The sequence below is a fragment of the Solanum stenotomum genome, chromosome 11 (genome assembly GCF_019186545.1).
Source record: "Solanum stenotomum isolate F172 chromosome 11, ASM1918654v1, whole genome shotgun sequence".
Classification (NCBI taxonomy): Eukaryota; Viridiplantae; Streptophyta; class Magnoliopsida; order Solanales; family Solanaceae; genus Solanum; species Solanum stenotomum.
The window spans coordinates 43,614,103-43,686,191 of record NC_064292.1 but is presented as its reverse complement, the minus strand read 5'-3'; the positions used below and the strand labels follow the sequence as shown (position 1 = coordinate 43,686,191).

At 31.6% G+C, this 72,089-nt stretch overlaps 5 protein-coding genes and 1 non-coding gene across 9 annotated transcripts; 1 reads left to right on the top strand and 5 right to left on the bottom strand.

Moving 5' to 3' along the window:
* The first annotated feature begins 15,044 nt into the window (after window positions 1-15,044).
* Window positions 15,045-19,528, top strand: LOC125843745 (nitrate reductase [NADH]). Its single transcript, XM_049522935.1, has 4 exons — window positions 15,045-16,168; window positions 16,242-16,382; window positions 17,259-17,491; window positions 17,904-19,528. The coding sequence occupies exons 1-4, from the start codon at window positions 15,142-15,144 to the stop codon at window positions 19,236-19,238; spliced, it is 2,736 nt and encodes a 911-aa protein (XP_049378892.1). The 5' UTR covers window positions 15,045-15,141; the 3' UTR covers window positions 19,239-19,528.
* A 10,208-nt stretch (window positions 19,529-29,736) lies between these two features.
* On the bottom strand, window positions 29,737-32,803 carry LOC125844448 (TMV resistance protein N-like). 4 transcript variants are annotated; one of them, XR_007444147.1, is made up of 4 exons: window positions 32,638-32,781; window positions 30,794-32,356; window positions 30,312-30,436; window positions 29,749-30,137 (listed from the first exon to the last, which is right to left on the bottom strand). XR_007444147.1 is itself a non-coding variant. In XM_049523764.1 (2 exons), exons 1-2 carry the CDS (start codon window positions 32,739-32,741, stop codon window positions 32,101-32,103), a joined length of 360 nt encoding a protein of 119 aa, XP_049379721.1. In that variant the 5' UTR covers window positions 32,742-32,781; the 3' UTR covers window positions 30,667-32,100. The 4 variants fall into 4 exon arrangements, 1 of the variants encoding a protein (XP_049379721.1); XR_007444145.1 differs by having other exon boundaries at window positions 29,753-30,436; window positions 30,794-30,962; window positions 31,116-32,356; XR_007444146.1 differs by having other exon boundaries at window positions 29,737-30,436; window positions 32,638-32,803.
* Window positions 32,804-36,012: 3,209 nt separating this feature from the next.
* Window positions 36,013-42,298, bottom strand: LOC125844405 (uncharacterized). The gene is made up of 5 exons (XM_049523723.1): window positions 41,122-42,298; window positions 40,202-40,941; window positions 40,026-40,115; window positions 37,030-37,803; window positions 36,013-36,621 (listed from the first exon to the last, which is right to left on the bottom strand). The coding sequence occupies exons 1-5, from the start codon at window positions 41,228-41,230 to the stop codon at window positions 36,487-36,489; spliced, it is 1,848 nt and encodes a 615-aa protein (XP_049379680.1). The 5' UTR covers window positions 41,231-42,298; the 3' UTR covers window positions 36,013-36,486.
* Window positions 39,708-39,813, bottom strand: LOC125846165 (U6 spliceosomal RNA). Its single transcript, XR_007444324.1, has one exon. It is a non-coding gene; the product is annotated as a U6 spliceosomal RNA (small nuclear RNA).
* Window positions 42,299-64,372: 22,074 nt separating the features above from the next.
* LOC125844543 (disease resistance protein Roq1-like) lies at window positions 64,373-66,125 on the bottom strand. The gene is made up of 2 exons (XM_049523851.1): window positions 65,377-66,125; window positions 64,373-65,217 (listed from the first exon to the last, which is right to left on the bottom strand). Exons 1-2 carry the CDS (start codon window positions 65,647-65,649, stop codon window positions 64,888-64,890), a joined length of 603 nt encoding a protein of 200 aa, XP_049379808.1. The 5' UTR covers window positions 65,650-66,125; the 3' UTR covers window positions 64,373-64,887.
* Window positions 66,126-66,544: 419 nt separating this feature from the next.
* On the bottom strand, window positions 66,545-67,910 carry LOC125844544 (disease resistance protein RUN1-like). Its single transcript, XM_049523852.1, has 2 exons — window positions 67,601-67,910; window positions 66,545-66,927 (listed from the first exon to the last, which is right to left on the bottom strand). Exons 1-2 carry the CDS (start codon window positions 67,624-67,626, stop codon window positions 66,639-66,641), a joined length of 315 nt encoding a protein of 104 aa, XP_049379809.1. The 5' UTR covers window positions 67,627-67,910; the 3' UTR covers window positions 66,545-66,638.
* Between the last annotated feature and the right edge of the window lie 4,179 nt (window positions 67,911-72,089).

The window sequence follows — 72,089 nt, the reverse complement described above, 5'->3', positions numbered from 1 at the left end:
GTAAAATCAATTATAAATTTATAAAATTGAATATACATGAAATGTACGCCCCGTAGATCTATGAGACTTACGCCCTGTGTCTCGGGGCTTACGTCTCACTCCGTACTGCATAAAACGTCTCGCCTCGCGCCTCCATCTTTTAAAACACTAATTACAGCTAAAAAAATAAATCTATTACCATCTTTTACTATAGTGCTATGAATAAAATTATAGTATATGGTAATATTAGTTGTGGGACGCTTTATTGTTAAAAAGAGGTAGTAGGCAGATTTTCTTGAGTTGGGCCAATAGAGTTGGTCTCTAATACTATGGTCGAATTGTTTGGTAAAGGTGTTGTGTTTTCCACTTTCTATCGTAAAGTCCAGCCCAATTATTATATTAATTACACCAAACATAGCTCTTCGCAAGATATGTACTTTAACTATATATTTTTCAAGTACGTGTAGAGTTGGATTGATAATTAACAAAATTTGAATCCAAGATAATTTTCTTCTATATAATTTTACAAAGTCCTAAACTATCGTCATCTTTTCTTTGGTAAACTTTTACATTTTCATTACACTCTTTGAAACTTTGATTGTATTTAAACGTCAGATATTTTATGTATTGGACTATCTTAATTTATTTCTATAAACTTGACACAATAATTTTTATTTTCTTGGGACAGTGAAAAAATAAGCTCACAATTTAATAATTGTGTAACACGAGATAATAATGTTGTTATTATTTGATGTTTCAACAATATTGTCAAGTCAAAATTGAATACCAAAAAAATAAGTGAACCAACTTAATATAGACATGACAGCTTACTTGACAATTTGATTTTCCAATGGGAGACAATTGAATATGTTATTGCTCTTCCATTAAAAATTTAGACTAAAACACCATTACATAAGTTCATGAATGTGAAAAAAAATTATTTAGACCCTATAATGTCCACATCAAATTAAAAGAAACCACACAAAAAAGGTGATGATCATAGTAATTGAACTTACTTTTTTGACAAATAATGAGGTGTGAAATGAACATATATTTTCCATGTGAAACAATAGAATCATGAAGGATATATATAGGATTCATTTTTTCTTGTGCACTATAGAATATGAATCTTCTTTTAGTATGTCCCATTTTTGTATGGTACACTTCTCCTTTAACACTTTTTTTGTTATTCATGATCCAATGAAAAAAAAAGACTTTTGAAATTCCTTTTCCAATGTTTCTTTTTCCAAATTATAAGTTTTTCACTTTTCATTGATCCCTTAGTTTCCTTAGATATTATTATGCATGTGGATTTTGAGACATTAAGCTCAAAACTTTCTTCCCATGTAAAACAAAAGTCATTTCATCAAAACATAATTTGATCCTTAGGGGCATGCAAGAAAGCCAAGGAAATATATAATTCTCGTTCGATACTCATTTTGAATTTCCGATTAATTTGAATTTGCATCCTGTGAGGCCATTAAATTGGGGAAGTGCTTACTATTAGATTTCTTATTTTTTTAAAAAACTTGAGGCTGAAATTTTTGACGGAGAAGTTTTTTTCATCTCATCATAACGTATGGTGGTAAACAAGAAGAAGAAAACGAGGGAGGAGGGGGGAATTGGAAGACTACTCAAATGGATCTATCACAACTTTTTTTCTATGGAGATATTGTTATGAAATGAATGAAATTAAAACCTATGGGAACATCTAATTATATATGGATGAAAAAAGAGTGTGACCTTAGGAAAAATTAAATTGGTCATATATGATATGAGTGTCTACTAAGAAAAGAACCATAATTACACCACCAAAAAGAAATGGAAAATGACGGCTCTAATTAAATTGAATTGACAAAACACAAAAGAAATATCTTCCACAAAGGGATTTTTCTCTAGTTTTTTACTTTGATAATTTTATCTACTTTCTTGCCGTATAACAAAATTAACTTTCTAAAGAGGTTAAAAGGAAAATTTCATTTTATTGATTATCTGAATAAGGATGTGTATCAATCAATTTGGTCTGATTTTATGAATTATTGTTCAATTTTTGGATTTAATCAATTTTTGGTTTAATCGATAAAATTATACTCATATAATCATACTTTATCTATTCCTTTTTAGTTGTCACGTATACTAAAAATATAAGTTTCAAAATAGTTATCAATTTAAATAATCAAAAGAGAATTAATTGTCTTTTTTCCAACTATGCCTTTAACATATATAGATAAAGATTCAAGAATTAGTAAGGGATATATTGGTCAAACAATATTGCAACACTCCTTGTTAATTTTTTCTTAAAGATTATGCTAAATTTTATTATGACAACTAAAAAGAAACAGATGAAGAATATACACAATATGTACACATATACATTAAATAGAAAAATAGCAGTAAGAAAAAAAGTGCAACATAAATTTTTATATTGATCATTTTCGTTTGAGATAGAATTATTCGAATTTCTACTAAAAATTCATGCAATAAATTGCGGAAACAATATTAATTGTGTATCTTTGTTACAATCAAATCTAAATTAAGAAGAGAAAATATAATACTAGTTTTTATCAAGAAAAGAGAAAGTGTCGCACTATAGTGACAAAGAGGCTATTTTATGCCGCCTACTGTGGAAAGTACTACTAAAATTTAAGAAAGACGGTTCGTAAAATGTTAAATCCATTGTTATATAATTAGGAATAAAATAATAATTTTAATATAATCTTATTAGGGTATCAATTTAATTATTAATCAAAATCATAAAAATTGAAATAAACCGATTACCCAAAATTGTTTAACCCATAACTCAATACGAATAAATCAGTAGTTTTTTTTATTCGATTAGTCAATTTTAAATTGATTTTTACACCTTCCTAATCTGGACCTTCCTTGTTGGAATTCTCTTTCCTTACCACCAATTTATATATTAAAAAAGAGGTTAAAAAGAATAAATCATTTTCAAGTATGAGTTGGAAATAATTTTGAGACAATTATATAAATTTCCCGTTCACACAAAAAACTATGAGGACACTTTAAGCTAACGTATTTCTGCCACAAAAATTAAAATGAAAATTAGGAGAATAGTACTATAGCATATTAGTCTTTTTCTTGAAAATTTTTACTAAAAGACAATAGTCCATTAAAAGTGCAAATATCTTCCTCACAATTTGGTCCCCATTTTCCTATTTTTTTATACACGCTTCTCTCACTTTATCTAATTATTAAAAATTTCATAAAGCAATTCAAACATGAAAAAGAGAAATATAATTAAATTAATTAAGTTATTAATATTAGACAAATCACATCAACTAGAATGTGAGGAGGACACATATATAGTTGCCCTTTTCCTCAACAATATTATATATTATAGTAAAGTTTGTGATTTGTAAGAAAGCTTTGTGAAGTTTCCTCTCCTCCTCATTCTATGGATGCAATTAAACTTTGACAAAAAATTTGTCCTTGTTGATATACAAAAAGCAGCGGAGTTAGAATTTTAAAATAAATACTTCAAGTATTCATAATTAGATTCTGAACTTAATATTCACACATATTTAGTGATTTTTAAAAACATAAATACACTATATGAATAAAAATTATTAAATTTGATAGAATCTGTATCCGAACTTCTAGCTCCGCCATGTTGATATATTTTTTATATCTACATATGTATAGTTAGTTGGCTTTGGTGTGTGTAGCCCCTTGAAACAGAAACCGAGGTGGCTTATAGCAATAGCAAAAGGGCAAATATTATGAAGAAACTTAACCCCCTTTTCTTTTTTCTATTATTAGCTAGCAAGCCGCCCCTAGTTGTGAATTGTGACCCTTTGTTTTGCTAGAATTATAGTTACCACCAAAATGGAAAAAAAGAGTTTTTTTTTTCATTTTTTTCTGAATTTGTTATTTGTTATCTACTGTGAATGTAACATGTGGTGCAACGAATAAATGAAACATTATCATAAACTAAATATAATTTTCTTTCAATATAATGGTCTCTTTTTATCATCACATTTGAGCTGTTGCCTATTGAGTATCCCATGCGCCACTTCCCATGCACAGTCCTGCCCCTCCTCTATTTGTTAAGCTTACACCTTGTTTGGTTCACCACTCTATACTTATGTAGTAATTATAAACAATAATGTAAACATTGAAATAAATATTTAGGTTGACATTCATATATCTCGCTTTCATTAAGAAGATTCAAGTCATTGCGATATAATCTACACCAATCTAGTAGTACAATTCTTGACTTGTATCCTCCATGACACATCAGCCTAACAACATCGTACAACTCACACAACTTCAAAATTCAAATTAGTTGAAAAGTCCAAAGCTCCGGCAAAAGAACAGCTCACTTCAACATATAATTACTCTATTAATAGTGAATAAGTTGAAAACATAGAATATTTTTCTTTGTCTCAATTCACGCTTCACTACATTAGCATTTAGCGCGCTAACCTCAAAATATAAACACAATATAATACTTCTAATTTGTTTTATAGGCGTAGAGTTTTCTTCCACAAATAAATATAAAAAATGTGGATAATCATTTGAGAATTAGTGGAGTAATTAATAAGAGATAATGAGGAGAATATGTCATTGTGATTACTAGAGTTGCAAAGAATAGTAATACTATCTTTCACTTTATGCCTACCAATTAATTATCATGTACTTTAATATGTTGATTTTAATATTAAAATGTAATATACACCAACGTACAATCACTAAATTATATATATTACATGTTTTTTTGTTGGGTGAAAGTTTTATTTTATATTGAAATTTACTATGTATAATATAGAATACTATTACTAGCTAGTAATAATACTCCCTTTGTTTTAAAGCAAAAAATAAATAGCAAGATATGAAATTAAGGTTATTTACTTATATCATGATAAAGCTAATCCTCAATGCTCTCAACTGATTAATTACAACTTGAATAAAAAATTATAATCTAAAAAAAATGTGCTTTATTATTAATTTTCTATAATATTTTAATTTATCAATTTTATATACTAGAGGTCATATAACTAAAAGAACATTGGTAATGAATCATGACATGGATCTCTCAAAATGTTGGATTTGCTATTAAATAATATTAGTTGTGATATGCAATTATATAAAAACTTATTACTATTTTTAAAAAATTGAAATCTCAATAATCAAATGACCCCTCTTACAATGCACCTTCTTCTTAATTACCTCCCCCTTGGAGTCTTTATTAGTCGAAAAGAGAAAGAAAAGTCCATTTTGTGTTGGCTTTACTTTTTTTCAACATTGTCCCCATATATGTATGTACTAGGTGAGATCTCCACTAGTGAAAGATAATCATATCTCACTAATTCTTTTTCATATATGTAAAAAATATGATATATGTAAAAAAATAAAAAAAAATAAAAAAGGAAACAAGGTGGTACTATTATTTTAGTTTATTTCACAATTAGCTTTAACCTAGTATATGTACTCCTTAATTATTTTAGGAATCCTTTTATTATTTTACTTACGAAAAAGGAGTAAAAAATGCTCTTATATTATGCGAAGCTAAATAAAATCATCCTCCATTAATATTAGTTTGATATAAAAATATCTCTATTATTAATATTTTGATCCAAAAATTTCCCTGCAATCTATATTTTGTCTCAGAGATCCCTCTGCAAATAATACTTTGGCCCAAATTGTCATTATTATTTTTATTTAATTGAGTCTAAAATGCTTTTTTCCTAATAAAGATATTGTTTATTACTTCTAAATACATTCTTTTTCTAATAAAATAGTGCTTTTAAAGAGCTTTTTTCTTGTTTTTTTTTTATTTAAAATAAATAAATAAATNAGTTATCCAATCATTAATTTTCATTTAGATAAAATAAATTCTTTTTTCCTAATAAAATAGAAAATAAATTATTTCTTAACTTTTTATGAATCGAAGAAGGAAAAGTATTTGTCAACATAATTGTTGATTTTAAAGTTAAGATACATTAATTATAATGCCATAAAACACAACAATTCATCACATTTTCTGAAATCACAAAATATCTTTAAAATATTGTTGATGGAGTTATTGTTGACCTTTTTTCCATTTTAACTTTAAAACCAAGAAGGCAAAAAACATGTTAGCAAATATTTATTTTACTTCAATTCAAAAAATATTAAGAAATACTATAAAAATAATTCCTATAGTTTATTAGGAAAAAATGGTTTGTCCTTGTCTAAATGAAAATTAATAACGTGGAACTCATATTATTAGTTAAAGAAGTACATGTTGTAATTCTATTTTAATTGATTAGATGAGATTAAGAAGGAAAATAATATTTCTCACTTTTTTATAAGCTAAAAGGGATTTTAAAAGAAAAAAAAAAGAAAAAAGTTCTTTAAAAATAATATTTGTAGTAGGAAAAGAATGTATTTAAGAAAAATAATATGTTTATTAGGAAAAAGGTCATTATTGACCCAATTAAGTATATATAATAAGGACATTTTTTAAAACTAAACTATTAACATTAGGGTAATTTTTTGACAAAAATATTAACATCATGAATATTTTTAGACCAAAACTATTAATAGAAAACATATTTATTCAATTTTACATAATTTAAGGATGTTTTTGAGTGATTTTGACCTTTTCCATCTTATTTATTTGGTTGATTAAAAATTCTATTTATTCAGGTATACTCTGATAATACTACATCCATAGCATTTAATAAGATGAATGATTAGAGATTATTGTACGATCATAAACAACATTTAACACTATTATGTTATTCAAAAATATTCATAAATAACGTATTCACAAAAAGTCAAATTTGTGATCTTGATATTAGGACATATTAATAACAAATAAAAATAATTTTGATAATATAAAACTTATCTTTTACTAAATCGATATACATATAAGCTGAACTCAAAAAGTTTATCAATTTATATTTTCTAGGTTAAGGTACAACGTATAGTTGAGACAATATTGCTTGCTAGAGAAGTCCTCATGTTGAAGTCGATTGCCCTAGAAATTTTTAATTGTCCAAGAATAATGGAATATTGTTGACTTAAGTAACCCCTAAGGATGTACAACTCCAACAAACTCTAAAATAGTTATTAAGTTTAAAAATCTACACAAAAATTCAATATCGTAGTCACATATAGTGAAGGGTGGTCAGCCGAACATTCTTTATTGAAAAATTATATTATATATATTTAAAATTTATATAAAATTTATAGATCAAAAGATATTTTTCAAACATATATATATATATATATATATATATATATTAAATTATTTAATAGAATTTTTTATTTCGTCATAAATCACAACATAAATACCAAGTAGTGAATCATTATAAACATCGAATAGTCGCTAGCAGTAGTGATTTTAACAAATAGACTCATAGTGGGCAAGTGGCGTTAGAAAGAGAGAAAAAAAAGAAGAAGCTATTAACACTAATATAATATATCACCATAAGATCCAACTAGCATATGAAAACTTAAAATAATTTTAATGTTAGAATGCTCTATGACATTTATTAATTAGCATTTTCACTGTTTGATATTTAAAATTTTTGAATCTATCGATTGAAAGGAGTCTATTATGTATAATTAAGGCATGTTCCTTATAACATCTCCACTTGAAAAAAAAATATCAATTATTAATTTGAAGTGATCTCAAATTTAAATTATGACTGATTGAATAAAAATAAGCATCACTTGTAATAATACACTTATGCATTGCAAATTTGCCATTTGAAATATTAGAACTAATTATATGAAATTAAAAGCCAACAGACTCTATCTTTCCATTTTACTGTAAAAATTCCGATGCTTTTCTACGTTGAAAGTTTTAGAACTAATAAATAATTTTGCAATTGCTTGATTAGACCAAATGATATATACCTTCCCACTTCTTCAAAATTCGATATAGAAAGGGTGTGTTGGGTACGGATGAAAGTATTTTTTTTCAAAAAAATAATAATATTATTTTGGAAAAAAAACCTATAAATAAAAAAATATTATCTTAAAATATTTATATATAATTTAGATAAATACAATGAAGTGCGAAGTGAAAGACCGAAAGGGATGGTGGGGGTGGGGGTGGAGGTGGGGTGAGGGTGGAGCATGATGGAGGTTGAGAAGTAAAGCGTGACATATCATTTATAAAATTTATTTATTTTTCTATATACAAAATAATATTTATAATTATTAAATATAACAAGAGTTTTCTATTTTTCAAACATAGCAGATTGTTAAAAAAATGTATATAAATTTATGCTTTAAATCTCGCCCACAATTTCATACATAATTATGTGAAATATGTATACAATTATATAAATTTTGCGTAAGTTAAGTTTTTTGAAAAATACGTGTAATTTTGTGTATATAATGTGCATATAAGTTGTATATATTATATGATTATGATAAAATACATATATATTAAATAAATTTTGATGAAATATGTATAAATAATCTGATAAAAGAGGCATATAAGTTGTATGTATTATATGATTATGATAAAATACATATATATTAAATGAATTTTGATGAAATATGTATAAATAATCTGATAAAAGATGTATGAAGTTGTATTAAAATTAATAGAGGCGGCGCACATGTGCTTTTTTTCCAAATCAACTGTAAGTTGATAAAATTTGTTATGTTTGATAAGTAAGAAAATATATTTATATATTTAATAATATAAGGTCTTATTCAGTTTGCGAGGGGTAAGAAAATCCATACTTTTAATAAAATTATTCTACTTGTCAATACTCGTATTTTGAAATAAATTTGAATACTATTTTATCCCATCGATTGAAATATTCGAGTCTTATTTTATCTTATCAAAATTTATTAAATATCAAGTTAAATATTTGGTCAAAACAAGATTTGTAATTAGAAAAAAGTAAATATTTATTTATTTTAATAATAAGTATCGAGTTCAAATCTTACTAGTTATTAACTACGAAGTTCTCTTATTAGAGAGTATTTTACTTCAACTTAAACCACTCCAATTTAATTAGAAGTATTCAACATTGGATGAGAAATTATAAAAAAAAAAAATGTTGACTTTCTGTGAGAAAAAAAAGAGAGTAAACCATGCAACAAATGTCCTAATTAATTACTGGCTACTTGGCAAGTTGTTTTAGTATAGTTGGAACTTGAAACTTTTTCTTAGAAAAGAACTTTTTCTTTCTCTGTTTGTCTTAGGTGGGGCCAAATTAATACTCCTTTTGTTGAGAATAAGTTATTTTGAAATGTTATTTTATTATGTATATGAGATAATTTATTTTATCATTCCAATAAAAATAGTGAATAAATAATTTAAGGATTATATAATACCTTCAATTAATTACCGGATAAAATAATTCTTTATTTTATCTCAAAATTATTACTCTCCCGTTTCAAAAAGAGTAACCTAGTTTGACTTGACACGAAATTTTAGAAAATAAATAAGACTTTTGAATTTTGTGGTCCTAAATTAAAGTTATGTCAAATGTACTAAATTGCCCTTTTATCTTGTGACCTTAAACATACCACGTGGAAAGTTGAAATTAAAATGTTACCAAAAAGGGAAAATGTCATTCTTTTTGAAACAGACTAATAAAAAAAAATCATTTTTTTTTAAACAGATGAAGTATATCTTATACCTCACACCAAACGAGTTAGGTTGTGACAGGTGAATTTTTTTCACTCCAACAATTTGGCCACTAGTTTATAGCCCACAGCAAAATCAAAACAAAGTCATGCACGTAATTAATTAATTCCATTCCAAGGGTTGATGAGTTTATATTTAATTTACTCTTGCTTTTCTTTATATAGTATTTTTTTTCTATATCCAGATATAACCTCTCTTTTAATGCATGCATGTATTTGTTTTTATATTGGAAAAAGAATTATTCCAATGTAGGCAATTTTTTTAATATTTGGAAGCAAAAACATCTTTTTTAACTTGTAAGTGCTTCCCATTTAATTTGGAGTTTTTTTAAAAATATTACCTCTTCATACTTGGTCTAAAACATGGTACTCCATTAGCTGCTTGTAATAGAAACATATAATATAACAAAAGAAAGAAAAGGCTAATTTAAAAAAAATAAAAAATATGAACATTTTTTATAAATGACAATCATGAGAAATTAATTAACAAATATGGAGTAGGACATGATTAAGTAAAAAAACGTTATATCTACGATTTTTGTGACTAGGTTACAATATGTGCATAAATATATCTATTTAATTATATTGAGTTTCATTTCGAGTAGTATGCACGTACATGAAGTAAAATAAGCGAGAATTAATTAATTTATTTTTCTAGATTGGTCCTCTATATAATAAATCTATAGTACTTTTCAAAATAAGAAGATATTTTGTAGAAAATTCATCATTCTTTAATCTTTTTTAAAATGTTACAAAATTAACATATAAATCCTTGTATTGTAGCAAATGATTGATGCTACACACCGAATATGATAAAAGCAACATAAAGAGGTTATATTGAGTTGAAGGAGTATGCAAAAAATCATAATTAATTCCCCCGTTTTATATTACTTGACTCCTGTTAATCTGACATACTTATTTAAAAAAATTAATTTAAAATTAATTTTACTAAACTAATCTTATTAATATGGAAAATAATCAACTATCTTTGGTAGAAATAAATGTCATATTGGTATATGACTGTAATTTATTCTCTTGATTGTTTTGTTCTCTTTTATATTAAAAGATTGTTCATTTCCTCTTATAAATTTTTATAGGTCGATTGATGAAATCAGATAATTATATATATTTTTATACTTATCGTCATTTAAAATTTACAATTATAAACTTTTGTGTGACAAAAAGTACACTCTAACCTAACTAATCTATATAGCAACTTCATTAGTCAAGGAGGCTCATAAATAATGTCAACACCTTTTTTTTTTTGTAGTCTTAGAGATGCAAAAAGTAAAAATGTTCATCACTAGTATATTTTTCTTACAAATGTACTCCCTTTCGATAATAGTTGTCCATAATATTAATAATAATTCAACAATACTTGTTTAATTTAAAAAATCAAGAGATAATTTATCATTTACACATTTCTCAAAACATTAAATTTAATAAAGTCAAAGAATAATATAATAATCTTACCCCTATTATTTATTGTTTCTTAAGAGGTATATCAAGTCAATATATAGTGGATAATTATTGTTGAACTAGACAGAGAGAGTAATTATTTTTGTCTAAAAATAAGTGTTACTTTTAACAAAAAATACGTTTGATAAGAAATTAATAAATACGTATAATGTGTAGTTTATAAAAGTACCCATATTCAATAAATGCCTCTTGATATTTGAGCACTATTAAGAAGAAAGTATAATTGAAAAAAATATAGTACTCCCTTTTTTTTTTTTTTGATATATTCTCTTCGTTTACTTTTACTTGTCACTTATTTATAAAAGGGAAAAGGACAAATATACTCCCGAACTATCGTAAATGATATGCAGATACTCTCCGTCATACTATTGGGACATTGATGCCGCTGTCGTCTAAAAACTAGAGCATATATGCCCTTCACTCTAACAGAAGACTAACTAGGGACATGCAATCTTATCCGTCGATCTGATATTTGATCGGCGGATAAGATTATGACACGTGTATGTCCGTTAGTATAAAGGGTATATATGCTCTAGTTTTTGGATGGCAGGGGCACCAATGTTCCAAAAGTATGACGAAGGGTATCTGCATACCATTTACGATAGTTCGGGGGTATATTTTTAATTTTTCCCTTTATAAAATAGATTTTCATTTTTACTTGACACTTTTGACAAATAAAAAAAATACAATTAATTTTTTTTCATGTTTTACCCTTAGAATTAAATACTTATTTTCCAAATCTTTTTTTAAGACATCATTTGATAGGGGATAATTTGGTAAATACATATATCATTAATTATTTTCTTAATGGGTGTGTCAAGTCAAACCGTGACAAGTAAAAGTGAACGGAGGAAGTAATTGTCAAATTTTGACTTAGCACACCTATTAAGAAAATAATGATTGATATACTGAGTTTACCATTTTACTCATATTAATTAATAAAGTTCCAAACATATTTACCTATTATATTTTTCAAAGACATTAACTCAATGTTAATAAATTGAGGGTATAATAGAAAAAATATTTTTCCTTTCTTGATTCGTCAAAAATGACAAGTAAAAGTAGAAAACAAATTAGAAAATATTTGACAAGTAAATCCGAACGAGGGAGTATTTATTATTGTCTTGAATTTTTAAGGCGACACTTATTTTGGAACAATGTTTTTTCCTAAAGTGACAACTTATGCTAATCCCCCTCCACTTTTAGTTGTCATGAATTCCTTTTTTAGAGTCAAACGATAAGAATTTTGACTAATATTTTATGATGCATTTTTTCATCATATTGATATGAAAAAATTTGCAATTTATAGTACTTTTTGTATAGTTTTTGAATATTTATTTTTTTTTGTTTGAAATATCAACTTAATATAATCTAATTTAACTTTGAAAATTAGTCAAATTAACTTTAGAAAATCGCAACATGATAACTAAAAGTGGATGGAGAAAGTAGAGAAAAAGTAACTTTTTTTTGGATACTCATTCGGTATTGGGCATTTAATTACCCAATTAATTTAAATTTGTGTAATGTACGTATGGTAGGATATGGATACTGAGCTGGTTTTTTTTTTTTATAAAAAAAAGTAAGTGAATTTTCATGAATATTATTGTATTCATAGTAAGTCACTGCTTTGAAAGTGGTCTGATCATATCAATCTTTACACAAAATAAGATTTGTCATTATTTTCTAATTATAGAATTAACGATGCAATAGAATAAAATTGAAGCATTAATCAAAACAAACATTATATTTAAACTAACAATATAATAAAAATATATTTTTAATACAGTAGACAAATAGCGGAAATATAATTATACGTACATTTAGGTAGGTAACTAACTAGTGGAGGCATCATGTGGTTTAAGATTTACGAAGACATAATAATCCAACATTAGATTATGTTTGTTGAACGCGACGAAGTTTCATTGCATCTGCTAATTATACGCATTTGCACACGTACCCAGAATCACTAATCTTAATGCGGATAATTAACCCATAATTCAAAATGGAATAATAGCCCGTTTGGATTAATTTTTTTAAAAAATAGTTTTTAAGTCAAAAATAGAAAGTCAAACTAAAATGACTTATGTCAAAAAAAATAAAAAGTAGGGAGAGACTTACTTTTGGGTTTTGACTTATTTTAAGTCATATTAAACTTATTTTAAGTAATTTTTTACCTTGTCAAACACTTTTTAACTTATTTTAAGTTATTTTTTATATTTGTCAAACACTTCCAGAAGTCAAAAACTGACTTAAAAGTTCTGAGGGTGCTTATTTTGTAGGGTTTAAGAAAAACAATAGTACTACCTATGGATAAATAATTATTCATGAAATATATATATATATATATATATATATATATATATAAATAATTACACCTGGAAAATATGTATGAATGCCATGTAAATAAAAATGCAAAAGTCTTTACACAAATATGCCTAGTTGAAGTGGAAATTTTATAATTGTAATTCTCCAAGAACCTTTAAAAAAACGTATTTGAAATTTGAATGGATAAGGGAAAAATCTCATAAAGAAATTTTAAAATTGAAAGGAGAGGTGTGAAATTATAATTTTTGTTAGATTGAGTAAATTTTTATTGAAACAAAACATGTTATAACCTATAGCAATTTTCGGTAGTTTTGATTTTTGGAAATTGTAGCAATCGTTATGTTTAAGTGTTATTGAAAAGGTTGTTCCTATTATCGAAGGATGTGGTGCAGACGTGCAGTTTTGATTTTAAATATTGGATAGTAATTTTTTTTTAATAGAGAGCGACAAGCGTTACTTTCGAATGAGCCTTATTCGACACAAATTTGAATTAATCGAGTTTCAATTTGTATATCGAAACCAAATAAAAAACTAATTAGTTCAATTAGTTGACCGACTAAATTTTCACCTTATTGGTAACAGTACAATCCCTCCCTTATAATCTCCTCCATAAATTTGCAATTAGCACATTACAAGTCCATTTCAGATTGAAATAGTTCGTTATAACTAACAATATCAAAGAAAACTTTTGAATGTGCTTGCTAACAAAAATAACACTACGATCTTATTTTTGGCTTAATACATTTACGATTCTTTAAACTTGTTAATAAATATTCAAATTACGACTTGTTCCCATCAATAAACCTAAACACATAATACCATAGACACTTTCAATTTATTTTTTACAAAACAAAATATGAAGGTATAGTTAATGAAAAACATGTAAGGCTTGTTTTACACATAGGCCATAAGGTCATGAGTACCATTTTTACCCAAAAAAATTTAGTATGTAGTGGTAGTAGCTGTGGAGCCGTTAATAATGTTTATTGTGACTCAAAACCACGGCAAAAAAAAACAAGAAACAGCTGTTAGCCCTAACCAACAGCTGCATATATTTAAGCCATTTCAGAAACAACACCCCTTTTTCTCACTGACCCCAGCCGCGTTAAAAGTGGATCAAATACTGAAAACACTCTTAAATTCAACGTAAATTATTAGTTTTTTTATATTTGAATTATTAATAATTTTAAGAACATCTTTTACTTGACTAATTTAACTTAAATAGATCTCATATACCCTTAAATTTCCATCAAGCTTAGGATGTTGTTAACATTTTTCTCAACTTTTTATTAAGAGTTCCATGTTTATACAAGAGTAATTAGTTTGAGACCATTTGATGTATCATGTGGTAGATTGAGAATGTATTTAAATTTAATTGGTCAAGTAAAAAATTGAAACTAATAATTTACATCAAATTTAGAGTTGTTTTTAACACTTCACTCGTAAAATTGTAAACTATAAACCAATTTATATTTTTGCGGATGATGTCACAAACTTTTGTAATCAAAATTCAATTTTGGTGTCGATTTTTTGGGTCCTACTTATGTATAGTAAATATGAGGTTGAGACAGTTCGTAACGTTTCTATATAAACACAACTCTCCGCACTCACAATATTCGTTCCCAAACCAAATACAAAGAGAGAAAAATCTCTTTTCTTTCTTTCTTTCTTTTCTATTTTCCCTAAATTTTCCCATTCATATATATATATTTTTTAATTTCTCAATAATCAATGGCGGCATCTGTTGAAAACAGGCAGTTCACTCACCTTGAACCGGGTTTATCAGGCGTAGGCCGTAATTTCAAGCCTAGGCCTGATTCCCCGGTTCGTGGTTGCAACTTCCCTCCGTCATCCAACCATGAACTCCCTTTCCAAAAACAACAAAATCTCCCCATTTACCTTGATTACTCGTCTAGTGAAGACGAAGATGACGATGACGAAAAAAATGAATACGTTCAAATGATCAAAAAAGGTAAAACTGAATTAGAACCATCAATTCACGATACCAGAGACGAAGGTACCGCTGATAATTGGATCCAACGAAACTTTTCCTTAATACGTCTCACCGGTAAACACCCATTCAACTCCGAACCCCCTTTGGCTCGACTTATGCATCACGGTTTCATCACTCCGGTCCCACTTCATTACGTCCGTAACCATGGCCCCGTTCCCAAAGCCTCCTGGGCTGACTGGAGCGTCGAAGTTACCGGGCTAGTAAAACGACCAATGAAATTCACAATGGATCAGCTGGTTAACGAATTTCCTTCACGTGAATTGCCTGTCACACTTGTATGCGCTGGCAATCGTCGGAAAGAGCAGAATATGGTTAAGCAGACAATTGGTTTCAACTGGGGTGCTGCTGCCGTTTCAACTACCGTATGGCGTGGAGTACCCCTCCGCGCCTTGTTGAAACGGTGCGGTGTTCAGAGTAAGAAAAAAGGCGCGCTTAACGTCTGTTTCGAAGGTTCAGATGTTTTACCTGGAGGTGGAGGTTCAAAGTACGGAACGAGTATAAAGAAGGAATTCGCCATGGATCCATCTCGTGATATTATTGTAGCTTACATGCAAAACGGAGAAATGTTGACACCAGATCACGGGTTTCCGGTAAGGATGATTATTCCGGGATTCATAGGTGGAAGAATGGTGAAATGGTTAAAGAGGATTGTGGTCACTACACAAGAATCAGAAAGCTATTATCATTACAAGGATAATAGAGTCCTCCCTCCACATGTTGACGCTGAACTTGCTAACGCTGAAGGTACGAATAATAATTATCTATTTTAGAATCAAAATTTATTGAATATATATTGAAATTGGTCATTTTGTTTCAGCATGGTGGTACAAACCAGAGTACATCATCAATGAGCTCAACATCAACTCTGTCATTACAACTCCGTGCCATGAAGAAATTTTGCCTATTAATGCGTGGACTACTCAGCGACCTTACACGTTGAGAGGCTATGCTTATTCTGGTTAGTTATTTTAGCAATTAGATCTCTGATTTGCTGAATTTTCTTAGTATTGTCGAATTTCATCAACTCTGACGTTTTTATTTCGTCCTTATATGTACCTCTTGCTTTCGGCTAATTACAACCTCACCCTCTTATTTCATATTGTGATACAAATTCTAGAATTTTATTTTTATCACAATATTTTGGGAGTATTAGTTATGTTATATTCATGAATAAATTAAAGTTATAGTTAAAAAGTGTAGTATTACAAGTATTTTGTATTAGGATAGTAAAGGAAAAAAAGGCGCGAGTAGAGGTGGATGCATGAGCTTTTTGATGGTGTCATCAACTTGTTTGGTTATGTGAAACAGAATAGCAAGAAAAGGACAATATGGTTAGATTTATTTAATGGTTTACAGAAAACCTGGGGAGCTTTCCTAGTTCTGAAGAGTCGGTCTAAAAAAATATTTAAATTGAATTTGCCTAAAATGACAGCATCTTTTTGACTGCTTTAGTTCCTGCATCTTAGGCTGCCTCAACAATATTATAATAAGTTGAATTATTATTATATTATATTGTGTTCATATTCAATTAGAAAACTTTCAAGTGGTCACTTTATATGGATCTAGTCAATATTATTTTAATTAAGCCTAGGTATAAGGATTTTATTTTTTTCTAATCAACGTGCCTAACTTGTTGCAATTTTGATTCAAATACAAGTTTGACCCTTCAAGTGGGGACAGTGTTACATTATTAATTGATTTGAATGGGAAAAGGAATAAATTCACCTCTGAACTTGTCCAGAAAAGTTAGTTACATGTTTAAACTATTATGACAATCTATTACACACAGTTATTATTGAATTTATGAATTGATGAGATGGTGATTATGTAACAGGTGGAGGTAAAAAGGTGACTCGAGTGGAAGTGACTTTGGATGGAGGAGAGACATGGAGTGTGTGTACACTTGATCACCCAGAGAAGCCAACTAAGTATGGCAAGTACTGGTGTTGGTGCTTTTGGTCACTTGAGGTTGAGGTGCTCGACTTGCTTAGTGCTAAAGAAATTGCTGTACGAGCTATCGATGAGACCCACAATACTCAACCCGAGAAGCTTATTTGGAACGTTATGGTAAATTCACTTAACTTTTTACAAGTTCTTTGAATTGATGGCGTAAAGTCAAATATATGTAACCAGTCCTTGATGAAAAGTAATTTTCAGTCCTTTTCAACTTTACTTTTTATGATTACTTTACAATATGCAGATTGATAGAGCATGTGATTTCATATGCCAAAACAAAAAAATTTCATTGGTTATAGTTTTAGATTCTTTTTTTTTTAGGTGTGTGGTCCATAGATGATCAATTTATGCCACACACATACCAAGTCATGAAAATTCCTATTACGTAAGCAGATGCATGAATTTCATGCGATTGTCACTCGCCAGACCTCTTATTTTAATTTGACTTGATAATGTTAGTGATGGATTGAGTAACTTGTTTTACATTTTTCTAACTTTATGTGATGGATGTTGTAATGTTCAGGGAATGATGAACAATTGTTGGTTTCGAGTGAAGATGAATGTGTGCAAGCCTCACAAGGGAGAGATTGGTATAGTGTTTGAGCACCCGACCCAACCTGGAAACCAATCAGGTGGATGGATGGCAAAGGAGAGACACTTGGAGATATCAGCAGTGGCTCCTCCAACACTAAAGAAGAGTATTTCAACTCCTTTCATGAACACAGCTTCGAAGATGTATTCCATGTCTGAGGTGAGGAAGCACAACTCTTCAGACTCTGCTTGGATCATAGTCCATGGACATATCTACGATGCCTCACGTTTCTTGAAAGACCATCCTGGTGGTGTTGACAGCATTCTCATCAATGCTGGAACTGATTGTACTGAGGAATTTGATGCAATTCATTCTGATAAGGCTAAGAAGCTTTTGGAGGACTTTAGGATTGGTGAACTCATAACTACTGGTTACACGTCTGATTCGTCTCCAAACACTTCTGTCCATGGATCCTCTTCCATTAGTAGCTTCTTAGCACCTATTAAGGAACTTGTTCAAACACCAACAAGGAGTGTAGCCCTCATCCCAAGGGAAAAAATCCCTTGCAAACTCGTCGACAAGCAATCCATCTCCCATGATGTTAGAAAATTCAAATTTGCATTACCCTCTGAAGATCAAGTCTTAGGTTTACCTGTTGGCAAACACATTTTCCTCTGTGCCACAGTTGATGACAAACTCTGCATGCGTGCCTACACACCTACTAGCACAGTCGATGAAGTAGGGTTCTTCGAGTTGGTTGTCAAAGTCTACTTCAAAGGTGTTCACCCTAAATTCCCTAATGGAGGTCAAATGTCACAACATCTTGATTCTCTCCCAATAGGTGCATTCCTCGACGTTAAAGGTCCATTAGGTCACATTGAATACCAAGGCAAGGGTAATTTCTTAGTACATGGTAAACAAAAGTTTGCCAAGAAGTTAGCTATGATAGCTGGTGGAACAGGTATAACTCCTGTATATCAAGTAATGCAATCAATTTTGAAAGATCCAGAAGACGACACAGAAATGTATGTGGTGTATGCAAACAGAACAGAGGACGATATTTTGCTCAAAGAGGAACTTGATGCATGGGCAGAGCAAATCCCAGATAGAGTTAAAGTTTGGTATGTCGTTCAAGAATCGATTACAGAAGGATGGAAGTATAGTACAGGATTTGTTACAGAAGCAATTCTCAGAGAACATATACCTCAACCATCTCATACAACATTGGCATTGGCTTGTGGACCACCTCCTATGATACAATTTGCTATTAATCCAAACTTGGAGAAAATGGGATATGACATTAAGGAGGAATTATTGGTGTTCTAAATTGAATGATGATCATATATTTCTGGTGGAATAAATTCCTTTTTGTTTTTCATTTGTACATATTGTACTTCTTGTAGTTCTTACATTTTAATTTTCTATTTTTTCTTGTTAACTTTAGGTATAAAATGTTGTACTCTCTACTAGTATGTGTATGTCAAAATTAAGTTGTAATATTCATCATGGAATTATAGTAACTTTTATGGTGACATTCCAAGTCTTGTTGTAAGAGTTTTTTACCAAATCAATGCCTATATATATGGTAAATTGCAACTTTTGTGTTTGTTTATTTATTTTCCTCTCAACTTTAAAACTACAATTTTTTGCTCTTTATTCAATATTAGTGCTCAAGGATAGTGAATGACTGCAATAAGTTCTCTGTCCTTTTTTATAAAATTATTGTTTATTTTTTTCAGATAAGTCGCACAACTACGAGACACTCATTAATAGTGACAAAAAAGTCATTATGGCCGTATACACAACTCTTTCAATGCACATAAATATTTTTTATGATTCAAATTGTCACATCAATACATCTTTGTCTGATTTTTAATCTAAAGAATATTCGATCCAATTTTTAAAAAAACCTAACCCTAAAAAAGGCGATAAAACCATCAAATATATTGGGAGTGTACTTCAAATTGACTTTAGTAATTTATGATTAACTTTTCTCAATATATATATATATATATATATACGCATTGATTTTTCAAATTATCATCTTTCTTCTTGATTTCTAATTTCTTTTAATAAAAAAAATGACTTTGTGAAATAACAACTATGTGACTATGTGAGAAGTCAAACTCCTTACTGCATAGGCTTTCTAAATTCTCAAAAGTTGAATTAATGGGATCAAAATACATAATCGTAATCTTATATCATGTTTATACACACATAGTTTTACATGTTTATACAAACAATAAGACCATATATAGGCAACTATATGGTCTATGGCTCTAAAATGGAATAAGAAAATCTACCTCATATATTATTGAGAATATAATTAAATAATAAAAGTGTGTTCTTTCTAAAAGTTTAAGCTTTTAGATCATATGGTCACACAATTCAACATGGTATCAAAACCGACATAGGTCTTGATCGAATCATCAGTTCACTCAAGTAACCTTATTTTACATATATTATATATACCCTATAGTGCTAAACTTCACGAAAAGACATTTTATCTTGACTTCTCTGCGATCGAAGTGTGACATTGCAAATGTTTAATATAACATGTTCTTTTTATCCTATAAAAAGATGGGCATTAGATATACTATATATAGATATATCATGTTATACACACTAGATAAAGAAGAAGAGATTTATATTTAATTCGTCTTCTATATATTCTTGTCACTTCCCTAAATATTACTTATTAGACTTCTTACGTATATATAGTTCAATTTCATAACAACATTTTTTTTATTACAAGTTTTTTGTACAAAGTAGGCGTTTATAATTTAGACACGAATCTTGTGATATTTGAGAAATGATAGTATTCGAAGTTAAAGTTTTAAAGGGTACAATATTTAAAAACTAAAATTATATTTTAACATGCATTTCACTTGAAAAAATTATCAGAAGTTTTGTATATAAATAATTTTTTATGGAAAAGTTTGAATCATATTTTCAAACTTAAAAAACTCAATTCCATGTTGAAGTGAAAAAATTGAATACAATATGTAACCAAACAATTGATTACTTGAAAACGATATAAGTTGGCGAAAAACCAAAAAGATTATTAAGATGAAAATGATATTTCTATTTGACTTTATCAATGATTTAGATATTTCTCTAACTTTTTTACTAGGGAAAAATGTTTGAAATATATTCGAACTTTAACTGAAATTGTTGTTACGATATCGAACTTTGGAAATGACCTTTTACCCCTATGCACTATTTAATAGTGTATTGTAAAGGTACATATATGCCCACGTGGACATCATAAATATTGCATCATTATAAATATTAATGTGTCCACGTGAGCACATATATACCTTTAAAATACAATATTAAGTAGTGCAGGGGGTAAAAGGTCCTCCATAAAGTTGGTATCGTAACAACAATTTCGGTCAAAGTTGGAATATTTTTCAGACCCTTTTCCCTTTTTATAAACATAATATTTTCGCAATATAAAAAAACAATTATTATATTAACCTTTTTTTTGTTTGGGCATCATGAATAATGATTTAAGGTATTTTTTTCTCATTTTGAATAATTTATTTTAAATAATTTTTAAAAAAGATTCTATTATCAAAACATGGATTTAAAAAAAAAAAAAATACCAAGCCAAAGGTCGACTAGAAAACAGTATATTTTGCAAGAAATGCCATAATAACACAATGAATTTCTTAATCTCGATCAATAAGACTAATTCCTATTGTTTCATATATATAACAGGTAGGAAAAGTATAATCAATTGAGAAGACTTTAAAGATATTTAATTTTTTTAAATGTTGTAATTAAATATATTTCCCCATCAAATATTTTACTCTAATTTTATATACTCAAAGAAAATGGGAAGAGTAAAGTCATGCAGCTAGCATTACTTTTTCTTTTTCATATTAATAGTAATAATTTGTCTCTTTCCCATCTTTTTTGTGACTATAACTTATGATTTAAATATATGTGCAACAATATCTTATACGTAATGCAATCAAAATAAATTATTAGAAGTTGAACTAGCTACTAGCTAGTGAAACTACATTGGTTGTGTGAAAGAATAGAAGTCAAAAGAAGGAGAAGAAAGAGATGCATGGTAAATATAAACCATTACATCAAATTCACAATGTAACAAATTATCTATGAACCTTCTCATACAAATCATAGCAACTATTTTTAGGGTTGTTTGGTTGGTAGGATCAGAATAATAATTTTAAGTTTTTTTATCAAATTATTTTATTCTGCTTTTGATACTAAATATTAATTAGATGCAAATTATTTTATCCTACCATTTTAATATAAATGATGGGATAAGTGCTTTCATATAAAAAACAAAACGAAATAATCTCATGAAATGTATCAACTCATACAATATCCTTATTTATTTAGCAATACGAAATTGAATACCGAACGTCCAGCCTTAAAGAATTGTTAACCATATATATAAGTAACATAATGACTGATTTAGATGTGTTGATTGATCTATATCGACGAATTCAATCATAATGTTAGAAATTAAGAGTGAAATTTTAATTGTTATACTGATTAATTTCTCTAAAAAATAACATGTCAAATATTAAACAAATTATATACATATTTACCAAAATATCTTCAACTTCAATATATCATTATCAAATTACCAAATACCATAAGAAAACTTTCTTATCCGAATCAAACTTTAATAAGTTGATATTTGATACATCTTGTTTGATTTATCAAAATAATCTTAATAGTTCAAATGATTGACCACTAAACTGTTATCTTTTCGATGAAAGTTCAATTTATTTCCTTGTAAACATGAGGTGGTGAGGTGCGACTAGTAGATTTTTTGGAGATAGCAAATGTGCATGCCATGAGACTCAAGAAAAATATCAAAAGAAAAGATGGATGAACAAGTGGGTCAGGGTCCCACTCAATAAAAAAATGTTTAGAAGAGAGTATTGGCTAGTTAAGGATTGGAGGGGCAAATGGAAGAAGCACACAAGCATTTGCATTGTTTTACCCCTCATTCTTTGGAAAGGCCATTCCAACATGTCTCCGCGGCCCCCAATTGCCTTGACCCCTTCTTTTTTCTTTAATTCATATGTCTTCTTCCCACAATATCCATAATTTTTGAAATTTATTAGTTTGATTAATTTTGATTCGAATCTGGAGATTTATTATATGTGAATTTGTTAGTATGGTTGTTCAATTTCATGACGTGTATTGTTTACTATGGTCTAATAATAAATCTTAAGGATTTAACCTTCTGGCTATGTATGTTTTCATTGAAAATATTGATGCACTTTTGGTCCTCCTTCAAAATTTTTCCTATTTTTTAACATTGATTTTATCCATAATTTATGTATGGAATATTTAATCATCATTTTATGTATTTAGTAGAAATAATGACTCCATGTGAGAGATTGTGAGAAGAAAAACACCTTTTTTTGTTTAGTAAAAATCGTATTGCAGGTAAAGTCGAGAGGTTCATCACGACGATTTCATGTGCAATAGTACAAATTTTTCTTTTCTTGCAATGTCATATGTTAAAATGTTCTTAGTTTAATTGCAGTAATATTTCTACTGAACATAACAAAGTGTTCTTCTTCTCACCTTCTCTCACATAGAATTATTATTTCTATTAAATATATAAAAAGATGATGGGACATTCCTTACATAAAATTATGGACAAAATTAATGTTAAAAAATAGGCAAGAGTTTAGGGAAGGGCCAAAAGTGCACCAATATTGTAAACATGAGAGATTATTAGTGCTCCATATGAAAACTCAAAAATGACTTTGAGTCCTAATCCAAAGATGATGGATTGTTTTGGGCCTTCTCTCCTTATAAGTCAAAAACTAAAAGTCACAAGTAGAGGATACCCTATTTTTGGTTTTTGACTTTATCAAAAACTTTTTTGGCCTAAAAGTGAGTGCTTAAAAAACACTTTTTAACCTTTCCAAACACCTCCAACACTATTAGTAAAAAAATAAAGGATAATGCTAAATGGCCAGAAAATTTGGCCAAAGAATTAAAAAAATCTATAGTATTCTTTTTATTTAAAGTTAAACTGATTTGTTTTCCATTTTTTAATTAAAATGTATTGAAGTTAAAAGGGTAAGAATGTTTAAAAAGGTAAAATAGCATATATTTTTTAATTTTCTGGCCAAATTCTGGCCAAAAGGATTTTTCCAAAAATAAAAACACTTAAAAGTCAAAAGCACCTAAAAATAAGTTAATTCAAATGGGCACTAAACCTTGTAGACTTGTTTTATACCACTGGAGTTAAAGAATNTGTTTAAAATGGTAAAATAACATATATTTTTAAATTTTCTGGCCAAATTCTGGCCAAAAGGATTTTTCCAAAAATAAAAACACTTAAAAGTCAAAAGCACCTAAAAATAAGTTAATTCAAATGGGCACTAAACCTTGTAGACTTGTTTTATACCACTGGAGTTAAAGAATTATAGTATAGCTATTCCGCTTAAAATGAGAATGGACTAAGAGTATAAACTTATAATCTGATGATCGAGTCGATTTCACGATTATAAGTTCATTCCATACCGCACCAAATTGGAATAAGAATTCCAATTATATAGTAAACATTGAAAAAACGTAGGAATATGGATCCATATAGGAATGAATAAATGGTGTGATAGGCTAATTTGATTCTAAGTCAAGCATTAGCGCATGATCAGTCTTACCGTGGGGTGGGGGTAGTGGCAGAGCCACATATATTTGAGAGGTGTCGATCGACACTCCTTTGTTGAAAAATTATATTGTGTAGCTTGATAAAAATATCTTTTTATGTATATATTACATATTCATACTCTTCAATTTTTACATGATTTTATTTCTTTATATTTTAACATCCCTTAGTTAAAATTCTAGCTGTGTCACTAGATGGGGATTGCATTCACTAATGGAGCTTCCTATGATTGCATCTAGAAGGATGCAAATGACAAGTTGAATGGTCTGATTTGCTGGTTCCAACTTAGTAGCTCAAATACATGTGTACCTTATAAAATTCTTCACTTTCTTTTAGCATTCTGACGTAACGTTCACCTTAAAGTGTATCATGTGCATCTCTTCTAATACTAAAACTTTGCCTTAAAGTTGGTCAATTCTTTTCTTTGACACGCCTTTGTTTCATTCCTATTAATCGTTTATTAGCGCTAATATTAGTTAAGGCCAAACAATAATCATGGGCCAAAGAGATTGGATTAAGTGCTAAGACATATATGTTGGAGCTTCACTACAAAACTAACTATAATTTATTTTTATTTTCCCAAAAAGCTTGTGGTGAATATTTCATGCATGTAGTTTGTGTGTTACAAATAAGTTTTTAACTTTTATTCTCACAGTTTAATTTTTTTTTTTCAGAATTAATCCTTTAAATAATTATAGGTACCTACCTATCTGAAAAAAGAATATGACTAATAACCTAAAAGATAAAAACATATTTATTAGGTATTGCATCAACAACAATAACAATAACATATTCAATGTAATTTTACAAGAACATGCTAAGAAAGATAAATGAATTGTTCTGACCAGACCGTGAAATGTGTTGACTTTCAAAATTTTCAATAGGATAGGGGATATAAAAAAAGAAAGTCTCGCTAATTTTTTTATTGTGGATATGAATATGTAATTTACCTCTGAAGGTTAATGACCAAACCTTGGTTTGTATTACATACTGCAATAGGTTAAATACACTAATACTTTCAAAAAATCTTTAATTTCAGATAAAATACGGACTCATTTTTTTTATTAACAAAGACCTTTTAATTTTATATACACAAGTGACTAAGGAATAGTTACTTAATTAACAAAATTAATGATTGTCTTGAAAGCGAAACGAAATTAATTGTGTACAAATTAAATATTCTAATTTATCTCATATCTATTTCTTAAACATGATTACTTTCAACTCTCTAAATTTAAATTTTATAATTAAAATTAAACTAATCTAAAGTCCAAACCTCCAAAATATGATTTAATATTTACAATTGCCAACCGACAAGATTCGTTTTTTCCTATATATGTGCACCTTTTTCATAGAATATAGGATAGTATATTATAAAAATTAAAATAAATAGCTACACATTTCACTTTCAGAGATCCAAGGAGTTGGTCCAAAGATTCTTCAATTGTTTAATTTATGTCATGCTATAATTATTAGTTATTTCAACAATGAACAAATCAACAATCAACACACTCGTGTTACACATATTTATCATCATCATTTTCTCTTCTTCGTTTTCTTATCCGATGCTAATGATGAAATAACAATCCTGAAATAATTTAATTCACAATGACGAAACAGTTTTTAGCAGTAATAAAAATGCATATTAACAAAAAATGTTAAAATTATTTTTCGTTATTATTTATTTTTCATTAAATTCAATATCACTATAGATTTTAGAGACATTAAAAAAAAATGCTAAGAAAACATAATTATCGCTAATAATTGCCTTAAAAAATATATCCATTGAACCAATATAGACAATGTATGTCCAAAAGATAATCCAAATCTAGATTTAATTTTTCATCAATAATTTTATAAGAGAGATGAAATTTTATTACTAAAGCTCAAAAATTAATTAATGTCAAATTTATTTATCACAATAAAATTCTGAGATCCACTCTAGATATTTTGGCCTTTCACAATTTAATTGGGACAATGTCTCCTCCAATTGAAAACTAATTGCTTCATTTTCGTGTAGATTTTTCTTCCATCATTGAAAGAAAATTCCAAGATTTAATACGAATTATTTCTTTTTGTTAACAGCTCATCTAAATATTTTTGTTAATATTTGACCTGACATCAGCTCCCAAATATATAGTACAGTACATAAATAATATATTTGCATTTTATAAAACCCTATTTAATTAAAAGATTCCATCCAAAACTCTCTCATTCGTTAGATTATTATTAAATAAATATATGTAATACAAATTTAACGGCTGAAATAAACATGATTGCCGTACAAAAATTTGACTCTTCTAATCCAACATTACTAGTGCATTAATGATTCAACAAATTGACTAAATATATATTTTATGTTGTATCAATTGAATAATTGAAAGTAGGTATTTTCATTAAAGACCATTTGTCCATAAAAAATATTCACTTTTTTCTGAAATAATCTACTTAATTTAAAAAATAATGTTTGGTCATGGTATTTTCAAATCCAACTTTAAGTTGTATTTCGAAATTCAGAAAATAAATTATAGTAATTTATTTTTCGACTAATTTTTCATTTTTGAAGTTGTATTTAAGTATCATATGTAATAATCTTTTAGGTCATTTTTCTTGTATTGCGTTATTTTCGGCATTTAGAGCGTTTCTTTAGCGATCCCAAGTCATTTATATATGACTTGTTGGGACTGACCGTTCGATCTCCTAGTCGTTCCTTTGATTTTATGCAAGTTTTCATGTTTTGGAACTTTTGAAATTTGAACGATAGACTTTGATCAAAACTTCAGGTAAACAGCCTAAAGAATGCAATTATGACGGTTCTCTTAACTTTGAAACGTCAAGCTTGGTCTTGAAGGACCTTTAGTGTTGGCCGAAGATTTCCGAGCTCATTTTGAGCTATTTTGTGGATTTTGACTTAAAACAGAGCTTTGGTATGGGACTTACTTTTATCGAGATGACCTCTGTCGAAAGTTTCGACAAAATATTATTCTAAACATAACTCTATCTTTAATTCAAACTCTATAAATTTCAAATAGAGTGAAAAATATTTGCAATTTATCATCAAACGCCGAATAATTAATTTTTGTAAAAATATTAATAATAAAATTTCCTCTATTCTCGTCCCTCCGCATCACCATCCCTACAAAACATAAAAAGTAAAGAATATATTTAATTGTCCATAGAGTTTGGGAAAGGGGGCCTCATCCCTAAACATTGGATGGTTATATTAATATTAATTCTCAAATATTTATTAAAAAATTTACAATGTCTTTGGAACATAATGTATGCAAAGCTGTCTTTAGGACAATGACAAATTTATTTGTGCTGTCATTTTCTTATAAATATTTATTTATATTTTTGAAGAGGTCCGATCCATAGTCCTTTTTTTTTTCTTTAGAAATAACTTGATCAACTCTATTCCTTAAATTAAAATTAATAGATCATAGTAGTAGGTCATGACTCTGAGGAAATTTTCCTTATTTAATTCGTGGGAAGCATGAGTTAATATGTACTCATTATTTGGCGAGTATTAAGAATAGTATTTTATTTGTTCATTTTTACTTGTTCATTATATCAATTAGGAATGTTTAGTTTGAAAAATTAAGAAATAATTTATCAGTTTATATTTATGTTATCTTAAGAAATATTATGTCAAGTTAAACATGAAAAAGTAAAAATGAACGGAGGAGAAAGTGTCTATATATATATATATATATATATATCCTAATTACACAAGTAAATAATGAATCACTTATTTGGAGGGCACATGAATAATTTCCAAGAGCATTTTTTTTTCTTCTTCTTTAGAGTATAATTTGATCAAATTGTAATCAAAATGTCAACTAAGAAAGCTCTTGTTTTAATCTTGTAAGTTGTGGCGTTATGGAGTCCAAATTTTAATTCAGAAAAGAAGAATAATGGATAAACTTACATATATGGTTTTTATTATTACGTATTCACATTTTTATTTTAACCAATTACATCAAAGAGATGTGACAACTAATATAGTAAAGAATTAACCTGGCATTGGAATATATACTTTCTTATCGTTACGTTTTTATATGATATATAGTGTAATTATTGGATATGAAAATTCACATGCTAATTTTACTAGTAATAGTGATAGCATAAGAAAAATATAAGTATCATAATTCATAAAAGTAGTAAATTAGGGTACATAATTTTTAGCTTGGTTAAAAGAGGAGGTATTATATCGTACTATTAAGCATCGATACAAACAAAGATGGTTGTATTACTAACGCACGATTGTTCAAGCACATAATGAGGTTACAATTAAATTTACATTGATACTTATTAGGCCTTAGAAAGAAGAATTCCTACTTTTTCTGCTTCTAGTATCGTCCAAACAAACATAGATGGAACTTTTCATTCCTCAAAAAGCTAGTCCAATTTCATCTTCTGACTTTCTTTAGCTAGCAGGTCTGCCATCTTATTTTTTCGAGGCTCATACCTGATTAATCAACTCCTTGCATTCATTTAAAATATTTGTGTGAGTATGCCTTAAAAAAAATTAATTATCTCGAGTGAGTCTGTTGCTATCTCCAAGCATTGACCTTCAGTTTTTCAACTAAAAGAAGATTAGGGTACATTAGCATTTACCTATATGAATTTTTTCTAGTAAGCTCTGCATTTGGGCTCAGCTCTAATATGTCTAGTATCCTTAGCTCATGTTTGGCCCATTAGAATAAACATACTGTTTATATCTATTTGCATATGTTAGGGTTTGCAATGACGATGGTAAGGATTAGGCGACAACTAGGATTGTGAATTGTGAGTATTTGCTATACTTACTACACTAAGTAGAATTTTTGTACTCAAATGAGTAATTTGATTTCTCTTTTTTATTTCATATCAGATTGTTGGACAATTCATATATATATTTGTTCTGAAAGCATTTTCTTATTGGTTAAACCGAAAACCAAACCGTTAAACACCAAAAACTGATAAACTGAAAACTGATAGCAAATATCTTATTTGGTTTGGTTATCGATTTAGCATATTAAAAAACCAAAAACTAATAATACTAAAAACCGAACCGACCGATACACACTCCTATATATCAGGTATGTTTGATATACATGTAATATACATTAGTGCAGTGATGATTTTCCCTGTCGACTTCAGCTCTGTATTTTGACTTCCAAACCAACATCCAATCTTCTTCACATTTTGTATAATTTCATCAAGTATTACCAATGAATTACAACCATCAGTTCGTTTTTATTACCATTGCATAATCAACAAGAAGAAAGATTCTATTGATTTGCGGCATACAGTGGAAGTATGAAGTTACAGAAAAAAAGTATATGGTTCATGCATAAAACTCAAAAAGAAACGATAAAAATCCAAAATGTGATTTAACACCTAATCTTTGGTTCTTATCTATCAGTAATTAACATCACTGCAATTACACCGGAAAGCAGATTCATAAGAAACCCCGTGTAGATAACAACAGGTGTTGCAGCCCCACAAAGTATCTTCGATTCATCTCCATAGGGTTCGCTAGATAGCCGAGCTCAAGATGTTAGAAACTGCAAAAATAAATGTATGTAGGAGCTGCTAGTGAATCTGGTCTTATTAGATTGTTGGATTTTTCTTTACTTCCCAATGGCTACAACTAATGAAAGGTAAACATAAACATACTCTAGATGTCTCTAGCTATTCTACTGGACAATGTATCAACAAATAGCTGGAATTCTCAGTACCTTTATTCCTCTCTTCATAATTAATGGAAGGAACTCCGTGTGAATCAAAGACGAACAAGTCTTTTGGTTCAAATTAGCTGGAAGTGATCCCAAAGGATAGCCATCCCCGACAAACCAAAGTAGATCTGTCAAAAAAGATTGTCTTCCTGTTTTTTTAAGTAGCAAATGGAAAGTAGCACAAAAATATATTACAAGTCAAATGCCCTCATGCAGGTGTTTGTGTTATTGCACTAGCAGTTTCTTGGGGAGCACCACTGTCAAATTTAAGGTACCGTTCAGGTTAGGTTGTTTCAAAGAAAAATGTTGCAAGTAAACGAAACTTTGTTTGCTAAGCAATTTATTCCATAGTTTTGTTTTCTATTATAGTAAAACCAAAATGCTTCATTGCAAGAGCAGGATACTAGAAGAAAAAATGATTTCCATTTATTCAATAGGCCCTTGGATTTTTAAAGAACTAAGTAATATTGCATTGTTTAGCTTACTTGTATTGTTGATCATCACCGCACCATGGTCTCCGATGTTCTCCATTCTCCAAGATCATTTTCATAGTAACTACATATCTACCCATATCTTGTATCAAATCATGCTGTCAATTGTATATTCTCCGGAGAAGAAAACGAGACTTTTCATGCATTTCAATTGTATATTCCACTGAGATGAACTCAAGAAAAACAACCACGAAATTTTTCAATTAGGACACTCAATCCAATAGCAAATTCAAATCCAGAACTCACAAGGATTTTAATTTTTTATGATGTAATATTCATCATACCCTCGAAAGAAATATACTATATCTAGAAATACCTCTTGCTCTATGGACTCCACTCCATAGCTTATTTTGAGTTGTCCAACAATTTCTTATCCCAAGTTTTTCTTCATTCTCTCTTTAGCACTACATTGTGTAGTTACACCTTTCCTATGCACAAAAGAAACCCACACTTTCAAGGCTAAAAGGAAGGTCTTTAGCATGATTTACTGTTTCCCATGGGAGTTTCTCAAAACTCTTAACTAGAATTTCTTTTTGAAAGCATATTGATTGAGCGATAGAATAACTTCATGGTCAATCTTTGTGAGCAATCGATTCTCTGGCACCATATTTGTTACACCGGGATTCCAAACCATGAACGCAATCCAAAATTGATCGCATTATTCTTTCTATGATTTCTAAATCAATTTAGGGAGCAAATGTAACTCAGGCTTGAGAGGATACAACTGCTCCCAGAAAACCTAGTTTTTGCTCTCATTAGAGTTTCTCCTCCTCTAATGGCGAGATTTCACATTTGAACTCTTATCAAAGAATCCATGGCTACATACATAGCATTTTGTAATTTAAGTATAGTCACTTCATATACTACGACATTCTTCCCTATCAAACGCTTGTCTCTAGTTGTTGCAATAATTCTACTGCTATTACCAAACCAACCACTCAACCTCGAGAGGATACAAATGCTCCAAGAAACAAACCTATGTTTCACTCTATACTATGACATTCTTCCCTATCAAACGTTTGTCTCTAGTTGTTGCAATAATTCTACTGCCATTACCAAACCAACCAACCAATATCAAGAGGATACACATGCTCCAAGAAACAAACCTACATTTCGCTCTGATTGAAGCTTCTCCTCCTCTACTATTGAGATTTCACATTTGAACTCTTATCAAATCATCCATGACTACACTCAAAATGTTTTTTAATCTAAGTGTAGCCACTTCATATACTACGACATTTTTCACTATCAAATGTTTGTCTCTAGTTGTTGCAGTAATTCTGCTGTCATTACCAAACCAACTAGGATTCCTCGCGAAGAACGCATTCTGTTTTTGCATTCTTTAACATCCGCAAGAAAACAAAAATCATTATCTTTCCAACTCCTTCCATACCCCAAATACCAACAATTCGAATATCATTAATACTCATCCATAGCAAGGATTTCACTTGCCGTAAATCAACATTTATACCCGCAACATCTCGGGAAGATGATAAGAGAAGCTTACATAATGAAGACATTTGGCCAACAATCCACTTAATGCTTCCTGATTCAACCCTACAACAAAACCAACAAGATTGTTAACAAGATTTAGAACTACTTTCCTATAATTGGCATCCATAAATCAGACAAAAGTCTAATCACATCAATATGATAAAAGGATAAAATCGAATTAAATGAATGAAAGTATAACTTCCAATTGATAAGACACATGTATAATCTCTCTTTTCTTAGATGATTTAGTGCTGATTCTATTTAATTAACTCATTTCAAACTGTTCTCAAGTTTCAACAAACAAATCTACAAATTATACCAGTTACAGTATTTTTTTAACTCACCGATTGAGTATGTCACAGCCTTTTAGATTGGCCATTTCTGATTGATCCAAATCGTATTTACATGGAGGAACTTGTGAAACACTTGCAAAAGAAGAAGATGTCATGGATTGGATTGTCGATTGATTGAGCTAGGGTTTGAGTTGCTACAGGATGGGGAAAATCAGATCTGAAAATGGAGAAATGGAGTTTGATTCTGATTTTAGGTAAAAGTCATGATGACTATATATCCACAAGGAAAAATGACTATAATACCCTTTACTCGATGCACAACTAAAAGTGGAGTACAAGCCAATGAAGCTGAAATTTTTTTAAAAAAACTTATATTTTAAAATATGATTTAAACCACTAATTTCTTAAAACTAAGGGAATCATTCAGCCGGATGAATCGGACAGATAATTTTGATTAACGGTTTGGCCAATTGGAAATCGGGTTTTAAATTTACTTATCTGCTATCCAAACTATTAGATATTAGTTGGTTTGATAACGGATTAACACTTATCGGACGGTTATCAAATGGTGTATCGGCCAATCTCTATAATTTTTCTCCATGACTGTACCTTTTAAAAAGATTACTGTTAAGTGCAATTTAACTATAAAATTCTTCTATATTACAAAAAATATATAGATTATAGTAATGTAATAGTTAATAATGAAAAAGTAAATAGGTATTCAAATTTTTGGCTTCAAGACTTTAGGACTAACAATATATAATTATATATTACGGAAAAATAATAAATGATGTTGATATACCTAAGTTAAAATTGTAAGTATATATGGTAACTCTTAACGGGTTATCGATTTATCCGATAAGAAAATTAAATAATCCACCCCCACACCAATAAGCCGTTAATTAGAAAATTCTAATTCGTTCACCAACCGTTTATTCAATAATCCAATACCAATAAGACAATAAGAAAATTTTACGGTTGGCTTATCAGTTACGGTTCGAATTTAAACACCCCTATGCCAGGGTGAATATTGCAGACTAGAGAATTTGATGGTCGACAATCGTTCAGGCTATTAGTTCAGTTGTAGAGCATGCCCTTGATAATTATGTCGTTGTGCCTGGACAATGAGGGCTCAAGTCTATTCATAATTCCTTCCTTCACCATCAGAAAGATGAACAAATAGAGAAGAGGAAATAGAGGTCAAATCTATTACTCCTATCCAAAATTAAATTATTTTGCCAGAAGCAAAACGAGCAGCCACACCACGAATCATTTTGCTATAAGCTAAAATCAAACAGCAAATTTCATTAAATGGCTACCATATATGTCAAATGCAACCAAGTTCAACTTTGATGACTTTTTTATTTTATTTTATTTTAGGGATCAACTTTGATGACTAACATGAAAAAATAAGCATCAACAATCAATCTCTCTTTCAAAAATTGATAAAGGAAATGCAAAAGCTTAAACAACTCCAACATCATAGGATTATTAAGTAAATATTGAATTAATAATGTAATAATAGCTGAAATAAATAGGATTTTTTCGTAAAATAAAAAAGTTGGGACAATAATTAAAAACCAAGTAATGGTTAAAAAGTGAAAACATATTATTGAATTATTTTCAAAATTTCTAATACAACTTCAAATAGTATTTAAAAAATTTATAGTCAAACAAATTTTTATGAATAGAGTAAAAAAAAATTCATAGTGAAACAACTACTTTGACCATATTCCCCTTTGACTTGGAGAATGTAAGATTGGTCAAGAGCAACAACTACACCAACACCACTGATCAATCTACATATGATTGTAAAACTTCCCCTAAGTTGATCACTTTGATTACCCGAATCTTGTTGATTCTATTAGATCGAAGATTTCTAGTATTGTCTCACATAAATTTTTCGATAGTTTCACCGCTCTCCTCTAAGGGGTGACAAGGGAACATAATAGCCCACCATTACAAGCAATGGCAGCCAGAATTTTTGTTGAAATGTGTCAAAATATAAAGTAGTTTGGACAGCTGACCTACCAACGATTGAGAGATTTTGCAGCCCCCAACCATTGATCTAATTCTTCACGTTGTGCCAAAAGATGTCAACATTAATATATACTAGTATAAAATCAAAATTTTACCTATTTATACAATGTAATTTTCAACGGAGAAGTGTTGCTTAACGCTCCTCGACAAGGGTAGCACCACCATTGATCACAGGAAATCTAAACAACACCCCATGCTTTGTAGTAAGTTCAATAAAGATAACATGTCGAGAAAGACGAAATTGTCGTGTAAAAGGATCATTAACACTTGTAGCCCTTTCGAGAGATGCACCCAACTCGAGCTCAATTTATCAATTGGCCGGGGGAAACAACTACACCAATACCACTTATCAATCTACATATGATTTGCCACGTAAAAAAAAAATGCCATAAAAGTTTAAACTAAAGTTGGCAGTCCATTCAATATCACCAATGTCTATAACATCCTTGAACAAAATATGATTGTAGTCCTCTTCGTTTGAATCAAGGTAAACATGTCTAAAATCAAAATAGACAATTTTCATAGTATCAATTAGGTGAAATTAAAATGTTTTCCTAATTCCATCCATAGTGGCCTTTTCTTTATAAAACTAACTACATGTGAGAATAATAGTCTTGAGCCGAAGTAACAAAATAATTCTGGGCACTAAAACATACTAAAGTTCTTAATTATTGCAACATATTATGAATTGAGATTAGTGTAACACTCTAAGATTTCTTAATTATTATACATATTATCAAACACTTTTGTTTTAAGACGAACCTAAATAACTTAGATCAACGGCTTTTGAACACTGTATGGTTGAACAAATTTGTTGTTGAAATATAGGTAAACTTTGATAGCCACACCCAAAGCCAGAACTACCTGGCGAATTGAAGAAACCATTTTTGTTCCCCCAATATCTTCACTCAATTTAGGTTTGTCAATCATATAAAGCTCGAGCGGAGGGTCTCTCGGAAACAGCCTCTCTACCTCTACGAGGTAGTGGCAAGGTCTGCGTACACTCTACCCTCTCCAGACCCCACCTAGTGGGATTACACTGGGTATGTTGTTGTTGTTGTAATCATCTAAAGCTCGTGGAGTTATTTTCTTCCAAAAGAATCAGCATCATTCATTACCTGTTGAACTTTGACTAGTACCGATTCAACAAGCCATTTTCTACCTACTACAACTCAAAGAAAACCCGAGGGGTAGAATACATGCTCCAACAACAGAGCTACCAGTTAGAGCAACACAGAAATGATGTATGCATGCAGTAAATACCCTAAAATAGCATCTTCCCTACCCAGGTCATTACCATTTACTACATGTCTACGTCCATTAAAACTACTCAGCGGATTGCAATTGAAAATATCAATATGACAAAAAAGAAACATAGACAAAAAGTAAAGAAAATATAATAATAGCTGGGATGATATCAACATGAGCTATGCGATTATGAGATTTTGGCTGAAAAGAAAATTCTATAATGAACTTTGCAATTTTCCTTCTTCCCCGTAAAATTGACCAAAACAACTTAAAACCTTCTCTTTCCTTTTCAAATGAGCACTGGAAAGGAAAAGCACAAAAAAAATTTCCAAAAAGAAGCAATTTGCCCAGCATCATCCACTGCAGACTAACATTTTCCTAACTTCTACTTATAAAACGCTACCTTAGCTTTCTTTTGAGCCAGCAGGACAGCAGCAGACTAACTTATTTCTCTTCTCTGCACCTTCAAAATTCCAAAAGCCACCCTCCACTTGTGAACAGATACATCAGAGATCCTCCAAACAAAAAGAGACCATTAAAAAAAAAAAAGACATGTATCTCTTGACAAACCAAACTGTATGCATCCCCCAAATAGGTGAGAAATCACTATATTCAAGCATCAGATTCAGATGAAGTCGAATTGGAAGAGGCAGTTCCAGGATTAGTAGCCAAGTGCAACTCAGGCAGCATCAAACACTTTGGCTGGGCACCTTTGTAAACCTTCAAGGATGGCTTCAGTTTCATATACTGCAATTGCAGGGGTTGCATTACAAAATTAGTCAAACAGAGTCAGTGAAAAAAGAGCTTTCTCTTCAATGTAAATTTTGACTTTAAATTGAGACCCCCCCCCCACCCCCCACCCAAAGGTTACTTAACACTGCTCCAAAATTAAGTCAAAGAAAGCATGTCTAATTTCAGAAGTAGACTGCAAGTCCCACAGCAGAACAACATAAAAGGAGAGCATCTATTAAGAACTGTAGACAACTAACTTTCTATGGTCATGTTAAGGTACAGTATGCAATGAATCATCTCCAAGAAACCTCACTAGTATCAAACACTCAGGTTTCAAACTTAATCATGGAGTATCTTTAACATAACTAATGTCACGTCGGAAGTGATATATAACATACAAAAACAGCAATTAGAGTTAATTACCTCCTGATAAAAAGCATTAATCTCTTCCTCTGTCAGGCCTTCCTCTTCCACAGCATTTTCATCCCAACCAAGAGAACGTAGGAAAGCAGCCTCTTTTTCATCTGGATATACCGATCCATTTATGGGCGAGTTGTTCTCCTCAACATCATTATGTCTTTGAACATGGTTTTGAGCTTCATGAGGGTCTCCATTGCTGGTTCTCTCACTTCCATTTTCAGAAACACAAGGACTCAAAGAGGCACTATCCTCATCTTTAGTTTTGAGACAAGACTGCTCCCTACTGTTAGATGAAGTCATACCAGAGTCTGGAAGGGCAGTAGAAGAATTTGAAGTCTTCTTCCTCATTAGATTGAAAAAATCACTCCTGCTTTGGGCTTGAGACAGAGAAGATCTCTTCTCTGCAGTAGACCGTGGCTTCAGTGACAATGCAGCAGCCTTGGTTTCAAGGGAAGTTACCCTTGAAGTTGGACTGGTCACAGCAGGAGCTGAAGGAGCCACTGCAGGAGGGCAATTAGCTAGTTTATTGCCAGTGTTGTTAGCTGGAGTTGATGCTTCTTTTGACAAAGATGTGACACCATTTTCCCGTCCTGACTTCAGAACCAGAAGAGTTTTGCCATGAGAGGTAGCTGGAGCTTCCGCTCTGACTTGTCCACTACGAGCCTGATTAGCAAGTTGAGAGGAAAAAGGTTGCTGCATACTCTTAGTTATTCCAACCATCTCATTTGTCCTAGCTATGGATTTTGGTTGCTTTGATTTATCAGCAGAACTGGATACCTGGAAACAATTGCTTCCCATTAATATGGATATCAACCATCCATCAAGCCTAACCCTTTGTATGTAAATTCTATATCCAAAATACTAGAGGATAATACAACTAAAATTGAAAATAAATAGCTTCCCCAATAGAATTAATATGCGAGATGATTTTCAGCCTATCTCATTTCAAGTAGACATCCTGCTTCCTCTTTTCTACATGAAGACACAAAAACTAAAATGCAATGTGTGTTCAGCAAATAAAAAAGGCTAAAATGTAGCTCAGTAATGTGATTCCTTTAGAGCCAGCGAAAGAACAAACAAGTTGTGGAAAACAAACAAAGGGAAGGAAATACGAAACCATTCGCCAAGAGAGATGCACAGAGAAATGTCATCAGGTATTATGCCCTTAAATATGTTATAGTGTTTGAGCTTTAGAGGAGGGTAGGCATAATTTAGGTAACAGTAGTTAGCTGAAGATTTGATTCCTTTCTGTCTGTCCTCTAGTATTGATTTTCCAGTGAAATAGAACTAGGATTAGAGCTCCCAACAAAAGAAGCACTCATGTCACAAGCTTCTTTAAACAAGTTAAACACATTCACGATTACCCACTCCCTGAGAGAGTGTGAGCAAGAGGGACAGGATAATGTCACATAAATAGGTCAAACATAATCAAGTAACCATTTAATTTCTAATACTTCTATCTTTCGAAAGAACATTAAAGAGACTAAATAATTCACCAATCAATGAATGTGATCAACCACAAGGCTACAACATTACATTGGGGGGAGATAAAAGTCCAGGGACAATTTTACATGCAACTACCAAATTCATTACACACAATTCATAATCATTTAATACACGACTCTGGTTTCCCCAAGATGAATTAGCAGCATTATCCAGTTAATCACACCTCAGAAGTTCCCTTCGCAATTAACCTTTCCGTGATTTGGATTCCTGCAGCGCATCATATAATTGCCATTTTTTCTTCAGTAAAAGCTAGGTCTCTAGCTTCACCAGTATAATCATGTATATGTACAAGCACATCAGCAGGTGGATAGAAAAAAAGGTGGTACTACATGATTCTACTCAATAACCAGCCGATACACCAATATGTGGATTCAAAGATATTAAAGGCAATGCAGAAGTTGTAACAACATTAAAGTTGACTCGTTTGAATCATAGGTTTTAAAATACTTCAGATAAACATTAAAGAAAGACAAGGTCTACAAAGCAAGATAAATGTCTCAATAGTTAGGGAATTATCAGGATCATAAGGATTAACATTGTTTGTGAGATTCAGCAGAATCCAGAAGCTGGAAGGATGGAAGTCCTTGGCAACAAGAATAGAGGGGACAACCCCGAAGTGAATAAATTATAGTTACCACAAAAATCCACACATCCAATGATTCGTGAGTATATACGACAATTCATAAACACAGCATGAAGATTTATCTTGTAAAATGAAATTAACACATTTTTTTATTCAGATGCAGCCACACCCTGCAATTATTTAAAGCTTGTGTGTTGAAAATAAACTGCCGTATATTATTTTATGAGGAAATTTTGAATAGCCTAATGTCCCTTAAAATTTGCAAACCCTATGGATATCTATTGCCAACTGAGTTTCAATCTTGTTATACAAGTACAGGTTAATAAAATTCAGAACATGGAAACAGGAAATGTCAACAATGCCCGACTACCACACCATGGCCCCAGCACTAACAATACTTGTACTTGCATAAAAAGAGGGTTCATAATCCCCTGGGACACATCAAAGATCAATAACCAGCACAAGTTGGTTACACTTCTATTCACACATGAAACCAACAAACCCCTGGCTATCATAATCATTTGTTAAACAAACTTGTTTCATAATATTGACTATGTTATTAGTCGATATTACGGAATAAGAAGCTTGACAAATGATCATGCTAATCTTCTCAATTTGGGAGTGTCATTCTTGCACAGAGATCATGCTAATCTTCTCAATTTGTGTGCGCATTTTATGCTACTCATCAATCAAAGTAATTACAACTACAAAAGATTATTAGCATACAATCCATAGCCCAACTGCAAAGAGGGATAAAAACCCGAAATGACTAGAACTTCTATTGCTACATAAAAACAAACCAACAAATGATGACCCATATAGATAAAATCCCAAGGAAAAAAACTAATACACTGTAAAATGCATCAAAAAGATGCCTTTGCATATGTGCATACAGCATGATTAAACATACCGAAACTTTAGGCATTGAAGGTATCACAGGTATCAACTGTCTGGATTGCTTTATAGCTAATTCCTCAAGCCTCTGTGTCTTATCAGGGATCTACACACATGCAAAATTAACACAGATGAACATCTCTCCAAAACTATCAGAATTAGGCAGTAACTAACAATAAAAAAGAAAATTACCTGCATGGTGGAACGAGCGCGCGGCGGTGCTTGCGACAATGCTTCAGCCATGTTCAGACTAGCTGTCCCACTTAAAGCGCTAGGTGTTGGAGCTACAGCAACACTTTGTTGAGAAGCTGAGCTCCCCATACCGATGCTGCCAATTATAGGAGGCACCTCTGCCAATGCCGAGGTCCATTTATCAGCACCAAGCAAAGCCGAGTTTCCAATTGGCAAACTTTGGACTGCTGAGCTCAAACCAGGTGATGAAACTCTGGTTACCTGCCTCTCTTCAATCCCAAGAGAAGGAAAATCTTTCTCAAATGCTGCCTTCTGGTTACCGTTAAAAGTACTACTTCCCCCAGAATGAATACCATTGCCACTACTATGGGTGCTACTAATACCACCTTTCGAGTCCTCAGTCTTGCGGGACAAGAACTCACCAGGTTTCCTGGACACCAGCGACTGAGAGCGCCTCAAGCTGTTCTTATCAACTCTACCAGCTAAGATGTTCCCCAGAGGATCGGATGTGTCATGATCCCATAGATCAACAGTACCCGGTCTTTCTTTCTCTCTTTCCCGATTTTTATCACGATGATTTCTATTAAAACTACTGTACGGATGCTTCGAACTAGTACCACTAGAGCTACGCCTAGAATTTGATGATGAACTGCGATCCAAAAACACAGAACGCGGGCTATCTTTGTCACTAACACTCCTAGGAGATCTATTGCGAGAAGACAGTGTGGATAAAGTAACATCTGCAGCAAGGAAACACAAAAGTACAATATGGTCATGCTTAAAGTTTTAAGTACAAAAATAACCAGAACCGCAAGATAGATAAGTCACTATATAAATCCTCAATATGCATTATGCTTCACTTAAACGCGTGCTTAAAATAAATGTGACTGAAAGGAATTCAAGCAGGGCAGAGTGTGTACCTGAATGCAAAGAAGAGGTTGCAAAGTGGGGACTTGAAGAGCCACCCCCAGTAACACTTCCAGTGCTTCTCAACCATTCTGGAACTAACGCTGGTTCACTCCTTTCCATTGGCGCAGAACATGATCAGCTTACTCTACAAGAAGACTTTTATTCAACCGACTTTTCCTATCTGAACCAATCTGTCCAGATTTTTACCTATCTATCCAAGAATTTGCAATAACCAACCACATTACTCTATCTAAAAGTTGCCCAAAAAGAAATTCAACTTCCCTCACAGATTTTAGTCCAAAACAAGTTTCCTCTGCAAAAAATCAACCTTGCATCTTCCTTTTCCTCTTTATCTTTGAGGTAAATTAACCCCTGTCACAATCCTTCCTTCGACTTCACAAATTTAAAGCCAACAAAATAAACACCAGTTTTTTTCCAACGGTTAATAACTACACCTAGGAATCAAAAAGTCTTCCGTTACTCCATCTCTTTCACCAAAAAAAGATGGAAGACGAAACAATTGGTGCAATAATCAGACTATCATTATTACTTCAGGAGCAGTTACAGAAAAAAAATACCCCTCTTTTCCATTACCCAACAAGATTTCAACGAGTAATCAACCAAACAAAACCTAAACTCACCGACCCACCATGCCAATTGTGAGTAAAAATTCACAAATCCACAAACCCTAGACCCGCAATAACTTCCCCCCACAAAACTTAGGGTTTCTACACCAACCCAGATAATAAAACTAGATATTGCCCACAAAATCACAAAATAGAACACAAACAAACTGATTATAGACGATGATTATAAAAAAAAAAAAAAAAACAAGCGATTATCAAGGCAATAAGATCCCCAACAAAACCCTAACCGCTCTAAATAACCCCAAACCAAAACTCCCTCTAAATATATATATAACGCTATATATATCTGTTTTCGCCCGAGGGACAGGCAAAATACCAAATTCTTAACAATAGATGGAATTCCTTTTTCTCAATATGAAACCGCAGTGCTTCACACAAAACAGAGAGAGAAAGAGACGGAGAAGGCGAGAGAGAAAACAGCGAAGAAACAGAGAGAGTGGTTCAAGAGAGACGAGACTAGGGCAAAACAAATAGAGACTGTGTGTGTGTGTATATTAGGGCAGATATAGATTATAGTGCCGTGTGTGTTCAAGATTGGGAAGGAGAGGGTTAGGGGAAAAACTTCAAAGGCTATTAAATTGGAAAATAAATGCAATTTCTCTATATTCTTTTGTTTTTTTTTTCCCTTCTCATTAATATGGTTAAATCCTATTTTTGACTTTTTTGACATTTTTGACCTTTTTTTTTTTGGTTTTCCACCTGTATTGAATTCCGATTAAATTCGAATCGCGCATTATAACGTTCGTTTAAAATTGGTGGTCTCAACAGAATTTTGGCTCGAACCCGAAACATCTAAACAGTCTCACCTATTTTTGATATAGTTAGGTGATAAGTTCTCTTTTTGCCATTAGGCTTTTGTGTTCTTTGATGCTTGTACTATTTTAATATAGATGAGGCAATGCTAGTCCATGTTTGGAGGGTTGTTATTGGAGTAATTCATAATATATCGTATTATGTTATTGAAGAGTATATAGTTGTTCCAGTGTAGCTAGTTTCTAAGTGAGGGATACTCTTACAAAAACTTAGAAGAAACACGACCGATCCTAAAAGGGAATGAATGGTAAATATAGTATGTCGTATCAATTATATTGTATTGTATTGTTTGATGAATATACTATTTAGATAATGTCATCGCATCAACAATTTTGACGCATAAACTTACAAAAAATGGAGTACATAGGTAAAACTATTATAACAAGGTAGGATAAAGAATAAAATATAATAATTATTATTATTGGATAATAAATAAAAACATAAATGATTGAACGGAGAAAGAGCCAACAATACGAACACGCTAAATTAGTTATTATTATACATAAAATCATTATTTTCGTCATATATAACAATAATAATAGCATATCATATCTCATGGCTGACTAATTATGCTATATATATATATATATATATATATTATAAAAAGAATATTATTGAGCAATAACAATATATGTAAAGAAGAAACGGAAAAAGAAAGAAGTTTTCTTATTTGTTCAAGTGTTCCAATAAATACTTACAAAAACTTTATTTATATGGAGGAATATCAAAAGATGCCATGTATACAACCACTTACTATTTAGGGGTTATGAATTATGATTGGTATTTTAAAGAGGGGAGTGTTTTACTTAGTATGGGACAAAGGGTAAGCCTTGAGGTGATGGCATAAATCTTATAAATTTTAAAATTTTTAATTTATGATATAGGAAAATAATATAATAACATAAAATTATAAAAATATAATTGAGAAAGCTCGTAGAAAATAAAAATTTTAACATGATTTTACAGATATAAATAATGTAATGAAAAAATATAAGACGCATATCAATTCGAATCTCTTACCTTTCAAATAATAAGAGAATCATTATTTCTAAAAATACATTATTATCATACTATGCAATTTACCTCCGTAAAAGAAAATAATGAATAAAACTTTTAGTATTATAATAAAAACACCATTCCATCATGAATAAAAATAAAACTACTTTAAAAAGTGAGATAATAAAATATGATTATTTTGAGACAAATGACAAAACATGAAACCAGTGATAAGTGAGGATGTAAAGTTTTGCTATGTATTTTTAAGGAAAAAATGTCTGAAATATATCCGAATTTTGGCCTAAATTGTTGTTACGATACCAAACTTTGGAAATGACCTTTTACCCCTGCACTATTTAATAGTGTATTTTAAAGGTATATATGTGCCCACATGGACATCATAAATATTGCATAATTATAAATAGTAACGTGGCCACGTGGGCACATATATACCTTTAAAATACACTATTAAATAGTGCAAGGGGTAAAAAGTCCTCCATAAAGTTTAGTATCGTAATAGCAATTTCGGCCAAAGTTGAAGTATTTTTCAGACCATTTTCCTATTTTTAAAAGAAATGTTAAATAATAATCCCTCACGATGTTACCAAATAGTAAATATGCGATATAGAAACTTGTTATTGAAGTTATTCTTAATCTGCTTATTTCTATAGATGTAACACTACTATTAAGTATCATTAATTATTAAAAAAAGTATGAGGGTCAACAATGTTAACAAAAGAATTTAACACATGATTTGTGTAAAATTTATTAGACGAGTCTCAAATGTTGGATGTTGAGTGTGTTTAGAGCGTACAATTGGACTCTTAGGGGCCGTTTTGTTAAGTAACCAAACGACCCCTTAGAGTATAAATTTCATAAAACTAAATTCCACGCATGAGTCTCGAGGCGTTTTTCCAAATCCCCGCCTCGGGATAAGCCCGAAACGAGTCTCAATACAGCCTTTTAAAACACCAGTTATGATAATGAAGGATTGTGAGAGTAATGAAATAAAGATTAATAAGTTATTCCTGTAGAAGGTCGTTCAATAGAGTATATAAAAATAATAATAAAATAATGCTTATAATGTTAGTGACAAATACTATCGTATAAAATAGAATAAAGAATATAATATATAAGCAAGACAATTAATTGACCCATAAAACTAAAGATCTAAATCGTCTTAATTAAGAATGCAAATGGATATCCGGTCTTAATTTTTTCATGATAAACATAAATGATTTAGTAGTCATATTATGTAGGAGGAGAAAGGTTTACGGATAGTGACGATTTAGATCTTTATTTTTATGGGAAAATTAATTGCCATGCTTATATATATTATTATATTATTTATTCTCTTTGGGTTTGTAAACAACAATAATATCATATTTAGTATTTATCAAATGTATAGTTTAAAATGTAAATTTGACTCATATATTATATTATTATTGTAATAGAACATAAATGTAATCAATTGAAATATCATTTGAAAGAGAAAATATTAGGTCAAAAGTTTAAAATTTAAATAGTTAAATCAATTTGTGTTTTCATTAATTACTCTCTCCGTTTATTTAAACTTGTCACATTTGGATTTGGCAAACTCATTAAAAAAATAATGATTGACACGATTATTTTATCATATTACTCATATTAATTGATTTTTATAAGTATTAGGTCACGAAAAATGATTTAGGAAATAAGTAATTAATGCTAAGGATAAAACATGAAAATAATTATTTTTTCTTGAAATGTTAACAGTGACAAATAAGAATAAAAAAAAATATTTTAAAATAGCGGACAAGTAAAAGTAAATAGATGGAATATTAAAGTTATGTAGAATAATAGTGTTATCAATAAAATAATATTACCAATTTTAGATTGTTCTAAAAAATAATTGATCAAAATATGATTGTTATGCCATATGCATGACCTAAATTTACGTGGCAGTCAACACAATGTAATCTGAGTAAATCAAATTCATAGGAAAATATACGCAAATCTCATCCATTTATCCTGAATCATAAATTGCGAAAGCCCTAGGAAATCCCCATCATTTAAGTATTAACAACGAATATTCGAATAATATTTAAATCAACGCATTTCATCTTAAACGAAAAATTTACTTTCATTCATACGTGTCATATGAGTAACCACAATTTACAAATCAAAAGAATAACTAATGTCTATGTGACATTTATGATACGAAATGAAACAATCGATCGAGATAAGTCTTGATAACTTGAAAGAACAAATGTAACAAGTTCCTACGGTTATAAGTACGAAGCACACACAAAAAAAAGGACAGAGATAACGTGAAGCTACTTTAAATATGTGACACGTGTTGCTTAACATTCATCCCTGATAACAAAATATGAATGGCCAAAAGGTTGATATTTATGTTAATGGTTTCCCAAAATAAAGTGAAATAAGATTTAAAGAAATCATAGGATATATGATTGCTATATAAGAAATGAAACATTTATAACACTTCACAATAAAGACATTGAAATGTTATAATACTACTTTAGGCAACCCGGATCACCTAAGAATTCTTGAAACATGATCATGGTATCTCATATGCGATTTCGGTCCACATAAGAATCACCCCAGCCTTTAAGTACATCAATTTGGCCACTCATGGACCAGTATGTAACAATCACTTTACGAAAAAGTAAATTCGGTTCACTCATGGAATCCACACACAAAAGTTAATGTATTAGGTATGATATTGAGTCAATCATTAATATGTACCAGCGTGATACCCTGTTACGACCCGGGAGCGCCCCCTAGTCGTAACCGGCGTACTCGACCTCGAAGAGGTCTAATACAAGCCTCTTAGCATTCATTCATCGCATAGACACTAAAACCATAAGGAATTAAAAACTTTCTTTACCAAGAAAACATTTCATAAAAAAAAAAATAGCAAGCGGAAGACTTTCTAGACTTTATACATGATGTCTCAAAACCATCTAATACTTTAGAGTACAAAATTCGGGACTAATACCATACACAACTTAAACAATACTAAAAAGACATAAAAGAACATATTGGGTATTGTCCTCGAATCTATGAGGACTCATCAAGTCTTCATCTTCAACACTTAGAAACCTATCAAATAGCCATGCCATGTCATCATCTCCAAATCCCTACACTTTAGTCCAAAAATGGAAAGAAAGGGGTTAGCACAATTAAGTACTAAGTATGGAGACCATGCAAAAACATGCCAAAAAGGACATTTTCAAGGAAGTAAATACTTTCATATCATTTTATAAAACTTTTCCTTTACAAGTATAAGAGACATAATACAAGTCAACATTAACATATAGCACACGAGTGTAGAAAGAACTAACCGAAGCAACATATAAGCTAACTACACATAACTGGTCCCCCATAAGCCCAAAAGGTACACTCGTGCGCAAGTTAAATAAAAACTCGAACGGACCCCCATAAGCCCGACGAGTACACAGAATAACTAAAACTAAAGAGAATTGCATATGGGAACCCAAGAACGGAGAACACGAATCAGAACCTCAACCCCAATTAGTAAAATCTGACAGTACGGAGGCCGAACCTCGAACCGGATACTCACCAGAAGTACCCAAGTAACCAATCACAAGTATCAAGTATCTGAGGCCGGAACTCTAACCGGATACTCTATATAAGTATCTGGGAAATAAAGGCTGAAACTCTAACCGGATGCTCTATATAATTATCTGGGTAATAGAGGCCGAAACTCTAACCGGATGCTCTATATAAATATCTGGGCAATAGAGGCCGGAACTCTAACCGGATGCTCTATATAAGTATCTGGGCAATAGAGGCCGGAACTCTAACCGGATGCTCTATATAAGTGCTAATGTAGCTGCTGAAAGAGTCCCAATCGATCTATTCTCATAAATGTCCATGGATCGCCGTCCACACCTAGCCAATCAATGTAAGTCCTTGGAACCGAATCGAAAATCAAATTCAAATCGCAAAGCAAAACTAGTGTCGTCGACGTAACTCTTGAAGCTGTAACATCGGGGAAATAAGAATAACTATCATCGGAGCAAACGTATAGCCTAGCTAAGGCCCAAACTATCAGGCGCAAGTCTGCTACACCAGTCTATAGGGATCTAAGTCGGCCGAGCGGCGTCGGGGCAAAACTAATGCCTATCGGATCCGAATCATGTATTTCTAAGGCAAGCCCTAGTCAAACCTAAACTAAGGCCCAAATGCTTCAACAAATAGTCATCGAGCATAGAAGTACTCCACATAGCAAAGAGGGATAATTAATAACACAAAGCATGCTCACAGTTACCCGATAATTCCCAAAATAGGTCGAAAACATGATTTCTTAACACCTATGCAAGATTCAATAACTACCCAACCCAAATCCCAACTAATCAACATGCATTCACATTCTCGAGCTCAATCTAAGAGAGGGAAACCGTAGCCTACCATACTGTCACGCCCCGAGCCTACACCCTAGACGTGGCCGGCACTCGAAGACCATTGCTGGTCCCCAAGCGAACCCTCATCCTGGCTGACTCCAAGCGGAATACTAACTTAAGCACACAAGAGCTTAAAACTGAAAAAGAGTTTATAAACTCAACTTTACAAATCTTTAACTCAAAAGAAAACTCTGTATAATAGAATATATATATACAACTCGCCATAAAAGGCAATTTTAGTCTTCAAAACATTTAACAAAATAAATAAAGAAACTTCTGAAACTCTATTGTCTATCTATGAAGCCTCTAACTGATAAAGATGGAAGCCGGGACAAGACCCACGACCTCCTAACAACTGATACAACTGAAAGGTAAATGAAATCCTCTGGAAGCAAAGAGGCTTGTCATAGCTAACTGGAACTCCCGGATGCATCAACGAATCTCTTGTTGATGATCCTGAATACCTGTGTCTGCATCATAAAAAGATGCAGGCCAAATGGCTCAGTACGTGGAATGTACGAGTATGTAAGCTGGAAAGCTAAACAACATAGGCTAGAAGAAAAACTGGAATAAACTGAATAACTTACCTCTTTTCAAACTTTCTCAACTCAAGGAATACTCAAAACTACTCAAACTTACTCAACTCAGAAGATAGATACTGCACTCAGAGACAGATACTCAACTCAAAGAGATATACTCAACTCAAAGATAAATACTCAACTCAAGATAGATACTCAACTCAAGATATATACTCAACTCAAAGATATATACTTAACTCAAGATATATACTTAACTCAAAGATACTTAACTCAAGGATACTCGACTCTTGAATAACTGAACTCAACCTGACTGACTTCTTTCAATATAAGGCAATTTAATACAAGTGCGATATAAAGAAAGACTGTTTAAAACATGCTATAAACTCTGTGTGTATACAAGGATACAATAAGCCTGAGATGTATATAGAAATACAATTGAACTGATGTATATAAAATACAATAATTTCTGTGTATAAAAATACAACAACTGCTGTGGGAGTTTCTCTAACCGACAACCATTACATAAGAGCTATAGTGATGATACAGCGATCGACCTCACGCTGCCAGAGCATCTTATACCCGGCCAAAGGTATAAGACCTGAACTGCCTAATGGATCCACTAGTCTAATATGAAAAGGATTCATCTAAAAAGTATGATTTTTTTCTACCCATGGTGGCTAACATGGTTCTATGGGGGCTGTGGGTTCTTTGAACGCTCCCCCAATTCGGTGCTCGATACTACTCCCAAAAATGTACTGGCTCTTATGTTTTTAAAACATATGTTTTCCTGCTGATATGAGATAATTACTCAAAAACTAGCCCGAAGGCTCTTTTGGAAATCTCAGTTTCCAACCTTGTTTAAATGTAAAAACATTTCTTTAAAACTTCTTTGGGAATACATAGTTCCCTAATAACTTTGAGAAAATGAACTCAACTCTTACTCTTTACTTTACTTGAAACTCTTTACTTTACTTGAACTCTTGGCTTGATGTGAAACTCTTAACTTAACATGAAACTCTTAACTTTTGACTTGACTTGAAACTCAATACTTTTCACTCGACTTGAAACTCTATACTTAACTTGAAACTCTATACTAACTTGGAACTTGAGCCTTAGAATGAAGTTAAAACGTTCAATGAAGACTCTTGAAAAGTTTGAAGACTTGCTTTGACTTACTTAACTTCTAAGCTTAATTTCTAACTTCACTTGACTTGGAAACTAACTTCACTTGAATTGGATTATGAACTCAAGGGTAATGATTTGTGTTTGGAAAGACCCCATGATGATTAGGAATAATTTAGGACAGCTAGACTTAAGAAAAAAAATTCAAAATTTAATTCTAAAAACAGAACAGATTCTGTTCACAGAGGGAACACAGCTGCAACGCAGACTTGCTTCAGGCAAGCTGCCCAACTTTTCTCCTTCATGTTGCCAACTCTAAACCCTCTCAACCTCAAAGGTTCTTTTCCCAAACACTTGGGGTCATAAACCCCTCAACATACAGTGGATTCCACTAAAAAAAACGCAACCAGATCTTGTCCCCAAATTAGCAAGAACTTCAACAACACAACCAACAACTTCAACAACCAAAATAAATCTTTTCTTGGAATTAAAAACGAGTTGGTGTGTGGGGGTATGAACCAACCAACACTAAGGATCATAAAATCCCTCAATATACAATAGGTTTCAGCTCAAGAACACAACCAAATCATGTCCCACAACCAACAATAACTTCCACAACACAATTAACAACATCAACAACAACTAACAACTTCAACAACAAATCCAATCTTTTCTCAAATCATAAAATGAGCTTGGTGTGTGGGGGAAAGGATCAACCCACACTAAAGAACTCACATACCTTGATAGGGATCACCCCCGACGAAATTCCACGACGGAAATTGTTGATCTCCTCTTTCTCCTCTTCTTCTCCTCTTCTTCTCTTCTTCACTCTCAAGAACCCTAACTTTCTCTCTTTTAAAATGGAAAAAAAATGATCCACAAACAGCCTAACACAACAATATAACCTCAAAAGAAATGATTTGTGAAAAGACCAAAATGCCCTTAAATTTTCGGACGGACTCCCTGCCAACTGCCCAACTTTCAAAAGGCATAACTCGCTCATACAAACTCGGAATCGAGTAAACTCGGTGGCGTTGGAAAGATCGTTCCACAAGCTTCACAACCATAACTGGAACTACTCCTAACCCATCCTGAGCTAGGAGTTACGACTGCTCAAAGTTGGCCAAAAACTCACTGATTTCCACACTTAGCCAAATTTTCCAGATTCTGAATTTTTCCAAAAAAATGACTACTTCAAATTTCAAGCTTTTCCATAGTTATTTCAAATTGCTGGATGTTACACATACATATTCTCAACATATGTCCATATACAACTCATGCTTAACTTTAAAAGAACACATGTCATTTCATAACCATATGACCTCTACTTAATATAACCTTAAGACACGCTTGAGTGAGACAAGACGTGACCGCCCATACAACCTCTTCAAGCACAATTAAGTGTTTCCCAAGATTACCTTAGATAAGGACATTTCCTTTACAACATAACATCAATAGACCAACATTCTTTAAGAAACCATTTTGGAGACATTCAAGCACATGAGGGGACTTTCACATGATAGTCATTAGACTTAGGGAACTCACTTTAGTATCTTCAAAGCCTACTCGTGTTGTGTGTAGATAGCATCCCATACTACTACTACCTACACGTTGTACAACATATCCAATAACTAGAGTGCACCTCCCACATGATGGGAATAGGCATAACCGACATAGACCATACTAGCTAGGTATGGAATCCAGAGTCTATCCTACTCCGTGGAGGTTGTTCTATTTGCCAAAGGTAGAACTAGTAAGCAACCCATGTAGGCACATGGTTTAGGGGATGTTCAAGGAAGTTCATTGTGCCCTAGTCTCATACTTAAGTAGGGCCACCATCTTAACCATATCCACTCGGTGCTAGCCTTGTTTCCCATAGAGTATTTTCATTCACATATGTACTAGAGAGGGTTCCTTTTCTAGTTCAACCAACTCATAGTATCTCTTCCCAAGAAAGGCCTCATTTCTTAGTTATGGCCAATCAAGGTTCATAAGGATAACTCATTTGACTTTCTTAGATAAGGGTTTTCACGCCGTTCCGGCTCTATCCATCTCTAAGTCTATCATTTCACTCAAGAAGAAAGTCATTACCCCTAGGGTTCACCACTTAAAGGTTTCACATTTACTTAGGAAAGCTAGACTTATGAAAGGGCACCATTTCTTAGTTCTGCCGATTCAAGTCTTGGCCTAGAATTCCTCTTTTAGCATTTATAGAAAGGGCACCATTTCTTAGTTTTGCCCACTTCACACATTCATGCATTCAAGACTTTAAGTAACAAGGGGGGACACTTTAGTCTACCAGCCAAGTCACAACATTTTCATTTAAGGATACTTTATAATCCAACATCATTTCATATATACATCATGAGAAATCATACTTTAACTCACAATGCTATCCACTTTACATAGGATCATTACAAGATCACATAAAACTCATTCACATCATACCTTCACATATAGCTTCACATAAAACTCATTCACATCATACCTTCACATATAGCTTCACATAAAACTCATTCACATCATACCTTCACATATAGCTTCACATAAAACTCTACATATAGCTTCATATAGGACTTTACATATAGCCTCATATGTATATAATAATACAACAATATAATAACATTTATATAATGCCCTTCATGGCCTCAATTCACAATAATACAACAAATAACCACCTCCACCAAAGGTGGATCAAACCAATCAATAACAATTATATCAATACTAAGAGATTAAGCCATCTTACCGTTCTCCAAAGCCATAACCAACATTACTCAATTCCCTACTAATTCAACATTATTCATAAAGTAGGTCAAATTACCATCCTTTCCAAGCCACCTTCACCATTCTCATGATCAAACAATTCACAATAGAAAGCATAGGTAATCATGGTATTCAACTATACCATTTAAGCTACGCATAAGCCCATAATCAGCATGAAGACAAATTCACAATTTTTGCCCATTCAAGGCCAACATCCCACATCCTTCAATTCAATAAAAATTCTTAACAATTCACATATATAATACCATATATGAACAACCATACCATACTAAACACAATTTTTATAACCATCTACTCAAAATCAATACACCCACTTTATGGTGAAATTTAGAGAATTTGAGAAAACATGGTTCATGGGGATTTCTTTCTAAAAACCATTAATAATCATTAATAACAAAATAAATCATCATTTAGAACCTTTTTTTTAATGCAAGAACCCATGCTAGAATCGAAATTAGGACTTTAGGATTTTTGAAGAACTTTGAAAATACTTTGAATTAGTTCTTTGATTGAAAAAGGAATCAAAGATAAAGAGTCCCCATACCTTAACTAAGAATCCCCAAGCAATTTGAGAAAGAACCACCTTAAAATCGTCAAACCCTAGCTCCTAGTTCTTGACCTTCTTCAATGGAGGATTGTAGAGAAAGATATTTGAAAGGAGGTGGGTTTCTTTCTTTATTCTAATTGGAGTGACTTAAATGAAAGAACTTTGGTCAAAAAAGGGCATTATAATTGCTAGGAAAGGCAAAGAATAATAGGAACTCAACTTAGGAAAAGAATTAAGGACCCACAAAGTTAAACTTAAAAGTGTTCACTAAACCCGTCTAAACTCGTCCTTTTGGACAGTGCTTCACTATTTCGGGCATAACTTTTTACTCCAAGGTCGGAATTGTGCAAACTCGGTGGCGTTGGAAAGAGGACTCAGAGACCTTTAATTGTAGGTAAAGGTCCACCTAATTCATTTTGAGCTAAATGATATAACCATTAAAAGTTGACCCTTACAACTCACTAGTTCAAATGTCTAGTTTCCGGACGTCACAGTCATTTCTCATCATTTCATCAAGTTCTCAACTCCAAACTCACAAGTGAGGCTCTAGTTTCACTAGTTCATTTTTTGGGTCGTTACATACCCGAGCCAACCATGTATACATATTTCTTACCATACGTGAAACCCGAGCCAACTGTTAATATATATCAGGTGTGGTACCCGAACCAACAGAGAGATATCATGTACATGTGTGGTACCTGAGTCAATCGTTAATATGTACCGACGTGGTACCCGAGTCAATCATATATATATATATATATATATATATATATCGTACCAGGTATGGTACTTGAGCCAACTGTTAATATATATATCAAGCGTGGTATCAGAGCCAACCAACAATCATAACCACAATCATTATGAATACAAATCACACTTTTACACCAAGTATACACATTCATCGCATGCGATTAATAATAGTAATACCTTTCAATTTATACTCCTTCCATTTCCCTAGCCATACGGTAATACTAATGAAGCAGCTAGCAAACACATATAACATAAATGGAAGTCAAACAACAATTACTTACCCAAAAAGGTTCTTTCCCAAATATTTTTCGCTAAAAAATCGATTATCCACAATTCACCTTTTCTAGGATAACACACAACAATTATCATACGATTAACGTTATCTAATCAAGTCAATTATCAACCTAAATAACAATCAACCACACATTTAACCAATCAGACTCTGTGTCTGAAGGTATAACATGCAAAATCCCGACAATTCACAAGGTATTATGCAATTAAAGACAGGTCTAATTACACAGTTAAGCCTAGCATACATAGACGCCAAACAGTTGTTGGACAATTCTGAACATGAGCTTTTAGCTCCGTGGGGTGAATCCTAACGGATGTAGACAAACATTTCATGGATTTTAGCCTTCCTTACACAAATTTCCTCCTCTCCGCTATCTCCAAGCTTGAAGCAGTTTAGGAGAATGTTTGAAGTAGTCCTAGTCTATTTTACCACTGAAGAAGGGGAGAAATACTAAAAGAATATGTATTTTTGAGTTTCTGTCCCGTCTGACTCGCTGTTGCGGCTGGTACGTCATCACTAGGAGTGGCAAACGAGCGAGTCGAGTCGAATATGAACCGATCGAAAATGAGTTAAATAAAAATGGGTAAAACACTCAACTCGACTCATATTTTAAATGGGTAAAAACGAGTTACCCAATGGGTAATATGGGTATCCATATTTACCCATATTATTATAGGGATAATGTAAAAAGCTTCAAAAGCAAAAAATACTCTTCAACCCACACCCCCACCCCACCACACCCCATCTCCACGAAAAAAAATACTTAGAACTTTTAAATTTAACCTACCCACCCCTAATGCCTCAAAAATTATTATTTTTTACTACTCCGACTCCCCCCCCCCCTCCCACCCACCCACCTCAAAGCCTAAAAATTAAATTTATTTTTTACTACTTTGATCACCTTACCACCACTACCCCCCCCCCCCACCCACCCCCAACGCCTAAAAAATTAAATTTATTTTTACTATTTTGATCATCCCCCCCCCTCCAGCCCCCACGCCCTTAAATTTTTGTATTAAAAAAAATCTTTTTTACCACCCCATCCCCTACCTCCCCCCCACACCCCATCCCAAAAAAAATGTGAAATTTTTTAAAACTTTTTTATAAAAAAACATAAAAAAAAAATAAAAAATTTACCACCCCACCCCACCCCTACTAGTTCCCCCCGCCTCCCTTCCCCCTATCTCAAAAAAAATGTAAAAAGCTTTTTTTACCACCCACCTCTAATCACTTTTCTTTCTTTTATGAATGCACATTTTTTATCCATATTACCCATTTAACTACCCACTTTTAAATGGGTAAATATGAGTATTACTCGTTTTTATCCATTTTTAAATGAGTTGGATATCCAACCCATTTAAAATGGGTAAATATGAGTGGATACCCATATAAATTACCCATTTTGCCACTTCTAGTTACCACAGTGACACTGCCATAGCATAAGTATTCTCTCTATAGATGAATGGCGTTAATCCGGGTCAATTTCATATTCCAAAAGTTTTATCATGTCACCCCAATTTTAAATTAACGACGTATCTTAAAAAATTACTGAAATTTCACACGAAGTGCATTGAGTAACGACATAACAAGTCGTTACCATCACTTATTTATCTTATTTGTCAAATTTATCGCTCTTGAATTATTATTGTGTTTCTAGTTAAGTTGTGCTTTTGGTTAGCCATTTATATTGCTTATTTATTAGAGTTTAATATTGATAGAGGTTGACACTCATAAGACATAAATGGAACATTGTGCATAGGAAAGTAAGATATGCAAAGTTAAAACCTCTTTTGCAATTATGGTACAATTCTACGTCACATGTTTCTCCTATAAAGGCTGCTTATATGATACATTAACATAGAATTCTCGATAACTATGTGTACTTTATATATCTTATTGATAAAACTTATAAGTTTTTGTATTAATAATTCAAGTCAAGTATTCATAATGTTTCACATAACCGTAAGTGTCTTTATTTGAAATTCTTAAAAGTCATATGACATTTTTGTCATATATGTGTTATAAATGAGAATAATTCATCATAGTATAGTCACACTTATTTATTTGATCACATAGCGACATAGCCATAAAGATAAAATAAAGAACTAGCACTTGAATAGGTAGATATCATGCTTAAAGAAGTTAACTGATAAATGAAGATTTCTATATATATAAAAAAGTAAGTGAACAAGAGAATGCTCTTGGCGTATGTTTAGCTCCATTTTCTAACATGCACCAAGCTTCATTATGATGGAGAAACGAGGCTGAGGAAGACTACAGAAGGAGGGATGAATAGAGGAAACAAAAATGAAAACTCATACACCACCTACGGGAGGATCAAGTGAAGTGTATCAAGAATGAGTAAGACAAGGTGTTGGTGGAAGAAACCTTCATCAAGCAAAGATGACAAACATACTTCCACAAACTATTAAATGAAGGAGGGAACAAAGACATTGTATTGTGTGAATTGACTCACTCTGAAAGACTTCAGAACTTTGGATATTGTAGGCCAGTGTTTTAAGATTGATGAGCTAAATGTGTTATTAGTAGGATGAGTAGGGGAAGAGTGATCGAACTCGATGAGGTTTTAGTTGAATTTTGGAAGAGCGCAGATAAGGTAGAAATGTAGTGGTAAATCGAGTTGTTTAATGTTATTTTTAAGACGGCGAAAATGCTCGACGAATAAAGGTGGAGTATAATGATATCATTATACAAGAATAATAATAATATTCAAAACTGTACCAATTACAGAGGTATCAAATTGCTAAGCCACACTATGAAAGTTGAGAGAGAATGGTGAAGATGATGTCAAGGTGAAGGGTGTCCATTTATGATAATCAATTTGGATTCATGCAAGTACGATCGACTATTGAAGTCATCCATGTAATATGGAGATTGGTGGAGAAATATAAGGGACAAAAGAGATCTTCAAATGGTGTTCAGTTACCTTGAAAAACCTATGACAAAGTCCTGAGAAATGTCCTGTAAAGGTCTTTGGAGGCTAAAGGTGTCCCGATGATCTATATTACGGTGATAAATGATAATTTGATGAAGCTAAGACTCGGGCTAGAATGGTGGTAGGTGATTCAAAGCACTTCCCAATTGAGATGGGGATCCATCAGGGATCAATTCTTAGCCCATTTATATTTGTTTTGGTGATGGATGAGTTGACGTGGTCAATTCCGGAGGAGGTTCCAAGATGCATATTATTTGCATACGACATAGTGCTAATTGATGAGACATAAGACAAATTAAAGTTAATGTTGATTTGGAGGTTTGGAGACAAACTCTAGAGTCCAAAGAGTTCAGGTTGAGCAGGATCAAAATAAAATATTTGAGTACAAATTCAGTGTTGAGTTGGATAAAACGGATGTGAAAGTAAGGTTTGCCACACAAACTATTCCCAAGAGAGAAAATTTACGTATTGAGTCTGTAATTCAGAATAGTAGGGGTATTGACGATGATGTCAAACATCGTATGGGGGTGGCATGGATGAAATAAAGGCTTGCCTCTAGAGCATTGCGTGATAAAAATGTACCACCTAAATTTAAAGGTAAGTTTTATAGAGTGGTAATTAGACCGTCCTTGTTGTATAGGTTGGAGTGGTGAATAGTCAAAAACTCACACGTTCAAAAGATACATGTTGCAGAGATGAAGATGTTGAGAAGGATATGTGAGCACACTAAGAGTGACAAGATTAGGAATGAGGTTATCTGGGGAGAGGGTGAGAGTGACTTTTGTGGCAAACAAGATGAGGGAAGTGAGATTGAGATGGTTTGAGCATATGCATAGAAGGTGCGTTGATGCCCCAGTGAAGAGGTGCGAGAAGTTGGTTGTAAAGGGTACGCAGAGGGGTAGAAGTAGACAGTAAAAGTATTGGGAAGAGGTGATTAGACATGACATAGCACAACTTCAAAGTGTTGAGGACATGATTCTAGATAAGAACGAGTGGACTTCGCGTATTAGTATAGAATGTTAGCAGAGGTAAAGTGTTGCCTTGCCTTGCATAAGTGTATGCTTGTTAGTGCCGGTCATAGTACTAGTCGTACCCTGGTAATTCTTGTCATAAGTTGTTAATTGCATGTATTTCGATTATCGTACTAGTTTGTGTTGCTATTGTCTTTTTCTTATAGACTTAACACTATTTTTCTTATTAATTGTCATGCTTTGGTCATTGGTTTCTTCTTATTATACTTGGGTGCATTTGAGCAGATGATCTTTTGGAATCAACCTCTCTACCTCCACGAGGTAGTGGTAAATTTTGCACACACTCTATCCTCTCTAGACCCACTTAGTGAGATTTTACGGAATTTGTTGTTGTTGTTGTTGTAAATTCATTTTAGGTATTCCCATGTATGTAAAATTCCAAAAGATGCACACATACAACATTTCCCATAAATAATAAAAATTGATATTTTTTCCTCTTTTTCATTATATACACATACATATGGTTATAACATACACATACATATACTTTTTTCATAACATGAAAAATAATTAAATATTTTTTGAATAAGAATTAAAATTCAAAATACTATTTTTACAATTTTTTTTAATAAAAGTGAGAACCTTGTAAACGTATATTCAATTTAAAAAGTTGTTCTGATTATAAAAATAGAAATTAATTTTATAGAAATAAAGTTCTCAATACTATTTTATATTCAAATAAATTTTAAAATTAATTTTAATAAAATTTCACTAATAAAAATTAAACTAAAAAATTTATAAACAGACACTGACACGCATAAACACACACAAAGAAATGCAAAAATAGAAACTTAATACACATTATATTAAAATAACCATTGTAAGAAATAAAGTTGATATTAATGAACTTAAGTTAAATTCAATAATAAGATGATATAAAATTAATAAAGTTATAGGTGAAAACATAACAAAAATAAAATAAAATATATAAAAATGTATTACATGAATGAGAATTGAAAAAAATTACTGCATCTAATATTTGATCAGTTTTTTTTTTTACAAATTATGTGGCGCAGAACGGAGAGTGATAAAAAAACAAATTATACTATATAGGACAGAGCAGAACAGGTTGAAATCAGTGGGTTTGTATGAATTTACCCCACAACCGGCTCGTCCATTTGTCATTCCTACGAGAATGCGATAATGTAAATAAAAATGTGTTGTATACCTCTCTTTACATGAGTTTTGAACATGTTGGTGTTAATTTCAAATAAGAAATAGATTACTCTATCTGTACTATTTACGTGACACACTTTACTTCCGATTTTATTCCAAAGAGTGTGACACCATTTGAGTTTTGGAATTATATGATCTTATCATCCATATTTTATCTTAATTCGTGAATAGTTTTCATAGAAAATATTCAACGTCAGTGTAAGAAAAAGAAAAGAGAAAATGGCCAAATGACCCCCTAATCTATTAGTCAATTTCCAACTACACACCAATAATTCACGGGGGTCCTATTATCCCCCTGAACCTTTTATTTTCAATATTTTGTAGTCTTTAAACGCTGACATGTCCAAGCAGGTGAATGCACTTTTCTTAGGCACGTAAGAACCTATCTAAAGCATATAATCTGCATTTTAAATCCACGTGTAAGATTAAATCAGCCTAAAATTAAGGCTGCCAGCTGTAGCTTGCATTTTTTGGCTATTTTCTAAAAAAAAATCTTCTTTCTTCTTCCTCTTTTCTGTCATTTTCAAGGCTTAAGTTTTATCATTTTCCATTTCAAAGCTTCTAATGGTATCTTTCATTTGAAAGTCTGATGTTGTGGGGATTCGTAATCCTCTCTAATGCTCTCCGATTTCAAATTTAGTGTTCGAAATTTTTCTCCCCTATCAAAAATTATAAAAAATTTGGGTATCGAGATTCATCGATAATGTTTGAAATTTCTTCTCCTAGTCGATGTCCATAATATAAGTTATTTCCCTCTTCAACTCATAAATATAAAATCGCAGAAAACATACACGCATTATTTTCCTCCTCTCTCTAAGAAGAAGAATCATGAAAATGCTTTTCTCCTCTCCATCACTAGATCTACCCCACAAGATTAAAAAAATTGTCATTTTTACTCACTTGGGTCACCATAACTAGGGGTGTAAATAGGTCGGTTTGATTTGGTTTTTCATTAAAAAAAACTAAACCAATTATGTCGATTTATTAAATCTAAAAACCAAATCAAACTACATAAAGTTGGTTTTTTTGGTTTTGGCTTTAGTCGATTTTTTCGGTTTTTTATAACTATACGGTGTTTGAAAAAGAGATCAAATATATTTTCACTTACCAAAAATGTTAAATGAATAGAAATTTTTGAAAAGACGGTAAAATTCACACGAGTACAATTTTTTTTTTGAAATATCAACAGTTATTATGTTAAATTAATATGATTAAAGGTTACATGCAAACTGAATACAAAACAAAATATTTACAAAGTAAATTGTTAACTTTGAATTTGAAAAACTATAACAATATAATTGTAACTTAGGATCTAAATACAAAATAAAATATTTACAAATTTTATAAGCCCAAATTTGAAATAAAATATATAAACACTGAAAACTATAAACTAACTAAAAATATAGTAACAAAGTAGATTATAAATAATATTTTTTATCTATAAATAAAATAAAATTATATATATATAATATTATGTCGGTTTGGTTTGTGTTCGGTTTGACTTTTTTTCTTTTAATGCCAAACCAAATCAAGAGTGATCGGTTTTTTTTTCCAATCGCCAAACCAACCAAACCAAACCACAAATCATTTTTTTTTGTTTGATTTGATTCGTCGGTTCGGTTTGACTTTATGATTTGACTTGTACACCCCTAACCATAACTATGTGTTCTTCTGCTAATAGAATAAGCTAAGCAAAAATGAATGTTTGAAAATTAATTCTTGAAATGGTAAAAAGTGAAGTACTAAGAAAAATCATTTCTGGATGTGCAATAATTACTTGTCATTGGAGTTGTAGAAGAAAGATTGATACACAATTGAATCATACATATTATTGGATAGTTTGAAATTAGAAATTTCATCCTAGTGGGCTCACTAGATCTGAAATACAAAGAAAAATAGAAGTGATAGGAGTGGGCCCCGCACGTGTATACAAACATGTGCATATATCTGGTTAATGAAAAAAGATCAGCATTTAAGGGTTATAAAATATCGAAAATAAAAGGTTCAAGAGGGTAATAGGACCCCCGTGAAGTATTAGTGTGTAGTTGAGAATTGACTAATATGTTAGGAGGTCATTCGACCATTTTCTCAAAAGAAAATGAAACAAAACAAATTTAACTCACCTCAATTCGTGAATAATTTTCCAGCTAAATTTAAATAGGAAAAGTGCCTAATATATCTCTTAATTTTCCGATTTAGAGTTAATATACCACTTATTATAAACATGCCCCACATATATCCTTACTGTTACTCAAATGACCCAGATATACCCCTTTGGTCTAAGGAAGTGAATACATTAATTATTTTTTAAAGTAATAATAATTATTTTTTAAATTTATTATTTTGATGGTCAAATTTAATTTTCACTCATTTTTTTGCAAAAATTATCATAGATGTCCAATTCTTTTTTTTTATTTACAGATACAAAAATAAATTACAATATAGCCGCAAAATATTTAGTTTTGATTAATTTATTTTTTTACCTTTTCTCTTTTTTTCATTCACACTTTTTTCTTTTTATTTCTCATACTTTTACACTAACAAATGAAAGAAAAAAACTAAATAAGAATAAAAAGCTCAAATAATGATAAACAAATAGTCTATACGAGAGATATTTAATACTCAAATTAACCATTGAATAAAAAAAGTTAAAAGAAAAATCACGTGTTAGAAAGATCAAATATATGCTGAACTTTGCTAGAAGGATCATATATAACCCTACATGGATTTCTTTTAAAATAATAGTAAATAAATAAATTTAAAATTATTATTTTTACTTCCATTAGTTGAAGAAGTATGTATAAGCTACTTTTGTAATGGTAAAAATATATATGATGTATTTTTGTAGCGATATGAATATACGTACACCATTTTTATAACAAGGCGTATATTATATCCTTTTCCCAATTTAAATTAACTAACTTTGATGCACGTGAAAGTGCTTTCTAACAAAGAATTTAGTCATATCAATCTTCGAAGAGTAAATCGTTGAGAACATATCGGGGGTGTCAAAAATGAGTCCAACTATAAGTAACTTGTCTAGAATTTTAAGGGTTGAACTCAAGATAATTTGAATCGGGTTCAATCTAAACTCATTCAAGCCTTAGCCCATTTTAAGAAAATCCTCAATCGAGCCCACATTTAATCTTCAATTTTAACCCGTTTTTAAGACTCTTTATTTTCCTTGATGGGGAAATTTACATAAATATACTATATTAAAAAAATATTTACCATTTATAGCAATAACATATTTTTTTCACTTGATCAATTTTAATACATTTATAATATAGTTTTAATACATATTACAAAGAACAATTTATTATTCACATATAATGCAAGTTTTATTGATGGATAATACATTTATCACACATTTTAATATACTTATAATACAATGTGTCAATTTCTTACCAAACAAACATAATATATTTTTAAAAAAAGTTATAATACATATATATTGCACACATAATTCACTTTTAATACATATTGCAGATTTAACATAGTATTGTTATGTATTGCTATAAATGGTAATAAATAAAAAGTATCGCTACAATCAGTAATTATTTATTAAAAGGTATCCATCCAAATAATTTTTCCTTGATGGTAATGTATATTTCTATATTGAAAGTATGAATTACTATATATATTATATCTTTTAGGATTTATCTATCCATTCGTAATTTTTTTTAAAATTTTTTTCTTGAGTCGAAATTCAAACTGTGGTTATAAAACTTAAATAACAATATATTAAAATTATTGAAATTAAGCAGATCAAATTGAGTGGGTCAAGACCCAACTCACTTTATGCCCATTTGAGCCCAAAGTAAATTTGAATGGGTCAGAACCCAATTCAATTTCTATTTCAACCCATTATAATATCTTCAATTTTAACCGAACCCGCTCATTTGACACCCCTAGAACGTACCTTCAAAGAGTAAATGGAATGACAATAAATTAAGTTACATCAAAAGTATAATGGTAAATAGTTTCGGGCCTCTTAAAAAAATAGTTTCACAAGTGTAAAAACAATACTTTTGCACCATAAGAAGGTAATCATTTAGCAAAACAGGGTGGGGTGGGGGCACAAACAAATTCAAAAAATGATATTATTCTTGTTTGAGCCGAGGTCTTATCGGAAACAACCTCTCTACATCACATATCTTATCGGAAACAGTCTGTCTACATCACATCTGAGGTAGGTCTTATCGGAAACAATGCTCTGTACTACCCTCCACAGACTCCACTGTGTGGGACTACACCGGGTATGTTGGTGTTTCATGTTTGAATTATTCTTGTTAGAAGAAAAGGTAGAATTATGTTAACTAAACGAGGAAGAAAATCTGCACTTCCATCTCACTATCCAGTGAAGAAGACACCAAATGCTATTATTCTTTCTACTAATATGAAAAAATATTAATAAGTTGAAATCAGACACCAAAACATATATATTATTCAAACATCTTACTTATCATTTACTTACCTTTCACATCATTTTGGGAAGACTCTAACAAAGAGCAAATTCTGATTATGTGGACTCGGAAATTCTTCGATGTCAAAATTAGCTGATTCTTGTTGTTCTTCCAGATTTATAATTCTCATCCCAACCTCCTTGATACTGAAACGCATTTTAGCTTCTCCCACACTGGCTGAAACCTCTATAACATCACCGGGTTGCAATGAGTTTCCGATATCCCAATAACTTAACCACATCATCCGCTCTTGATCACCTTCAGGAATACCTATGAACAAAGGATCTTGCTTCCAATTCATTATTCGCGACAAGTTAGTGATTGAAATGCATGGTAAAAATCCCTCGGATACAATTTCCTTACTCTCCGAACATGTATACACAAAGCAAAAACTTAAGCCACGAATTTGATGATTAACCAGCACCATAAATGATGAATGGAAAGGCTCACTTAACTTTGTGTTAAACCAACTTGGCATGTGTTCACTCAATAAAAATGTGGAGAAGATGCCGTTGCAGTAAAATCCTTGAGACAATAAAATTAAGCAGTTGCAGTATATTAGCATATTTATTATATATGCTTCAGTCAGTTTACATGCATAGAAACAAATACGAGTACCGTACCTGAGCTGGAAGCCTTTTAGGTGGGAGACACCGTATATTTGTCATATCATTGTTGCATTGGGTTGGAATACAATGTCTCGATGTCGAATCTTAATCTAAAAGCAACATTTCTAATCATTTCCAAGTTTGACAGACTCAAATATCTGAGAATTTCTTCATTTACATTTTCAAGAGGTTCTAACTTGAAATAAGAATCCATCTCAATCAGATTAGCACAATTTATGTAAAGTACGCCACATGAACTAGGTAGGCCACATACTTTCTCCAAGGATATACAATCATTTGCATCCACAGTGTCGACACCATTTGACAGTTGACTGCTTGATTTTAGCCTTGTACACGAAGTTAGTGACAGTTTTTCAAGTCTGCTAAGATGTATGATGCTCTCTGGGGGACAGGAAATTGGATTTCCGCTAAAGTTCAAGTCTTTCAGAACATTGAGCTTGCTTAAATCAACATGGAGAAATGCATTATCACCTAAATTGCAGTCAGAAAGTCCCAAAGTAACTAGAGAGGCTGGAAAACTGATTGGGGAAATTCTCCGACATACTTTCTCCTTCCTCAGCCACGACCACTGGACGGGATGCCATGGTAGGACATGCTTGCTAGTTACTATTTGGTTCATTCCAATTCCTATCAGCAATCTTGCCTGGCAAATCCATGGCCGCATATTCAAGATTACAGCAACCAGAAATATCAAGGGTCTCCAGTAATTTTAACATGCAAATACTTCTGGAATCCTCCTCAACTTTGTACAACCATTTAAGGTTTAACAGAGTGAGTCCCTCTAGATATCCGATAGAGTCGTCCACCTCTGTTAGATTTATACAGCGTTCAAGGATTAATTGTTCAAGTTTAGGAAGTTCTGAAAAATCAGGTGTTCTTCTAAGCTGATAAGAGTGGCTGAGATTGAGAAACTTTAGACATCTGATTAACTATGAATAGAACAAAGAAACGAAAAGACATGTTAGATGGCCAATTACAACAACAACAACATACCCAGTGAAATCCCACTAGGTGGGAGATGGCCAATTGATGACTTCAAAAATGAACGACACTGGAATAGATGATGACAAAGTGATTGGATAAAGTACCTTTGATCCTTTCGAAAGCTGTTTCAGGCTGCTGTATCGAAGGTCTAATGCAATGAGGCTTTCCAATGGCATGCCACTTGGTAGGGATTCTAACCGGAGGCTATGCCATGACAACCATCTTAACTTCTTGGGAAATTTCTTGTAACATCCACAGAGTTGTACATTGCTAAGCAATAAAAATTTTAGCTTGCACATTTTTATAAATGCGTCAGTTACCAAATCTTCATTTGGAACTCCCATGTTGTCTATGGTATGACTTGAGAAAATGGACATCCAGCTTCGTTCCGGTTGACCTCTTTGAGAATTATGCAGAAATTCTTCCAGTTTATGTTTTGTGCCATAATTTTCACTACAGATGGTTTAAAGAAAGGAAAAAGTCCCCCAGTGATCAAGATTCTTACAGTTTTGTTTTTCAATACATAAAAAGATTCTCCATGACGCCACAGTCTACTATGCCTCCCTGGCTCCTCAAGTGACTCCTGGCGAACAATTTTTCTTCCCATATCTTGAATCAATTGATGCATGACGAGATGACCGTTTAGTACTGACAAGAGATCCCTATCGATAAGGTTCTGGATTCCCACTACAGTGAAAATTTCACATTTATCTAGTATTTTGACAGCAAAATCTTTATCCTTCCTGAGAAAGAAACAGGCTATATGAAGGAATAAACTCTTATTATCATCATCTTCTAGAGATATTAATAACTGATTTTGAGCAGTTCAATAATCCGATTATTAGGAACAACTATTAATAACTGATTTTGAGCAGTTCAATAATCCGATTATTAGGAACAACTTTCAACTTATCTATTGTACTTTGCCATACATCCAGATTTTTTCCTGCCAGGGAAGAACCCAAAACTCTCAGTGCAAGTGGAATTCCTCCACACCGTTTCACGACTTCATTTGAACACTCAAGAAAACCTTCTACAGGATGTGGTTTTCCAAATGTATGCCAACTTAAGAGCTCTAAGGATTCATCTCTGTCAAGTGTCTCAACGCGATAAACCTTGTCAACTAGGTGAGGATTTAGAATACGCTTCTGTCGGGTTGTTATGACTATTTTACTTCCCGGGTAAAACAAACTTTTCATCCCCAAAACTGCATTAACTTGATCAGAGTCATCGACATCATCAAGAACAAGTAGGACTCTTTTTCCACTTACAGCATCCGAAATCTTTACAATTCCTTCATCAACACATGATACTCTTTCCTTGTCCTTTTTCAGAATGTCGGAAAGTATTTGCTTCTGCAACTTAACTAAGCCATTAGGTTGCTTGGAAACTTCTCTAATGCTAAGCACACAACTGCTGCTTTCAAAAACATGAAAGTTTGACATGTAGATGAATTTGGCCAGGTAGTCTTCCCTATGCCACCCATCCCGCAGACAACCAATAGGCCTACATCACTTGATCCATCTTGCATCCACGAGTTAATATGCCTAGCCCGGTGTTCTATGCCAATTAGGTGAGCTGTAGCATACAAACCTGACCGACTTATTCTAATTGTAACGACATTAACAATCTTTCGAATAAATTTTGACTCATGCCTGCAAATTTCAATGACAAGAAACAAGAAAAGTGAGATATAACTGAATTGAGTGTAAAATACTTTAGGTCATGAATGATGGATGACTCAGCCTTATTATGCAATATCTTTTGGTTGCAAGCAATACGAGAGTTCGTTTCTTCTCTAACGTTAAGATTTTAGATGAAGTGGTTCACATAGTTCAATATGGTAGTATCAAAGCACATAGAGATCATCCTCGATCGTTCAATTCTCACCCCAACCATCAATGAAAATGTAGCTACAGGTCTGGGGTGCTTTGACAGCGTTTCACATTAAATTAATAAATTATCTCGAATCTAATAATTCAAACTATAAGATGAAATGGTCACATGTTGCAAACCTGACATAACTAACAAAGGTGTCTTCTACTGAGTCGGATCAAGGATTTTAACTTTATAGGTTCGGATTAAAAAATCCCCCTAATTTACTGGGTCCGAATTCTAATTTAATGGGGTTTTCCAACACATATATAGAGTCTGAGCGAAAGCTACTATGGGCTCATTCACATTATTAAAACAAAATCTCTCAAATGAACTTAGCTCCTTCACTAGAGGTTTCGAGTTTGAGGTCTGGGAATCCAGATTAGTCCGACAAGTAGGTTGCGAATACCAAATGACTAAACATAATTGAGGAAGAAGTAGAGAGAAATTTACCCATCAGCTTGATTCTGCAATACCATTCCCCCAAAGTCAGAAATTTCAGCAAGTGCCTGTCTCCATCTTTCTACACTTTCCCTTCCACTGCTTTGTTCATGTCACCAATTTTTCCCTTGTGCTTCCTTATATCAGAAGGATCCACATCATAGAACACGGTTAGAATTGATCGATCTAATTTTTCTTTACACTTTAAAATCACATCAAGACATGATTGAGACAAGGCATATCCTTCCGTCAGAACGATTACGGATACCTTCCAATTTCGGTCGATGCCCTGTTTGAAGGTTTGTATTCAAGCTTGAATTAAAGCAGTGAAAGCCGTAGCAGTGTCTTCTTCTCCATTAACATGTAAAAAAGTTCAGACTCAATTAGTCTTGTCGAGCCCTGGAAGTACCAAGGAGTGAAGCTTGGAGGAATAAGGTACTGGTCTCGGTGGATCGGTGTTAGTGCTAGCTTAAGTTCGACCTGTTAGGTTACTAGCCCAACCCAATTAACTATTATTTTAAGGAAAAATTAGCAATTAAGTCATAATATCTAACATAATTAATCAAAACAACAATACTTTAAAATATTTATTTAAAATGTCAGAATGACAGTATTTTAGAAAATAATATGTATTCAGATTTTATTATTTAAAATTATTTTTATTTATGAAAACAGTCTTATATTGGACCAAATTCTAAATCAATAACCGTTAAAAAAAATAAAATTAAATCAATACCCATTAACCTTCATGTTTCTACCCCCACCTTTCACGTTTCTAGATTCTCTTTCTTCAACGTGCTCACAAATTGTTCATCAAAATATATCTTTTAATACAAGAAATTTTTTCGATTGTTAAACAAAATCTCTTTATTAATTCAAGAGATTTCTCGATTGGCAAGGTAATTTTCATTATTTATTTAGATTTATTTTGATTTGCTGTTTAAAATGATCGATTATGGTGTATATTTCGAATTCTATATATTACGGATTTCCAGTCAAATTTTTCAATTTTTATGTGATTTTGTTTAGATATTCATCAAATATTTATGTATTTCAGATTTTTATTCTTTTAAATAATTTTTTTTCAATCTTTTATGTTTTCATCCTAATTGCATATGTAAACAAAGTTTTTATCTTATTTTGCTTATTTCGTATTTACAATATCACTTTGTATACCGAATAGTTTGTATTTAGATTTGATTTTGTATCCGTCCTGATGGTATACCATCAATTTTTATATTTATATTTGATTTCGTATTCATTCTCAATTCTAAATAACCAAAATACAGTTTATGTATTTTATATATATATATATATATATATATATATATTCATCCTAATTGCATCAATAAAACAAATTTTATATTTTATTTTGCTCATTTTATATTTTCAATATCACTTTGTATACCATATAATTTGAATTTAGATTTGATTTGTATTCATTTTCAATTCTAAATAACCAAAATACAATTTATTTACGTATTCATTATATATGTATTCATACTATTTGCATAAGTAAATAGATTTGTATTTTATTTGGCTCATTGTATTTTCAATATCACTCGCAATTTATATTTCGATTACATTTTAAAATAATGACACATAAAATCATATTTAAAGAAGTCTATCCGAATACATTTCAGATAAAATCATATTTAAAAAAGCTTAAACAAGTAAGGATAAAAAACTAAGGGAAATATTTTTACCTTTTTTGAAATATTTTTTCTCCCATTATTCTCTCCCTTCTATTATTAAAAAATTATATTCTTTCAAATTAAATAAATTAAATAAATATAATCAGCATTATAACAAACCAAAATATTGACATTTTCAATAAATATTAAAAGTGTTGACAAGGAGTCCTATTAGATTCTAAAATATTGTTATTTTGGAAATTTTCCCTTATTTTAAATAGATATTAGTTGACTTTGCCAAAGTTAATTTAAAATTTGAAACATAGCCAATATTGAGGAAGACAATCATTCTCATAGCAAAAGATTTAATCTTCCGATATATAAATATACGCAACAAATTAAAGTTCAATTGTAAAATGACTTTCCATAGCTTGTGCCAAATTTAGTAACTAAGCAAAATCGGAAAACTTTTTTTATTTTTTCAAAAGAAAATTTGCCCAACATGAAATGAAATCGGAAGGACTCATCCTTAAGGACTTGGGTTGGGCTACCCATTTAAAAAAACAAGAAAAAAAAAAGGGTTGGGCTACCCATAAATAATTTAACTTTATAAAACTAATCATATCTATGTACATTAAGAAAAATTCCAAAATATTTTATCTCTCGTGCATTCTTTTAAAAAATTTCTTTCAATCTTTTATACATCATATCATGTATGCACACTTCAAAAATGTCAAGTCACTAGATATTCTAATCTCCTCATTATTATTAGGGGAGCTTATCTAGTAGATCGTAAAGATTGTCAAGTAATTTTTTCACATTATTTGTTATTTATCTTAAAATATATTCTACTTCATTTTTATTACGATATTTTCTTTGATGAGAAGTTATTAGTATCACTAGAGCTTCTTTTAGAATTACAAAGATAATTAAAAAGTTTACCTAAAAAAATAAAAATTAAACCATTTTTTCATAATTATGTTTCTATATATTTTTCAATTAAAAACTAGTTCATTTAATTTTTATCTCTTTTAATGAAGTTTTTGATGAATTGATTTAGCTATTATGTCCTATTCATGATTCCTCTTGTCTCTCAGAATCTACAATACATTTGGTATCACAAAAGATCTAAAAGTTTAAAAGAGTTCAAGTAGATGATTTCGTTTATTTTCCCAATACTCTATTCAGAATGAAAGAAAAATCTAGTTATTTTTATGAAGTCTTAGCTTCACTTAAGGTTGTCAATGATTAGTGGGAGATTTTTTTCTCTAGGAGTGGGTGGAAAGTTCACGGACTTAGCATACATTTTCACAGTAGATGTTAGGATTTTGATAAAAAAACACTAACATAACGATGAATATTGCAACCTACTTTTTAAAAAAAAAAGCAATTTTGCTGCGTAAGGTATGTCTAGGGCTAGTTTTATTAATAAAGAGAAAAGGATTTCAAATAGAAGAGTATAAGCAAGGGGTCTATGCCTTACCTTACTAATCTTAATGAGGTAACGAACTAATTAACAAGAATGAAGGAAATAAGAGCTAGAGAAAACTAGATATTTTATGATCATCATAGAATAATACACTCTGTGATGATACTACAAATGAGGATGCTTAAGTAATGCAAAAATATAAAATGTAAGAATAAAGCTAGGTTATCAACCTCAAACTTCATTTTATATATGTAAGAATTAAAAGAGATGGATTGCCCATGTAAAGTAACTTGAAGTATTTCCCTCTTGTCTTCTTCATCAAATATGTCCAACAAAACTTGATAGTTCATCACTTCTTTTTGGATCGTGTTGTTGTTGAAACTGTCATATGATTTTGCTTTGCTAGTCGCATTGGTAGGTGCCTTGGAATAAATTCCTCAGTCACCTTACCATCCCAACTATGTTGCCTTTCATGTGTCTTCTTTTTGTTTTTGTTGCTTCCACTTCTTTGTTGCCTAGACGAGAGATCTTCATCCTTGGCTACCTTATCAAATAATATGTCTAACATATCATCCTCATTATCTTCGTCAAATATTTCACTGCCCAAGTCACTATCGTAAGTTGCAGTTGGACTACGTCTTGAAACTTCAGCTTCTGGCTCATGACTTATTTCCAATACCTTGGTGTTAATGGTCAAGATCTTTTTGGACTTATCAATTGTCTCTGCCATAGGTGGATTTGCCTTACTTGAAGGCACAAATATGGGTGCTTGAGGACTTAACTTACTCCTTGTAGGTGCATGCTCCTCTTCCTCAACTAAATCTGCCCATCTAGAATCACTCGTTTCCTTCACCAAACTCTTGTCATTCCTTTTGGAATGTAATTTGATCATTGGGTTTTCTTTATTCAACATTGTGCCATGTGACTCTTTGATTATTCGAGTAGTTTCTGGATTAGAAACTTGAAGAATTGGAGTGGACAAAACATGGAGCTCTTGATCATAATTGATCATTAGGGCATCAAATGTGTTAGAGCACACAATCTTCGTTGATACTTTATCTTCACAATTTATCGTTTGCTCTTTACGTGGTGGGTTAGTGCAATCTAGTTGTTGTAGTTTGGTGTTTCCTGGAGAAAATGTTTTGCTTGGTACTTCAGTCCAGTCTCTCTTATCATTGTCCTTCAAAGTGAAGGCATAATCGCATGTACCACTAGATTCGAAAATTTGATCCAAATTCTCTTTACACTGCTGCACCTTGTTAGCCTGGCGCCAGAATCTTGAATCGTAGCCAAACTAGGATCTTTCCCAGATAAAACACTAGCAGTAGGTAGTTTAGGATTCGAAGCTAGATCAGACTCCAAATTAATCACGGAAACCATCGAATCACTAGTAACATGCATCATCCTTTGCACTTAAAACCAAAGTATCATCTTGAAC

What these genes read in the sequence shown, in the direction of transcription:
- LOC125844448 (XM_049523764.1), bottom strand. Translation starts at nt 32,741, where the DNA reads ATGACATCTTCTTCTTTTGCAAGTGTTTCACAAGTTCCTCCATGTAAA. An exon ending in GGCTGTGACATACTCAATCG is followed by an intron (nt 32,357 to 32,637) that starts GTGAGTTAAAAA and finishes GTTTTGTTGTAG; the next exon opens with GGTTGAATCAGGAAGCATTA.
- LOC125843745 (XM_049522935.1), top strand. Translation starts at nt 15,142, where the DNA reads ATGGCGGCATCTGTTGAAAACAGGCAGTTCACTCACCTTGAACCGGGT. An exon ending in TGAACTTGCTAACGCTGAAG is followed by an intron (nt 16,169 to 16,241) that starts GTACGAATAATA and finishes ATTTTGTTTCAG; the next exon opens with CATGGTGGTACAAACCAGAG. An exon ending in AGCTTATTTGGAACGTTATG is followed by an intron (nt 17,492 to 17,903) that starts GTAAATTCACTT and finishes TGTAATGTTCAG; the next exon opens with GGAATGATGAACAATTGTTG.
- LOC125844543 (XM_049523851.1), bottom strand. Translation starts at nt 65,649, where the DNA reads ATGTCCATTTTCTCAAGTCATACCATAGACAACATGGGAGTTCCAAAT. An exon ending in AGCTTTCGAAAGGATCAAAG is followed by an intron (nt 65,218 to 65,376) that starts GTACTTTATCCA and finishes TTCTATTCATAG; the next exon opens with TTAATCAGATGTCTAAAGTT.
- LOC125844405 (XM_049523723.1), bottom strand. Translation starts at nt 41,230, where the DNA reads ATGGAAAGGAGTGAACCAGCGTTAGTTCCAGAATGGTTGAGAAGCACT. An exon ending in GCGCTCGTTCCACCATGCAG is followed by an intron (nt 40,116 to 40,201) that starts GTAATTTTCTTT and finishes GCATGTGTGTAG; the next exon opens with ATCCCTGATAAGACACAGAG. An exon ending in TTAATGCTTTTTATCAGGAG is followed by an intron (nt 36,622 to 37,029) that starts GTAATTAACTCT and finishes CTGCAATTGCAG; the next exon opens with TATATGAAACTGAAGCCATC.
- LOC125844544 (XM_049523852.1), bottom strand. Translation starts at nt 67,626, where the DNA reads ATGGTATTGCAGAATCAAGCTGATGG. An exon ending in TTGCAGAATCAAGCTGATGG is followed by an intron (nt 66,928 to 67,600) that starts GTAAATTTCTCT and finishes TGAAATTTGCAG; the next exon opens with GCATGAGTCAAAATTTATTC.